Genomic DNA, 72089 nt, shown 5'->3' with positions numbered 1-72089 from the left:
CAAGATGACCATCTCCGAGATACATAGTCATCACATTCTGCAAGGTCAGTATGAAATAAAAAAATCTTAAAGGCAGCCAGAGAGAAGGGGCAGGTCATATACAAAGAGAACCCCATCAGATTAACAGTGGATCTTTCAGCAGAAACCTTACAAGCCAGAAGAGATTAGGGGCCTACATACAGCATCACTAAAGCACAGAAATTCCAAACAAGAATTTCATAGCCAGCCAAACTAAGCTTAATAAGCAAAGGAGAAATGAAATCCTTTTTAGACAAACAAATGCTAAGGGAATTGATTACCATGAGACCTGCCTTACAAGAGTTTGTTAAGGGAGTGCTAAACATGGAAAGGAAAGGCTGATACCTACCACACATAAACACACTTAGGTACACAGCCCACTGACACTATAAAACAGCTATGCAATCAAGTCTACATAACAACCAGCTAACAACAAGATGATAGGATCAAATTCTTACATATCAATATTGACCTTGATTGTAAATGGACTAAACACCCAACTTAAAAGGCACAGAGTGGCAACTTGGATAAAGAAGGAAGATCTGACTGTATGCTGTCTTCAAGAGACCCATCTCATATCTGATGACTCCTATAGGCTCAAAATAAAAGGATGGAGAAAGATCTATCAAGTAAATGAAAAACAAAAAAGAGCAGGGTTGCTGTTCTTATTTCAGACAAAGCAGACTTAACCAACAATGATTAAAAAGGACAAAGAAGGGCATTACATACTGATAAAGGGTTTAATTCAACAAGAAGACTTAACTGTCCTAAATGTGTATGCACTCAACATTGGAGCACCCAGATTCATAAAAACAAGTTCTTAGAGACCTCTGAAGAAACTTAGATAGCCACACAATAACAGTGGGAGACTTCAACACCCCACTGACAGTGTTAGATCATTGAGGTAGAAAACTAACAAAGATATTCAGGAGCAAAACTTGACACTTGACCAACAGACCTAACAGACATCTACAGAACACTCCACCCAACAATAAGAATATACATTCTTCTCATCAGCACATACTTTAAGATGGACAATATGCTCGGCCATAAAGCAATTCCAAACAAATTTTAAAAAACCAAAATCATATCAACCACACTCTTGGGCTACAGAGCAATAAAAATAGAAATCAATACAAAGGTCTCTCAAAAACCATAAATTACATGGAAATTAAACAACGTGGTCCTGAATGATTTTGAATAAAGAATGAAATTAAGACAGACATCAAAAAATTCTTTGAAACTAATGAAAACAAAGATACAGTATTACTAGAATCTTCATTTACTCAGAGATTCTAATGTAATGTTAAGAGGAAAGTTTATAGTGCTAAATTCCTATATCAAGATGTTAAAAAGATCCTCAAATTAACAAACTAACATCACACTTAGAGAGACTAGAAGAGCAAGAGCAAACCAGTCCCAAAACTAGTAGAAGAAAAGGAATAACCAAAATCAGAGCTGAACTGATTGAAATTGAGACATGAACTTGGTTTTTTGAAACAATAAACAAGATTGATAGAATACTAGCTAGATTAATAAAGAAAAAAGAGAGAAGATCCAAATAAACACAATCAGAAATAATAAAGGTGACATTACCACTGACCCCACAGAAATACAAAAAACTCTCAGAGTCTATTATGAACACCTCTATGCACACAAACTAGGAAACCTACAAGAAATGGATAAATTCCTAGAACATAAAACCTCCCAAGATTGAATCGGGAAGAAATTGAAATCCCGAACAGACAAATAATGAGTTCTGAAACTGAGTCAGTAATTAAAAACTTATCCAACCAGAACAAGCTCTAGACCAGAAGGATTCACAGCCAAATTCTACCAGATGTACAAAGAAGAGCTAGTACCAATCCTACTGAAACTACTCCAAAAAATTGAGGAGGAAGGATTCCTCCGTAACTTATTCTATGAGGCCAACATCATTCTGGCACTGAAGCCTGGCAGAGACACAATGAAAAAAGGAAACTTCAGGCCAAAATACCTTATAAATATAGATGCAAAAACCTTCAACAAAATACTAGCAAACCAAATCTAGCAGCACATCAAAAAGCTAATCCACTATGATCATGTAGGCTTTATCCCTGGGATGCAAGGTTGGTTCAACATATGCCAATCACTTTTATGTAATAAAAGTAATTCATCTCATAAACAAAACTAAAAACAAAAACCACATGATAATCTCAATAGATACGGAAAAGACTTTTTTAAAAATAAAATTCAACATACATTCATGTTAAAAACCCTCAACAAACTAGATATTGAAGGAACAATCCTCAAAATAATAAGAGCCATCTATGACAAACCCACAACCAACATCATGCTGAACAGGCAAAAGCTAGAAGTATTTCCTTTGAGAACTGAAACAAGACAAAGAATGCTGACTCTCACCACTCCTATTCAACATAGTACTGGAAGTCCTAGCCAAAGCAGTCAGGCAAGAGAAAAAAATAAAAAGCACCCAAATAGGAAGAGAGGAAGCCAAACTATCTCCTTCCACAGATGATATGATTCTATACCTAGAAAACCCCCATAGTTTCTGCCCAAAGACTCCTAGAACTAATAAACAACTTCAGTAACATTTCAGGATAGAAAATTAATGTACAGAAATCAGTAGCATTTCTTTATGCCAATAATGTCAAGCTAAGAGCCAAATCAAGAATGCAGTCCCATTCACAATAGCCACAGAAAAAAGAAAATACCTAGGAATGCAGCTAACCAGGCAGATGAAAGATCTCTACAATTAGAATCACAAAACACTCCTGAAAGAAATAAGAGATAACACAAATGGAAAAACATCGCATGCTCATGGACAGGAAGAATCAATATTGTTAAAAAGGCCACAGTGCCAGAAGCAGTGTACAGACTCAATACTATTCCTGTCAAACTACCAACATCATTTTTCATAGAATTAGAAAAAACTTCAAAAATTCACATGGAACAAAAAATGAGCCCAAATAGCCACAGCAATCCTGAGCAAAAAGAACAAAGCCAGAGAACAAAACCAAAACAGCATGGTAGTTGTACAAAAACAGACACATAAACCTATAGAACAGGTTAGAGAACCCAGAAACCAAGCTGCACAGCTACGACCATCTGATCTTCAACAAGCTGACAATAACAAGCAACAGGGAAAGGACTCCCTATTCAATAAATCGTGTTGGGATAACTGGCTGGTCATATGCAGAAGATTGAATCTGGACCTATTCCTTTCACTATATGCAAAAATCAACTCCAAATGGATTAAAGACTTAAATATAAGACCTAAAACTAAAAACACTAGAAGAAAACCTAGGAAATATCATTCTGGACCTAGACCTTGGCAAAGATTTCATGATAAAGACTCTAAAAGCAATTGCAACAAAAATAAAAATTGACAAGTAGGACCTAATTAATGACCTTTTGCACAGCAAAAGAAACTATCAATACAGTAAACAGACAACCTACAGCATGGGAGAAAATATTCTCAAACTTTACATGTAACAAAGGTCAAATATCCAGAATTTATAAGGAACTTAAGCAAATCAGCAGGTAACAAACAAACAATCCCATTTCAAAAATAGGAAAAGGACATAAACAGACACTTCTCAAAAGAAGACACACATGCAGCCAACGAACATGAAAAAATGCTCAACATCACTAATCATTGGAGAAAATGCAAATCAAAACCACAATGAAATACCATCTCATACCGGTGAAAGCTATTATTAAGCCAGAATGGCTATTATTAAAAAGTAAAAAAACAAAAAGCATGTTGATGAGGTTGCAGGAATGTAAATTAGTTTAACCACTGCGGAAAGCAGTTTGGAGATTTCTCAAAGAACTTAAAACAGAACTACCATTTGACCCAGCAATTCCATTACTGGGTATATATCCAAAAGAAAACACATTGTTCTACCAAAAAACAAAAACAAACAAACAAAAAAACAAAAACATCTAGCAACTGAAAAAATAAAGACTTTTGGAAAATTGCGATTTTTCTGGTCAAACTTCTTTGGTATGTGCCTTTCTGATCTTCTAAATGTATTTATCTACCTACCATTCTTGGTTCTTTATTACCACTCTTTTAAGAGGAATCATTTCTTTTGTTATCTTTACATTGCATAATTAAAACCGATTGACTTATCTGGGCTTTACCTGTTTAAGCTATCAAAAGTAATAATATTTGCCTTCCTTACCAAGATTCCTAGGGATATTTCCCCTGAAAAAAAAAAGTGTTGGATTCTTCTGTTTTTATTTTTCTGTTGTCATAGCTTCATAACAATTAATTATGTGTAAGTTTCCATTATACCTAATATAATCACAAACAGTGCATTATCTATATACACAGAGGGTTAGAAGCTCTCTATTGTGGTGTTTAGCCTCACACTCATCCAGACAATCTAAAAGGATAACAAGGATAATGAGTTCCTCTACACTTCACATGGATTATTAGATAGAACTTTTGACTGAAAGTGGCAGAATCTAACTTGAACTAGAGTAGGCAAAATGGCAAACATATTAGCCCATAAAATGAAACTGCTGGAGATGTGACGGTGTAAGGACTCACATCTCCCTTCTTCTCATTCTTCTCTTTATATGTTAATCTCATTATCTGAAGACTGTTTTCCCCAAAAGGCCAACTTATTCCCAGCTGCTTCCATGAGAGGAAAGGGCTCATTTTCTCTAGAAGCCAAGGCAAAAAATCTAGGAAAGGGGCTCACCTCTGTAGGAGAGATAGGGAGGAATATGGGTTATATGCGGGTTATTGTGATTAACAGCCATCATCAGAACCACATTGCTGGAATGAGGTGGGAGGAGTTCCCCCAAAGTCGTGTGCTACAGGGTCACCAAAAAGACAACCATGACATCTCTGTGCCTTTTAACTGCAAGGAGGTTGGAGAAGATATGAAGTGCTAAACAACAGACAAAATTCTTTTGCCAATTTTACAAACATTTATCACTGCCACTCAAGAAACGAACATATAAACAAGGAATAATCTTTATCCTAAAGAATTTTATAATCCATGGAGGGATTAGAAAGTGCACAGGCAATTATGATTCAAGAGAGACTATACTAATTATCACAAAAAGCTTACAAAGGGCTCTAGAGAGTTCAGTGCCAAGGGAGAGACCTTATTAATTTGAATGGAAAAGGCTAGGCAGATGATTTGGGCTTTGGGACATTGGGATTTTGATGGGCAGAGCTGGCACTTCGAACAGTGATGAAAGGATACTCTATCTAACTGAAACTACATGAGGAAGTCTTCTACTTGGGAGAGGTGTGCAGAGGGCATTTGGGGAGCTGCAAAGAATCTAGCTGCAAACCGAAGGTGGGGATTAAAGTTATATTATGGAGGATCTTGAATGTCAGGCTAAGGAATGTGTACTAATTATCCTGTGGTTTCTCTCACAGAAACCAATGGCTGCATTAAATGAGTCTATAGAAGATTTTTCATCTCTGGACATGTCTAATTGCAGAGCTCTAATTGGAGGAACGTGTGGCAGTATCTGAAAGGAGAAAATAGGGGCTTGCTGCTTTGTTTCTGTCAAAACCTCTGATGTTAGAATATGTACAAAAAATGGGCACAAAAAGTTGGTTACATATAGCTTAAAGTGGGAAAAATAAGCAAGAAGATAATTCTTACAGGTTCGCCAAGTGTGGCCTCATGACCAGCAGCATTTGTCACCTGGAAGTTTGTTAATAATTCAAAATCTTGAGCCCCACCCCAGACTTACTGAGTCAGAGGCTCTGGGAGTGGAGCCCAGCAACCAGTGTTTTAACAAGCCCTTCAGACAATGTTTTTTTTTTTTTTTTTTTTTTTTTTGAGACGAAGTCTTGCTCTGTCGCCCAGGCTGGAGTGCAGTGGCACAATCTCGGCTCACTGCAAGCTCCGCCTCCCGAGTTCACGCCATTCTCCTGCCTCAGCCTCCCGAGTAGCTGGGACTATAGGCGCCCACCACCACGGCCGGCTAATTTTTTTTATTTTTAATAGAGACGGGGTTTCACTGTGTTAGCCAGGATGGTCTCTATCACCTGACCTCGTGATCCGCCCACCTCGGCCCCCCAAAGTGCTGGGATTACAGGCGTGAGCCACCGCGCCAGGCCCAGAGAAGGTTAATGAATGCTAAAGTTTGCGAACCACCGTTTGATAGGCTGAAAATGGCACCTCAAAAGACAGTGCATCTGAATCCCTGGAACTTATAAAATATTATCTTATTTGGCAATAGGGTCTTTGCAGATCTGATTAAAGATCTTAAGACAAGAAATTATCCTAGATTATCTGGATGAATCCTAAATACCGGCACAAGGACCCTTTTAAGAGAGAGAGGGAGATTACACACATGGAAGAGGAGGAGGCACTGTGATCACAGAGGCAGAGCCTGGAGTGACGCAGTAACAACCAAGGGATGAGGGCAGCCACCGGAAACTGGAAAAGGAAATGAATGGATTCTCCCCTACAGCATGTGGAAGGAACACAGGCGGCTTTGCTGACCTCTTGATTTCAGCCCAGTGAAACTGACTTCAAATTTCCGAATCATAGTTCTGAATTAGAACTGTGAGAAAGTGAATTTCCGTTGCTTTAAGCTATCAAGTTTGTGGCAATTTGTTACAGAAGCCACAGGAAAGGAATACACTCCTCATAAGGAATGAGGAGATATATGCTAAACTACTTAAAAATTTATTAGAGTCTTATAAGAAAATATACTTGTTATTATTTTCTAAATATCTAAAATTAGTGATCCTTTTGTAAAATTTGCCACTTCTTAAACATTTTTCCCAACACAGCTTGCCATCAAATGTTAAAGTGTAATAATTTTCATAATATTGGCATCAAACATGGCCTTTATATATCTTAATTTTCATATGATAGCACATCCCACAGGAAAGAAAATAAATTCTCTTGACAAGAGGGAAAAAAAAACAGGACATATTTTGCTTATAGGTGAGATTTGCATAGGTTAGAAAGCTGTCATAAAGCTTTTTTATGGTTAAGGAAATGTTTTGTGGGAAATAATATTGGCATTTATTTATAGGAAAATGTTTCACAATAAATATTAGAAGATAGTCTATGTATAATCTATGCTACTTGATAAAATAGTCGAGCTTTTAAAAAGAGATCTGGAACACCTGGAACTTGTAATAATTTGTCTTCTGCACAATGCTTCTCAGATCATTGTTATATATATATAGATAGCTCTATATATGAATATATAAAAGAATATGTATATAAATATGTACCCATTTAATTCTTACAACTGCATACTATATGAGATGAGCAGGTCAAGTATTTTTATTTTTCTTATATTACAGATTAAAAAATGATGCTCAAAGAAGTTAAATAACCGGCCCAAATTCACAAAAAAAGGTAGATACCAGATTTTGTATTAGAAACTACCTAAATCTCCTGACAATGCTATTTCCAGGGTTTCAGGTTTCTTCAGCTGACCTCAACTGGGCAAATTAATATTTGTGGTTAATTACACTCGGGTTTAGAGACACTGTGATCTGTTTCAACCAATTCAATAGGCATTGCTGAGCATCTATTGTGTGTCTGAAACTGTGCTAGTTCATCTAGGGGAACACAGAGAAAGTGCCAGACATATTACTGGTAGGGAGGAAATGCCTATGTAAATGAAACAAATAAGAAGGAGAAAGAATAAAACCAAATGCCTCAATCTGGGAGATTTCATGCAGAAAAACCTTGAAGAATGGATGTGATTCAGGAGGTGAAAGTTAGAAAAGCATTGCAGGAGGCAAAATAGTGTGTTGGGGAGTGGCGGGAGTGAAATAGCATGAACAAAAGCGTAGAGATTGAAATAACAGGTGGCACCCAGAGAAAGTGAAGTGACAGCCTGAGGTGCCAGGAGCGCCATGTATATGTTGGTGAGTAGGGGGAGCTGGCTTCTCAGGGCCCACCTGGCCTCAGACAGTCTCACAGCAACCAAGAATCTTTAGTATTTCCAGTGAATACACACCCTAGGAAAGTAAGGGAAAAGTAGTACTCACATGTAAAAATTAAAATGCATTTTAAAAACCTCACCTTTTGCCCAGCCCTACCATTCTTGTCCTATGGGTCCACCCTCTGGAAGCTTGTACCTCTGCTCCTGTGTTTTCTGATGGTAATAAACAGGTACAGGTGTATGTGTTTGTAAATGTATTTGAACCATGAGCCGTGCATTTCCTGTTTGCAAAAGAGCTGTCTTTCTTTATGAAAATGTTTTAAGAGTTCAAGGTGAGGACACAGTCTGCAAGGAGATGGGAAATCAAAATTACGTTTACATAAAGTGACATGAATTAGGGAGAGAGGCTTAACTGGAGATAGAGGGAAGGGGAGGAAGCAGGAAGTGAAGAAGTGGGCAGAGCAGGAGGCCAGAGCCTGAGGAGAAAGGACAACTGGTCAGAAACTTCTGGGGCCAGAGTGGTAGAAAGGCTTTAGAGAACAATGATATTTTAAATTATTTTTGGTGTTTCCATGTAAAACTTCTCCATTGCTCTGAATCTTCCATAAAAGTTAGTTACACCCAGAACCTGGAATGGGTGGTATTTTGGGGAAGTACCTAAAGTGAGGTGCAGATGTGTAGGACTCAGGGCCATGTCCAGCATGGACAACAGAGTAGCAATATTTATGCAAAGGCAACATGACCCACAGACCAGATGAAGTTCTCCCTTGATGACAAAGAGAAACCCAGGCACATTGTCTTCTTTCCCCAGAGTTGCTGGAGAAAATGGGAAGCTTGTTGAGTTTTCCATTTCATATAGGATAGGGTTTCAACCAATTTCATTTGATCCATATAGGCCGTGGTGATCCCTGCATAGATCTGGGTTACCGCAGCTCATGGTCATCACTGGCAGCCATGCTTTGGTCTCTGCTTCACTGTGCTAGTCTGCCACCATGGAAAGGCCTTTCTGTTTGCTGAAAGTCACCAGGCAAGTGAGCCAGCTCCTGGAGGAGGAGGTAGAGCTAGATCAGCCAAATGTAGTCTCCAGAGAGTGACTCAAATTTGGCTTCTCTTGGCTCCAGAGTCTATTTTCTGTTTACTAAGGAATTAATCATGGTTTTCAAATTGGTCTGCCAGGACACCGGCAAGGCTGGTTAAAGCAGAGGTGCCGGGTTTGGGATTTTTCCATGCCCTGGTTGGTGATTTTCAGCAGGAAAATGAAGGGATGTGCTTCCTCCTTTATAGCTGCCCGAAAAATTATTGAAAGTCCCATAACTTATCTGATTCTGGTCACTTGTGTCAGCATAAACGCACCAGGTTTATAGCAACTGAGGTGAGATGCCTCACTTCTTTAGCATCTGAAGTGAGATGTGTCAATTCTTTTTCTTTTTTTTTGTCAGCATAAAGTGAGGTGTGGATGTGAAGAACTCAGGGCCATGTCCAGCATGGGCAACAGCAATAGTAGCACTTATGCAATGGAAAGATGATCCACAGCCCAGATGAAATTAAAGCCTTTGGTGAAAAAGATAAATCCAAGTACATTGTCCTCCTTCCCCCCAACTGCTGGTTTGAGTAACACAATTTGGTGGCTATTTGAATTAATTTAATAATTGTTTAATAAATAACCAACATGTGCTAGGCTACAGAATCCCATGTTTGATTTAGCATCTAGGGAAGTCAGTCAGGGTTTGGAGATACTGTGAACATATCTTTCTTTACTTTTTCTTTTTTCGAGACAGGGTCTTGTTCTGTCACCCAGGCTGGAGTGGCATGATCATGGCTCACTGCAACTTCTGCCTCCCTGGCTCCCAGCCTCAAGTGATCCTCCCACTCCAGTCCCCTGAAGCAACTGGGACCACAGGTGAGTGCCACCATGCCTGGCTAATTTTTCTTTTCTTTCTTTCTTTCTTTTTTTTTGAGATGGAGTCTTGCTCTGTTGCCAGGCTGGAGTGCAGTGGCGCTATCTCGGCTCACTGCAACCTCTGCCTCCTGGGCTCAAGTGATTCTCCTGCCTCAGCCTCCCAAGTAGCTGGGACTATAGGCATGCACCACCACGCCCAGCTAATTTTTGTATTTTTAGTAGAGATGGGGTTTCACCATGTTGGCCAGGATGGTCTCAGTTTCTTGACCTCATGATCCACCTGCCTCAGCCTTCCAGAGTGCAATTTTTGTATTCTTTGTAGAGATGGGGTTTCACTATGTTGCCCAGGCTGGTCTCAAACTCCTAGGCCCAAGGGATATGTCTGTCTTGGCCTCCCAAAGCGCTGGGATTACAGACATGAGCCACCATGCCTAGACATATCTTTCATTCTTATAAAAGGGGCTTGAGCCTGTCTTTTTGCTAGATTCATGATAATCCTATTAGGATATGTCTTTTCAGTGTATTCATACATGAGCAATGAATCAACGCAATGTCTTCTTGAGCCTGGTCTAATATCATGGGAGAAGACTTTTTAAAAGTTAAAGCATGGCTAACATGGTGAAACCCTGTCTCTACTAAAAAATACAACAAAAATTAGCCGGGTGTGGTGGCGGGCACCTGTAGTCCCAGCTACTTGGGAGGCTGAGGCAGGAGAATGGCGTGAACCCAGGAGGCGGAGCTTGTAGTGAGCTGAGATGGCACCACTGCACTCCAGCCTGGGTGATGGAGCGAGACTCCATCTCAAAAAAAAAAAAAAAGAAAAAAAAGTTGAAGCAATAATTGATTTTGCTCTCATTTGTTGGATTGTTTAACGTAAGAGGTAGCTTGATTATTTTGCACTGTAACTACTTCCACAGATGTCCACACTGATCATATTTTCCCAAGGATAATTAAGAGGCTCTTGAAAATATAATAAATAATTTTTAAATGGAGAGCATGTTTTTCAATTAGCTGGAATTACTTTAAGTAATTTGTGATTTAAGTAATTTGTGATCACTATACTTTAGAATTTAATATATAGGGTGTTTAGCTTTATGGTAATAAAAACAATCTCTAGCTGGAGAAATCTGCATTAATCTCACAAAAACACTTATATTGTGAAGTAGATTCATGGAAAGAAACATGTGACGGGTCTGTCACTTCTGTTTTTAGCTTTATCAGTCTTTCAAAATAGTAAAAACAATTAGAATAATGAAACAGATTATCATATTATAACATATTGCTATTTGAGTCCTGATTAATTTTGACACCTTCAACTGCTTGTTCTATACAAATCTGCATACACAGCACTTAGGGACTAGCATTACTATGGTCTGGGTTGTGATTAGAACAGAAATAGATAGACAGACAACAATGAAACACTCTTAACTTAGTCCCCAAATCCCACTGATGCCTGAAATCCCACTGTTAATGCATGCCTCCATAGTGTTAGGCGTAGTCCTCCTCAGTAGTGTTTTGGGCATGTCCTTCAGAGAGTGAGGATGTTACCTTAAGGAACACCAACAATCAAGAAATATGGCATACTCAATGGGCATGTTTTCAACTCTTCTGCTACTTTTTCCTTTGTGCCACTAATCTGACGCATACAATTATTGAGAAAGGACGAAGCTAGTCAAAGTCCCTGCAGTATTTCCCACTGATGAGATATAGAAAAAAGCAACAATGGCAAATATTAGGAAAATGATTCTCAGACTCTCTATTGTATCTGGCTTATTCTAGGAGAGACCAAGACCACAGAGCAAGTGAGCGCAAAATTGACCCAGAACTTAAATTTCTGTATCTGGGATTGAGAGTTGAAGAGTTCAGGTGCCAACTACTTTGTGGTCTTTCTGAATCATGACCTTTTGTGATGACCAAGTAAAGTAAAGGTAGAATAATGTCAAAGTGAGAAGGTTCTAGGATGCATTCCTTAGAAGCTGTAAGCTGGGGTGTTTCGATCAGACTGTTTGGAAAAGCTCTTAGAGTTTCCTGCTAGAGTGGCAGTGTCCACAGAGACAATAGCAAAACAGGGTTATCCAGCTAACCAATCTTTCTAAAAATCATTTTGAAACTTAGAGTTGGAAAGGGCCAAGAGGTCATCTGCTCTACCTTCCCAGCTGCTGTCTAACATCTCATAAGTGATTATCCACTTTCTATTTGAACACCTTCCATGATACGTAGTACATTTAAATGCCCCATTTTGGTAGCAGCCTTTCTAGATATATTTACTTATGCCCCAAAGATATCTATAATCTTCTAAGAATGTACCCTTCAGTCTGGTAACCAAGTAACCTTCTCTTTCTAGCTATTAATATATGGGATTCCTCTGTTTTTATACAAAAGCACCATGTTAGATACTATAAGGAGAGAATAGGATTCAGTAATATATACTAGACTTTTGACTTGAAGGACATTTCAGCCTAGTAGAGAAATTTAGACACACATACACGTTGGCTGAGAGGAATAATCAGGGAAGTTTCAGGAAAGAGATAGTATGCGGACTTAGCCTTGAAGTGTGGGTAGAATTTGGAAAGACTTTTCCAAGAGTGGCCTAGAAAATAAGCAAAGTTGTATTACCTGGGAAAATATTTCAATAAGATTCAGGTCACTTGCTTAAGAACACCATTTCCCAGAAGACAACAGTGGGGAGTTTACCATTCAAAGACCTGCTTTGGAGATGTAGATTACTGTACCCTTTGATTTTCAGAAGATGCAGTTAGTATTTCTCTTTTTCAACAAATACTGTTTTCTTACTAAACCATATTTCCTGTTCCCAGAGTAATTTTATGCTGATTGAAGAAAAGAAGTAAACAGAGTTCCAGAAAGCAACTGCAAATACTCATTTTGGAAAAGAAAACAAAACAAAAACAAGGGAGACATTTTAAAAGGTATTTTTATTCAGAAATTTTTAAAAAAGAAATAAGGAAAAAGGTGAACAACCCACAATTCGTCCTGTAGTATACAAATGGCATCTAAGAGTGAGAACCTTGGCATCCTTGAAAGCAGAGGTTTGAGGTCTGAGATGTTTTGGTTCATGTTGTACCATATGGGCTACTCACTGTGTGAATGTACACTCTTGTTCATCTCCCCCTATGCTGAGCTAGTCCAGACCTAGGTCTGCTCTGCCTCTCTGGGTTTGCTTGCTGGGCACAGACAGCAAATACATGGTCAGTGGCTAAGCTGTGGATAGAATACTGTCTCTTCACCACTGACTCACAGGATGGCAGGGCCAGCTCACTTCCCCTTCTGACGTTTTTGTTCCTTAGTGTACGGTGGGACCATAGCAGTCCTCACCGTCTTTCTTCATTCCATGGAAATAAATGTGTATATTTGTGAGTGTGCTTTGAGACAAGGATGAAAAGGAGATTAGTTTTTGTCCTCTTCAGGGAAAGCACAGAATCACTGTCCCTCCTATTACTGTTAGCACCAGCAACATTCACGGGTAATTCTATCAGGGACACACAGCAGCCTTCTGAATTAATGTTGGCTTGTTTATTGCAGAGTACAGATGAAATCCTGGGCTAACCAAGTTACGTCCCCATGTTGACTCACTTCCTTACTTTCCTCCTAGGTGCTAAAGCAACAGGACCAGTTGCCAGAGAGCTTATTTTACCTCCCCAAAACAAGGTTGGTGTTTCATCCTTGAGTTTAGTACACAGGATTGTTCTTATTCTTCTGCAGATAGAGAGGTGCACTGCTTTATGCTGCAAGTTGTCTATAAGACGAGTTTTGTGAGTATCAAATATTTGTAAGCAAATCAAATTTCTCCCCCAGTTGAAATGATTATTTCAGAAGAATTTCTTCTTTGTTTTGAATTGGACTTCTGAGTTGGACTTCTTAGCATGATAAAGAAGAAAGAGCATTAGAATAAGAAAGAAGATTAAGCTTCTTGTTTTGATTATGCCCATAATCAGCTGTGGGACCCCGGGCTAATGCATTCCAAAATCCCACTGTTCTGTGACCTTGCTATGTGGGGCATCAGCCTCCTCATCTCTAATATTTTGGATTTAAGTTAGTTGATTTTTATGGTCCCGCAATGGAATTCTTTAAACAACTCCACTAATCCATGATACTGTTGCTTTAAAAATCTTGGTTTTAGCTTTCCTCTAAGGAATTTATAGTGACAATTATCTACTTTTTTTTTCTTAAATAAAAATAGAGGTGGGGTTTTGCCATGTTGCCCAGGCTGGTCTCAAACTCTTGGGCTCAAGTGATCTGCCCACCTTGGCCTCCTAAAGTGCTGGGATGACAGGTGTGAGCCACTGTACCTGGCCAGACCATATGTCTCTAGCATTTTGATAACATTCTCTACAATCTGGGCCCTGTATAACTCCCCAGTCTTCAGACTACTACTCTCTATGCTCACTTCTTTGGCGATTTTGTACTCTTTGCCAATTTAGATGCCATTTGTTTTTTCGTTTCCAGTAGATTAGTATGTCCAACCCAGATTTTGGTAAACCCTAGACTCATTCTACAGTCTGTGACATCTCCATTTGGATTTCTTCTCGGCATCTCAGACTCCATATGTCTAACCTGGAATGCCTGATCTCCATTGCCTCCTAAACCGGCTTCTCTCACGGCTCTCCCATCTCGGGGCCCAGCATCTCAGACCTTTCCCTTGCTTACACCAGACATTTTGCTGTTATCTGTACCACCTCCTTCTCGTGCAGTCTACTTGATGCCACCTAATTGGTATCCCTGGCTTCTGCCCTTGTTCTCTTAACGAATCATTTTCCAAACAGCAGCCAGAGTGATCCTTTCAAAAATGGATTCAGAAATCATGTCACTGCTCTGCCCAAAGTTCCCGAATGACTTCCCAATCACTCAGAGCACAAGCTGACGCTCGACACATCTGGGCCCCGTAAGCTTTTCATTTCTGCTCCTCCTCCTTTTGCTCACTCTGCCCCTGCCACATTGGTCTCCTGCTTTCCCGGAACTTGCCCAACATGTTCCTCCCTCAGGGCCTTCACATTTGTCATTTCCTGTCCTATGATGCTCTTCCTGCAGATATCTACAGCAGCTCCCCGCTGCTCCTTTTGCAGGTTTTTGTTCAGATGTCATCTTCCTGGTGAGCTCTTCCCTGAACAGCTCCTCACCCCCTCCACCTTGCCCCCGGGACTCCCTTTGACCTTTCTCGGATTGTTTTCCCTGTAACTCTTGCCACCACCTCATACAGGGCTTCTCAAGCTTGGCATGATTGGCATTTTGGGACAGTTCTTTGTTGCGGGCTATTATCCTGTGCCTTGCAGGATGTTTAGCAGCATCACCACCCTCGACCCACTCAATACCTGCAACTTTCCTCCCTAGGTTGTGACAGCCAGAAATGTCTCCAGACACTGCCAAATGTCTCCTGGGGGACAAAACCACCCCTGGTTGAGAATCTTTGATATAATGTAAATATGCATTTTACCTATGTATTTGTTTATTGTTTCTCCCTTCCCCACCAATAAAATATAATCTCCATGAGAACAGGAATTTTTGTGTCTATTTTCCACTGATGTAATGCAGGCACTCTGAATAGGGTATGATGCATAGTAGGTGCTCAAACAGATATTTCACTGGTGAATAAATGAAATGTGCTCTGACCTTGTTCCTCTGTGCTCATTAAGCTCTAGCCACACTGACCTTTCTTCCACCTCTCAGACATCTGAAGCTCCTTCTCACCTTTCAGTCTTTTTCTTTCAGATCTCACTCCTGGAAAGCTCTATTCGCAGGTCTCTGTTTACTTGTTACTCAGGTCCAATAACACCTGCTTAGAGAGGCTTCCCTGATCACCGTATCCTACATGACCCTCCCTGCCAGCCAGAGTCACTCTCTATATTGTTACTGTGTTTTAGTTTCTGCATTACATTTGTCTTGGAAATTATCTTGTTTACGTGGCAGGTGTACATCTTGCTCCCTTAAATGAATGCTCCTTGACGACTCCACATTATCTGCTTTGTTTATTAACGGCAGTAATCTAAAACAGTAGTCTAAAACAGTGCAAGGTCCATCGTTGATGGGCTGATTAAATAAGTATGCCTGTCTTTTAATCAATTCAGGGTGGAAGAGAGTCTCTATAGAAAGGGTTTAAGGGCTGTGTCTGTCAAGGTCCAGTAGCAAAAAAAAAAGAAAAAAGAAAAAAAAAAGAGTCTGCTCTAGCTAATTTGAACAGAAAGGGATTAATTAGAGAATGTGGTTCACCATCGAGAAGGCTGCAGCAACATCCTCCACAGTGAGCTTTCAGGAACCACCTTGGAAACCACACACTGACTGGGCCACCAAAGTACAGACTGCTCTTCTTTGATTGGGAGAACTACAGCCAAGCTGGGACACTGAGGGGTCAGCTGCTGGGTCTGGGACCAAATGACCACTTCTGGGAAGATCACACCTGCATGAAAAGGAGGTCAGCACTACTGGGAACTGACAAGATCAAGAGACTGGGGTAATGACTCAGTGTGGTTCTCCCCGTGTACATGTTAATAAAATGTATATCCCTTTTCTCCAATTAAAAAAAAATTCCCTAGCAAGTTGACTCAGAAGAAATAAATGAATACTCTCAAAAAACTGCGTCAGAAAAACCAGACACTTCCACTCTAGTGTTGGCTAACAGGAAGCAACAAAGCAGCGGAAGCTTATTTGTCTTGTCTTCTAGCTCTCATGCCAGTACGCATGATTGGTGGAACAAAACCTCGGCTACTAGGAAGTCTGGGAGATGTGGCTTTTAGCTTTCCAGTCTCTGTAGCATGGAGGGCACATTGGGAACAGGTTAGAATGGCTGTGAGGGCTGCTAATCCACCATACATAGGATGGACAGATGATTGATTATTAGAAAGTTAATGAATCTTCAAGTTTATATTTGCCAGGCAAGAAGGTCTCAGTAAAACCAAACCAAAGAGGGCCAGGCACTATTACAAGGCTCATACCTGTAATCCCAGCACTTTGGGAGGCCGAGGTGGGCAGATCACCTGAGGTCAGGAGTTCAAGACCAGCCTGGCCAACATGGCAAAACCCTGTATCTACTAAAAATACAAAAAAAAAAAAAAAAAAAAAGCCAGGCATAGTGGTGGGTGCCTGTAATCCCAGCTACTCAGGAGGCTGAGGCAGGCGAATTGCTTGAATCAGGGAGCAGGAGGTTGCAGTGAGCCGAGATTGTGCCACTGCATTCCAGTGTGGATGACAGAGCGAGATTCAGTCTTAAAAAAAAAAAAAAACAAATAGTCAAGAGATTCTTCACTTGATACTGATGGACAGTGTACATACAATTTCAGGAATGATTACTTTTCCCCTAAGATGCAATAGCATAAGTTTGTGACCATGAATGGCATCACCATTTCTAAAGTATCAGTCTCTGACAAACTAAACTCAATAAAGCCATGATCTGAGATCTCCTGGAGAGTGAAACTGTTTACATCTTCTATCTCTCCCAGAAAAGTACGAAATCAATCAGCCTGGGCACTGTTTTTCATAGCTGGTCATGTACATTTTTTTCCAACATAACGCAGTGGTTAAATTTAAGTCTTAAGGAGGGATTTAATTGCACAGAAGCTGAGATTGGGAATTTTTGTATTGGCAAAAAAGAAATCCATTACTTGATTTTGTTTTTATTATTTGATATTCCTAAATGTTTACTTGTATGAATCTATTTATTATTTATTTTCATTTTTACTGGATCACATAATATAGAGTGTGTATACATATATTAGAGGGATGAAAATCCACAAGTTATTTTCATTCTTTTTTATTATTTTATTTTATTATTATTATACTTTAAGTTTTAGGGTACATGTGCACAATGTGCAGGTTTGTTACATATGTATACGTGTGCCATGTTGGTGTGCTGCACCCATTAACTCGTCATTTAGCATTAGGTATATCTCCTAATGCTATCTCTCCCCCCTCCCCCCACCCCACAACTGTCCCCGGAGTGTGATGTTCCCCTTCCTGTGTCCATGTGTTCTCATTGTTCAGTTCCCACCTATGAGTAAGAACATGCGGTGTATGGTTTTTTGTCCTTGCGATAGTTTGCTGAGAATGATGGTTTCCAGTTTCATCCATGTCCCTACAAAGGACATGAACTCTTCATTTTTTATGGCTGCATAGTATTCCATGGTGTATATGTGCCACATTTTCTTAATCCAGTCTATCATTGTTGGACATTTGGGTTGATTCCAAGTCTTTGCTATTGTGAATAGTGCCGCAGTAAACATAAGTGTGCATGTGTCTTTATAGCAGCATGATTTATAATCCTTTGGGTATATACCCAGTAATGGGATGGCTGGGTCAAATGGTATTTCTAGTTCTAGATGCCTGAGGAATCACCACACTGACTTCCACAATGGTTGAACTAGTTTACAGTCCCACCAACAGTGTGAAAGTGTTCCTATTTCTCCACATCCTCTCCAGCACCTGTTGTTTCCTGACTTTTTAATGATTGCCATTCTAACTGGTGTGAGATGGTATCTCATTGTGGTTTTGATTTGCATTTCTCTGATGGCCAGTGATGGTGAGCATTTTTTCATGTGTTTTTTGGCTGCATAAATGTCTTCTTTTGAGAAGTGTCTGTTCATGTCCTTCACCCACTTTTTGATGGGGTTGTTTGTTTTTTTCTTGTAAATTTGCTTGAGTTCATTGTAGATTCTGGATATTAGCCCTTTGTCAGATGAGTAGGTTGTGAAAATTTTCTCCCATTTTGTAGGTTGCCTGTTCACTGTGATGGTAGTTTCTTTTGCTGTGCAGAAGCTCTTTAGTTTAATTAGATCCCATTTGTCAATTTTGGCTTTTGTTGCCGTTGCTTTTGGTGTTTTAGACATGAAGTCCTTGCCCATGCCTATGTCCTGAATGGTATTGCCTAGTTTTTCTTCTAGGGTTTTTATGGTTTTAGCTCTAACATGTAAGTCTTTAATCCATCTTGAATTAATTTTTGTATAAGGTGTAAGGAAGGGATCCAGTTTCAGCTTTCTACATATGGTTAGCCATTTTTCCCAGCACCATTTATTAAATAGGGAATCCTTTCCCCATTGCTTGTTTTTGTGAGGTTTGTCAAAGATCAGATAGTTGTAGATATGTGGCATTATTTCTGAGGGCTCTGTTCTGTTCCATTGATCTATATCTCTGTTTTGGTACCAGTACCAGGCTGTTTTGGTTACTGTAGCCTTGTAGTATAGTTTGAAGTCAGGTAGCGTGATGCTTCCGGCTTTGTTCTTTTGGCTCAGGATTGACTTGGCGATGAGGGCTCTTTTTTGGTTCCATATGAACTTTAAAGTAGTTTTTTCCAATTCTGTGAAGAAAGTCATTGGTAGCTTGATGGGGATGGCATTGAATCTGTAAATTACCTTGGGCAGTATGGCCATTTTCACGATATTGATTCTTCCTACCCATGAGCATGGAATGTTCTTCCATTTCTTTGTATCCTCTTTTATTTCCTTGAGCAGTGGTTTGTAGTTCTCCTTGAAGAGGTCCTTCACATCCCTTGTAAGTTGGATTCCTAGGTATTTTATTCTCTTTGAAGCAATTGTGAATGGGAGTTCACTCACGATTTGGCTCTCTGTTTGTCTGTTATTGGTGTATAAGAATGCTTGTGATTTTTGTACATTGATTTTGTATCCTGAGACTTTGCTGAAGTTGCTTATCAGCTTAAGGAGATTTTGGGCTGAGACAATGGGGTTTTCTAGATATACAATCATGTCATCTGCAAAGAGGGACAATTTGACTTCCTCTTTTCCTAATTGAATACCCTTTATTTCCTTCTCCTGCCTAATTGCCCTGGCCAGAACTTCCAACACTATGTTGAATAGGAGTGGTGAGAGAGGGCATCCCTGTCTTGTGCCAGTCTTCAAGGGGAATGCTTCCAGTTTTTGCCCATTCAGTATGATATTGGCTGTGGGTTTGTCATAGATAGCTCTTATTATTTTGAAATACGTCCCATCAATACCAAATTTATTGAGAGTTTTTAGCATGAAGGGTTGTTGAATTTTGTCAAAGGCTTTTTCTGCATCTATTGAGATAATCATGTGGTTTTTGTCTTTGGCTCTGTTTATATGCTGGATTACATTTATTGATTTGCATATATTGAACCAGCCTTGCATCCCAGGGATGAAGCCCACTTGATCATGGTGGATAAGCTTTTTGATGTGCTGCTGGATTTGGTTTGCCAGTATTTTATTGAGGATTTTTGCATCAATGTTCATCAAGGATATTGGTCTAAAATTCTGTTTTTTGGTTGTGTCTCTGCCAGGCTTTGGTATCAGGATGATGCTGGTCTCATAAAATGAGTTAGGGAGGATTCCCTCTTTTTCTATTGATTGGAATAGTTTCAGAAGGAATGGTACCAGCTCCTCCTTGTACCTCTGGTAGAATTTGGCTGTGAATCCATCTGGTCCTGGACTTTTTTCGGTTGGTAAGCTATTGATTATTGCCACAATTTCAGATCCTGTTATTGGTCTATTCAGAGATTCAACTTTTTCCTGGTTTAGTCTTGGGAGATTGTATGTGTCGAGGAATTTATCCATTTCTTCTAGATTTTCTAGTTTATTTGAGTAGAGTTGTTTGTAGTATTCTCTGATGGTAGTTTGTATTTCTGTGGGATCGGTGGTAATATCCCCTTTTTCATTTTTTATTGCGTCTATTTGATTCTTCTCTCTTTTCTTCTTTATTATTCTTGCTGGCAGTCTATCGATTTTGTTGATCTTTTCAAAAAACCAGCTCCTGGATTCATTAATTTTTTGAAGGGTTTTTTGTGTCTCTATTTCCTTCAGTTCTGCTCTGATTTTAGTTATTTCTTTCCTTCGGCTAGCTTTTGAATGTGTTTGCTCTTGCTTTTCTAGTTCTTTTAATTGTGACGTTAGGGTGTCAATTTTGGATCTTTCCTGCTTTCTCTTGTGGGCATTTAGTGCTATAAATTTCCCTCTACACACTGCTTTGAATGTGTCCCAGAGATTCTGGTATGTTGTGTCTGTTCTCGTTGGTTTCAAAGAACATCTTTATTTCTGCCTTCATTTCGTTATGTACCCAGTAGTCATTCAGGAGCAGGTTGTTCAGTTTCCATGTTGAGGGGTTTTGAGTGAGTTTTTTAATCCTGAGTTCTAGTTTGATTGCACTGTGGTCTGAGAGATAGTTTGTTATAATTTCTGTTCTTTTACATTTGCTGAGGGGTGCTTTACTTCCAACTATGTGGTCAATTTTGGAATAGGTGTAGTGTGGTGCTGAAAAAAATGTATATTCTGTTGATTTGGGGTGGAGAGTTCTGTAGATGTCTATTAGGTCCACTTGGTGCAGAGGTGAGTTCAATTCCTGGGTATCCTTGTTAACTTTGTGTCTCATTGATCTGTCTAATGTTCACAGTGGGGTGTTAAAGTCTCCCATTATTATTGTGTGGGAGTCTAAGTCTCTTTGTCGGTCACTCAGGACTTGCTTTATGAATCTGGGTGCTCCTGTATTGGGTGCATATATATTTAGGATAGTTAGCTCCTCTTGTTGAATTGATCCCTTTACCATTATGTAATGGCCTTTTTTGTCTCTTTTGATCTTTGTTGGTTTAAAGTCTGTTTTATCAGAGACTAGGATTGCAACCCCTGCCTTTTTTTGTTTTCCATTTGCTTGGTAGATCTTCCCCCACCCCTTTATTTTGAGCCTATGTGTGTCTCTACATATGAGATGGGTTTCCTGGATACAGCACACTGATGGGTCTTGACTCTTTATCCAATTTGCCAGTCTGTGTCTTTTAATTGGAGCATTTAGCCCATTTACATTTAAAGTTAATATTGTTATGTGTGTATTTGATCCTGTCATTATGATGTTAGCTGGTTATTTTGCTCGTTAGTTGATGCAGTTTCTTCCTAGCCTTGATGGTCTTTACACTTTGGCTTGTTTTTGTAGTGGCTGGTACCGGTTGTTCCTTTCCATGTTTGGTGCTTCCTTCAGGAGCTCTTTTAGGGCAGGCCTGGTGGTGACAAAATCTCTCAGCATTTGCTTGTCTGTAAAGTATTTTATTTCTCCTTCACTTATGAAGCTTAGTTTGACTGGATATGAAATTCTGGGTTGAAAATTCTTTTCTTTAAGAATGTTGAATATTGGCCCCCAGTCTCTTCTGGCTTGTAGAGTTTCTGCCGAGAGATCCGCTGTTAGTCTGATGGGCTTCCCTTTGTGGGTAACCCGACCTTTCTCTCTGGCTGCCCTTAACATTTTTTCCTTCATTTCAAGTTTGGTGAATCTGACAATTATGTGTCTTGGAGTTGCTCTTCTTGAGGAGTATCTTTGTGGCACTCTCTGTATTTCCTGAATCTGAATGTTGGCCTGCCTTGCTAGATTGGGGAATTTCTCCTGGATAATATCCTGCAGAGTGTTTTTCAACTTGGTTCCATTCTCCCTGTCACTTTCAGGTACACCAATCAGTTGTAGATTTGGTCTTTTCACATAATCCCATATTTCTTGGAGGCTTTGTTCATTTCTTTTAATTCTTTTTTCTCTAAACTTCCCTTCTCACTTCATTTCACTCATTTCGTCTTCCATCGCTGATACCCTTTCTTCCAGTTGATTGCATCGGCTCCTGAGGCTTCTGCATTCTTCACATAGTTCTCGAGCCTTGGCTTTCAGCTCCATCAGCTCCTTTAAGGACTTCTCTGTATTGGTTATTCTAGTTATCCATTCGTCTAATTTTTTTTCAAAGTTTTTAACTTCTTTGCCATTGGTTTGAATTTCCTCCTGTAGCTTGGAGTCGTTTGATCGTCTGAAGCCCTCTTCTCTCAGCTCATCAAAGTCATTCTCCGTCCAGCTTTGTTCTGTTGCTGGTGAGGAGCTGCGTTCCTTTAGAGGAGGAGAGGCACTCTGCTTTTTAGAGTTTCCAGTTTTTCTGCTCTGTTTTTTCCCCATCTTTGTGGTTTTATCTACTTTTGGTCTTTGATGATGGTGACGTACAGAAGGGTTTTTGGTGTGGATGTCCTTTCTGTTTGTTAGTTTTCCTTCTAACAGACAGGACCCTCAGCTGCAGGTCTGTTGGAGTTTGCTAGAGGTCCACTCCAGACCCTGTTTGCCTGGGTATCAACAGCGGTGGCTGCAGAACCGTGGTGGCTGTAGGACAGCAGATCTTGGTGAACCGCAAATGCTGCTGCCTGATCATTCCTCTGGATGTTTTGTCTCAGAGGATTACCCGGCCGTGTGAGGTGTCAGTCTGCCCCTACTGGGGGGTGCCTCCCAGTTAGGCTGCTTGGGGGTCAAGGACCCACTTGAGGAGGCAGTCTGCCTGTTCTCAGATCTCCAGCTGTGTGCTGGGAGAACCACTGCTCTCTTCAAAGCTGTCAGACAGGGACATTTAAGTCTGCAGAGGTTACTGCTGTCTTTTTGTTTGTCTGTGCCCTGCCCCCAGAGGTGGAGCCTACAGAGGCAGGCAGGCCTCCTTGAGCTGTGGTGGGCTCCACCCAGTTTGAGCTTCCTGGCTGCTTTGTTTACCTAATCAAGCCTGGGCAATGGCAGGTGCCCCTCCCCCAGCCTTGCTGCTGCCTTGCAGTTTGATCTCAGACTGCTGTGCTAGCAATCAGTGAGACTCTGTGGGCGTAGGACCCTCTGAGCCATGTGCGGGATATAATCTCCTGGTGTGCCGTTTTTTTAAGCCCTTTGGAAAAGTGCAGTATTAGGGTGGGAGTGACCCGATTTTCCAGGTGCCGTCTGTCACCCCTTTCTTTGACTAGGAAAGGGAACTCCCTGACCCCTTGCACTTCCCAAGTGAGGCAATGCCTCACCGTGCTTCAGCTTGTGCACAGTGTGCTGCACCCACTGTCCTGCACCCACTGTCTGGCACTCCCTAGTGAGATGAACCCGGTACCTCAGATGGAAATGCAGAAATCACCCATCTTCTGCATCGCTCACGCTGAGAGCTGTAGACCGGAGCTGTTCCTATTCAGCCATCTTGGCTCCACCTCCCATTCTTTTTCATTTTTTAAGAGATGGGGTCTTGTTTTTGCCCAGGCTGGTCTTGACCTCCTGAGCTCAAACAATCCCTGCTCCTCAGCCTCCCAAGTAAAATTCGTTTTATTCTTAACCATGCATCTGTGGGCTTTTTATTTAAAAAGCCCATTGTAATTATAGATATTGTTGGTTTATCTGTTTTACATATTTAAAACCTAACTTTAAATAGAATCAATATGAAATAATAATTGGGGAGCCCCAGCTTATCAAAAAGTATAGCAATATAGAAGAACCTAAACAAAATTTTGGAATGTGCTTTTTAAGAATGTGATTTTATCAAAGTTAGGAAACTTAAAACTCTAAAACTTTTGCATTCTCCATTTTAAGCAGTTCACACTTAGAGGTAGCTTAAGGACTTCTTTCTTTCATTTTTTTTTGTTGTTGTTGTTACAGGGTCTCACTCTGTCACTCAGGCTGGAGTGCAGTGGCTCTCACTGCACTGTACAGTCTCAGCTCACTGCAACCTCTGTCCCCTGGGCTCAAGTGATCCTCCAACCTCAGCCTCCCCAGTAGCTGGGAGAAACAGGTGCATGCCAACACACCCGGCTATTTTTTTGTGTGTTTTTAGTAGAGACGGGGTTTTGCCATGTTGCCCAGGTTGGTCTCGAACTCCTGAGCTGAAGCAATCTGCTCACCTTGGTCTCACAGAGTGCTGAGATTACAGGCATGAGCCACTGTGTCCGACTTCCCTTGTGAATGACTTTTTAATTAGCTACTCTTTATTGGGTACCTCCTTTGTATGAGGCCTTGAACATTTTCTCATATAATCTTCACAGCTTCCCTATGAGGCATAGATAGTATTATTTCTGTTAGGCCAACGTGGATACCAAAGCTCAGAGGAACTGCTTGTTCAAAGACATCTGGCAAGGGAAGGCAGAGCTGGGATTAAAAACTAGGGTTTGAACTCATATCTTCCCAACCTCAAAGCCTACACCTTCTTCAGCAGCCATCATAGCCCTAATGAAAAAAAAAAAAGGCCACCACCTTTTGCACCATTTATTTATTCATTTGAGCATTAATTCATTTATTCATTCATTCAGTTAGTCAGTCAGTGCTACTTGAATGCTTATTATGGGCCAGGCATGTGCCAATATTAAAATGATGAGCCATGAAAAGGGCATCATCTCAGCTTCCACAAAGTTGAGAACCTTGTTCCCTACAGGTTAGATGCTTTTTCAGTATTTACAGATGAGGATTAGCTCCCTGCAAACACAGATAAGAATGTAGAGTGAGAGGAAAAAATGTTTTTAATATAGGAGATGAACATTTTATGAATATTTCCATGTGAAAGAACATTAAAATTGATTACTAGGCATAGGTTATGTGTTTGACTAGATTCCTTAATGACTTCAAGATGAATGAAGCACAGAAATTAATTAGTGGCTGAAACTCATGAAATCCCTGGTGGGGAAGATATAGCTGATCAGATTTTTACATGGAGTAGAAGCAAATGATAGAAATTGAGTTCCTGTTAGGAAGGACCAAGCATTTAAGACCTTGCTTAATGATATTTCTGCAGTGCTAGCAGCCTGTACGCTCTGGGCAACACTGCCAGATTCCTGAGTAAAGGTACCAACCTCAGAAGCTATCAACTACAAATGACAGAACCCATGATGTATGTCAGGACTTCAGTGCCCAGAGGGGCCAGTAGGCTGCATACCCAGTTACAGAGGGCCAGGACTATTAACAGGTAAGAATAGTCTTCATTGCTACATACACACAGTGTATTTTCTCCTATTGTTAGATCTTTCATTTTCCCCCTTGTGATAGAAACGTAGATATACGGAACTTCACTTTCACCTTTACCATAAGAAAAACAATAGCCAGAGAGCAATAATGAATGGCCGATGTTCCACCTCAGTCTGGGGGGGCAGTATAAAGTGGCAGGGCCTGTGGGACCCTGGAAATAACATGACTTACCTAATGGGGCAGCTGCGACTCAGTTCCCACTTATAGTTGCCATGCAAGAGGGTCCAGTTGTGTCAGATATTTCTATTTTTAAAGAGAAGCCAGAAATCTGGATGTTTCTGTAAAATCATCAGATATTTACATATTGACAACCAATTTAAAATTAAAACAACAACAAAAGTCTTGGGCCAACCTTTTAAATAGGTGACCAACCATTCAGGTTTTCCTGGGACTGAGGGGTTACCTGGGACATGGGTCTTTCAGTGCTAAAACAAGGAGAGTCCAGGCCAAACTGGAATGGTTGGTCCTCCTAGAATGTGGAGGACAAACAAAACATCTATATGGGCCAAATAAAGTCTGCAGGTGGTCAGCCTGTGACCTCTGAGGAATAGGACAGCAAACCAGAATAGGATTGACATAGACATATTTTCTTTTCTTTATTTCATTTTATTTTTTTTGAGTTGGAGTTTCACTCTTGTCGCTCAGGCTGGAGTGCAATGGTGCAATCTCGGCTCACTGTAACCTCCTCCTCCCGGGTTCAAGTGATTCTCCTGTCTCAGCCTCCCGAGTAGCTGGGATTACAAGGGTGTGCCACCACACCTGGCTAATTTTTGTATTTTTAGTAGAGATAGGGTTTCACCATGTTGGCCAGGCTGGTCTCGAACTCCTGACCTCAGGTGATCCATCTGCCTTGGCCTCCCAAAGTGTTGGGATTACAGGTGCGAGCCACCGTGCCTGGCCACACCGACATACTTTCTTTCTTTTTTTTTTTTTTTTTTGAGATGGAGTCTTGCTCCCACATAGACATATTTTCAAAGGAATGGAAAGATATTTGATTATGAGAGACTACATATACATGGACAAAAGCACTACCAATGTACTCACTTCCACTGTCCCCATAGTCCATATCTGATAGCCACAGCTAGATTACAAACAATTGCAATGAACTGGTAACAATGCTATAAGGTTGGCTTTTTTTTTTTTTTCAGCTGGACTTCGACCAAGGAACACACAGGGGAGAGAGCCTTTCTTTGAAGAGTGGGAGGTAAACAGAAGCAGAGGCTAAAAAGAACAGGCCGAGTGCTCTTAAAGGTTGCACACAATCTAAGGAAATGTTGGTAAGTTATATGGAATTGTCTTGAACCAGAATTTTTTAATGTACTTAAGTTTTGTAGCTGAGGTTAAGGGTTAATTTTTCACCAGCTTTGCTTTAAAAACACAAAAAACAAAACCCAGATTTTGTGTCCATAGAATATTACTATGAGAAGGGACCTTAATCACTGTGGCAGAAGAGTTCAAACTGGCCTGTTCAGAATTGTGTAGGAGGGCACCAATAGAGTGATAAGGGAAGGTGACAGCATCTTTAAGATGCATTTCCAGCAAAAAAATGTTTCATGGGACAAAGAAAAATGATCACTAAAATCTAAATCCAACAGAAGTTATTTCATACTCTGCTTTTTGTTTATGAAATCAAATGATAATAAACTACTGAATGCTCACATTGCTGAAACTCGATGCAAATTATGTCCTTTCACTGAAGGACAGTGGAATTGAAAAAGGAAAATTCATTATCAAAAAGGCTACTAGATAGTATCTGAGCCATTTCATTTTGTCGATGCACATTTAAAAAATACCTATTACTTGCAAAACATAGCCAAAATGTTAAAAACAACCTTTCCAACCATAGTTATCCATTGACACATACTTGGCTTTATTCTTCAGTTTCAATAGCATCACTTTTTCATAACAGAATTCTCCTTGAAGTTAGAGAATAAATTCTGTAGTGAGGCTATGCTCCAGGCACATAAGGAGCAAGTAAATGCAAGGCTGACTCTTATCTTATTACACCAGCATGCTGCACCAGCCAGAGAACTTACTGGTCATATTAACAGTCACAAAGAGGTATTATTAAGGTCCAAAGACTCACCAGTTTCTTGTCTGAATAATGAGAATCTTCTTTCATTTACCTTGCTTTCTTTGGGGCCAAACATGGTTCATCTTTGACACCTGTTTGTGTAAATTCCTAGGAATCTCAACAGAGTAGGATAGAGGCAATGGCCCAAAAGTGTAAATAGCATGAATGTCATACTCACAAACCACAGAGGCCAACCCAGGTTCCTTGCAAACTCTGAGAGGCTCCTAGAGACTGGAGATCAATGGAAGCTGTCTTTATTATGGGTAGAAAGCATGTAGGTGTAAGGCACTTAAATACAAGCTTGGTGAATAGCTCAGGATCAGAATGATCTGATATGAGGTACCAGCACCTAACAATGAGTTTATGGTTAAAAAAGCACACCCACACTGCCCCAGCACTTGCCATTCCCCTTCTGATTAGATCCAGGAAGGCTGCAGGATGGGAGGGATGTGTTAATTCTTTTTTTGAGACATGATCTCACTATGTTGCCCAGGCTGGAGTGCAGTGGCTATTCACAGGCATGATCATTGCACACTACAGCCCAGAACTCTTAGGCTCAAGCAGTCCTTCTGCCTCAGCCTCCTGAGTAGCTGGGACTGCAGGGTGCATACCAGTGAACCTAGCTCTAAGGGTGTGTTAATTCTTGAACCCATTTTGGGGGTTGCTGACACTGGAAAATTAGCCAACAAAACATGATTATAAAACATTGTTTTGGTGTTCAGACTAGACTCCCTGCTAGGACAAATCTCTGAGGGGCTGTTTTGGGCCCTTTATCTCAGAAATTAGTCTTAGGAATTTTGTTATTGTATATGTGAATATGTGTGTTTAAAGTTAAAGCTCCAAACATTTATGATCTCATAAGTTCTGAGGGTCAGGAATCTGGGGGCAGCTTAGCTGGGTGGTTTTGGCCCAGGGTCTTTCATGAGGTTGCAGTCAAAGTGTCAGTCGGTGCTTCATTGTCTGAAAGCTTGACAGGGGCTCTAGGGTCCACTCTAAGACAGTGCATCTTTGGCTCAAGCTGGCTCATTCATATGGCTATTGGCTGGAGGCCTCAGCTTCTTCCATCTTGCCATCAACCTATCTGTGTGGTTGCTTGAGTGTCTTCATGGCAAGGCAACTATCTTCCCTCAAAGTGAACAACCTAAGAGAGAAGGGAGGACTGCAATTAACATGGCTTTTTAAATTGCATTTTTGAGATTTACAGCGTCTTGGTATCACTAAGTTGCTTCATGGCTTCATGCCCCTGGCAGCCAATATAGTATTGGGGGTGATGTGGACTTTCCAAGGGTTACTCACTTGCTTTCAAAGGAAGCAAATGAGTCTGCATTGGAAGATGTGAAAGGTGGGTGATGATGTGGGCACCGCAACTAGGAGAAGCCTCCTAAATAAATGACCGTCATTCATTGCCTAATAAAGTTATAATTGTCTAACTTCTGGAAGAGAAGGATTTGACCAAATATTTAGTCCAAACCTCCCATTTTACAGATACCAGTTGAAGACATGAGAGATGAAATTCTACATAAATACCTTGGAGTATTTGTATTTAAAAGAGTCATCCTCTTTAATTAACGTCTCTTTGTAGGTAGGTTGTTATAGCACAGTATAGATAAGCAATCTCTGGACTTTCCAAGGTCATTATGAACAAAGACAAGATAGTGGCTGGCCATGAAGAAACTGGATATCTGATTCTCAGCCACCTTTGAATCATGTGAATCTGAATGCAGAAAAAGAATCAAGATCATAACACTAAGTCTCCCACACATTATTGGGATAATAAGTAGTTGGAAAGTTGTAAAGAAAGTTTCTTCTTCTAGACCTCAAAGCTTTTAGAAAAAATGCAGGTTGAGTACTCCTTATTCTAAATGCTTGAGACCAGAAGTGTTTTGAATTCCTGATTTTTTTCAGATTTTAGGATATTTGCATTATACCAATTGAACATCCAAAATCTGAAAATCTGGAATCTGAAATGCTCCAAGGCTCCAAGGAGCATTTCCTTTGAGCATTATGTTGGCACTCAATAAGTTTTGGATTTTGGAGCATTTCAGATTTTGGATTTTCAGATTTAGGATGCTCAACTTGTAATTGAAAATATTGGGTAACTTGCTTAACCTTGCTAAGACCCATTTCTTTTTCTGTAAAATCAGGCTGATGATGGAAACCTTATTGAATTCTGATAATCAGAAATAAGCTATCCTATGTAGGTGTCCAATAAATGGTGGCTGATTTTATTATTACTATTTCAATTATATTTTTTATTCAAGGCTTTAGGCTCATAAGCAATATGTGGTTATTCCTACCTAAGAGAGCATTTATCCCTTTAGTTCTCAAAACTACATTGGGGTATCTGATCTGTGTTGGTAGCAGGAGTAGGAGATTCTCCAGGTCACTGTAGCCTTGTGAGGTAGTGTTTCTCCTGAGACCACCTGGAGCAGAATTACCTAGTTATTGGTTAAAAATGCAAAGTCTTAGATCCTGCCACAGATCAACTGAGTGTATAAAAAATCGAAGTCTGAATCTATATTTTTAACAAACTATCCAAATGATTCTTATGCCCACTAAAGTTTGAAAACCTCTACATAAGGTGTTTTGGAGCCCTTATGAGGCTCACAGAGGACAAGCTAGATAAATTGATCTTTACCAGAAGTTTCTATATTTTAAAAACTTATGCATCCCCATCAATAAAATATTTTGTGTAATGTAATCCTAATGTTTATATATTTCCTTATACATTTATTTTAAAATTACATAGAAGTACCACTATGCTAATATATACATTATAAAACAAAATAGAAATTTTAAAAAGATGAGATAAAAATTCAATGTAGAAATTTTAATATTTTCTTTCCACGTTCCAGTGGATCGTATGATATATCCCTTGGAATTTGTACTCCCTACACCAGAGACCACTGGTCTAAATCAGAAGTGGGCACTATGGTTGTGTTCATTCAATCACTTATTAAGCAAACATTATAGAATTCCTTCCAAATGCTGGGCTTGTCCTAGGCTCCAAGGCCTCACTGTGGTGATCATCTCCTTCCATCATGCTGAAGTGCTGATAGCATCATCATATCATCAGGTGTAAACCCTTTGTTCTTTCTAAGTTCTGTTGGTAGGAAGGTTCAGGTTGCCTCCTCCAGGCAGTAGGAGCAGTGCTGCATCTAGTTCAAGGCTATATTCAAGGTCCAACTATAACTTAACAGAATATTTGGGTTGGGGGGAAAGTCCAAGACAGTCTTGGTATGTCACTAAGGACCTACACAATGAGGTTACAATAGATAAGTGGCCCTCACTGAACGGCCCAGAGCACCATCTTTGGGAAGGTTATGTGGCCCTGTGGAAAGAATGCTGGACTTGGTCTTGGAGGATCTGCATGTGGGTCTGGCTTCATTTCTTACTCTGTGAACTTCTGTAAATTGCTTACCCTCATTGAGTGTCTGTTTGCTGTTTTGTAGAACAAGAATGATAACATCTTTTTGCTATCATAATCAAACTCTCCTCATCTTTGATAATCACATTGAATTCCAGGTTTAATCAATCAATGAGTTTGATTATAATAGCAAACATCTTTTTGCTATCATAGTCAAACTCTCCTCATCTTTGATAATGATAGCATTGAATTCCAGGTTTAATCAATCAGCTGTCAATCACTATGGATTTATTGAACGCCTGATGGATGTTCCAAAGCATCATCAGGTAAGTACAATTCCACTTTTCCTGATTTTGCTAGAAATCAAGTTCTTATTATCCTGAAATCAACTGCTCACCTTCCATCTGTCACCTCTCCACTGCCACAAAGGTTAAGGGATGTACTTCAAAGCCTGGCTTTGCCATTTTGTCATTTAATTTCCTTAAGCCTTTGTTACCTTATCTGTAAAATGAGGATAATGATATTTACCCCTGAAATTAGTGAGAATTAAATGAGATAAATCATGTAAAATGCTTGGTACAATTGAAGCATAGTAAAAATTGAATATATTATTACTTAAATGGAAAATATGGTGAGGTTCTTTTTCGACATTTTGGCAAATACGAACTGAAACCTGATACATCTGTTTAGACCTAGATCTCACTTGGGGATTCTAAAGAACCAAGTGATTTGACCTTGTATCTATTCTTTTTTAAATTTTTTTGAGACAGGGTCTTGCTCTGTTGCCCAGGCTGGAGTACAGTGGTGCGAACGTGGCTCACTGCAGCATTGATCTCCCAGGCTCAGGTGATTCTCCTGCCTCAGCCTCCTGAGTCCCTGGGATTACAGGGGCGTGCCACCACACCCGGCTACTTTTTTGTATTTTTTGTAGAGACAGGGTTTTGCCATGTTACCCAGGCTGGTCTCGAACTCCTAGGCTCAAGCAATCCACCCACCTTGGCCTTCCAAAGTAATGAGAGTACAGGCGTGAGACCTTTTATCTTTTATCTGACTAACTTTCTTATATTGGTCATTAAGAATAAAGTTCAAAGATAGGTTTTCTTAAAAAAAATTTAGTTAGGGAATTAATAATGACTCGCTTGGCAGAATGAAGTTTTTGGCTGTGTTTGAGATTGGTCTATATTTAAGAACTGCCCCCCAAATTAAGACTAAATATTTACTAGACATAAGAATAAATGGAAAAGATCTTGCTAATGTAATAAAATGTGATCATGAAGCCATGAGTTGGTAGTTTATATGTGCCACAACAAAGCTTTGATCCTGACTTTTAAATTATATAACACGAATCTTACCCTAATATTTAATAACAATGGATTTATTCTTGTTACACAAGCTATTGACATAGCTTAAATTACTCACTTAGTGATGCGTGATGTAATAAACTGGCATTTCCTTCATCCTGACTTTTACAAGGAGGATTTGATTATATAGGCACATTTTAGCTGATCATAACTTACCTTCATAATAGGTCCACAGCTAAAAAAAAAAAAAAAAAAAAAAAAAAAAAAAGACCAAAAGGCTGACCAGTATTTGTTTCGGAGTGAATTTGCATGCCATTTTCCTTAAATATCCTAAGTACAAACCTAATCTTTAAAACAAGGGCTCTCTTCTGTTGCCTGAGTTTGAAGCTAATCTTTGTTCTAATTTCTCTTTGTATCTTGCTGTGCTTTCCTAGCATTGTAGACTCATAGTGGCATACAGCATTAGAACGGGAAAGAAACTTAGAGATCTAATTCACCTCTATGACCCAGGCATGTTAGTTGATCATTTTCATCAACCTCGGAGGGGAGAATACACTCAAGGTCATGATTTGCTGCTCTGCTTATGGTTTATTTCTCCCAGCAAATAATATTTGTTCAATTTCTCTGACTCCCGATTTAATTTTTTTTGTTCAGATGTATAAAAGTGTGGTAAAATCAGATTAACCTGAAACACTGTGTGCAGTTCTTTCCCTAGAACAAGACTTGATACGTGAGTGGAAACTGGTATTTCCAGTTCTCATCAATGAGGTGTGGCAAATTGTGCCATGATCTGCTATTGGAACTGGTTATATTCACCCCATGGTTGTATATTTTTAGTATTATGACTCTTCAAAATTGAGTATAAAATTGTCTACAATTTTAGTGAATATTCACATTCAGAAATCTTTTTTTTTTGTTTTTAGATGGAGTTTAGCTCTTGTTGCCCAGGCTGGAGTGCAGTGGCACGATCTCGGCTCACTGCAACCTCCGCCTCCCAGGTTCAAATGATTCTTCTGCCTCAGCCTTCTGAGTAGCTGGGACTACAGGTGCGTGCCACCACACATAGCTAATTTTTTATTTTTAGTAGAGACGGGGTTTCATCATGTTGGCCAGGATGGTCTTGATCTCTTGACCTCATGATCCACCTGCCTCGGCCTCCCAAAGTGCTGGGATTACAGGCGTGAGCCACCACACCTGGCCTAGAAATCATATTTAAGGCACATACTATTTCTCCTTTTTTCCACAGTATGATTTAGATTAAATGTTTCTTACTGAATTAATTACACTAGAGAACCCTAACCAAATTGAGGATTTTTTATATTGTAAAAGGATTTTTGAAAGTCTAAGATCTTGATTAATAAATTAGATTCTGAGACTCAGAACTCATTATTGAACTTTAATTGAGGAAGGCCTTTAGAAATGCTAATCTGATATCCTGGGAGTTGTAAATATTGTATAGCAATAGCATATTTCATATTATTAAACAGACGACACTATTTAGCAAAAATAAAAGTCAATAATTTAGCAAATAAAAGGCAAAGTAGATGTATGAGTGTAGCATCAGAATAATGTAAAATGGACTCCCAGAACTATCTGTGTTTACAGAGAAAAATTGTATAATGGGGATATGGATGTACCAGAAGAATGCAGCCTAGATGTTGCAATTTCAGGGTACATAATTGTGAACAAATAAATAAGCCCAGGCCAGTGCGGGGGCTCACGCCTGTAATCCCAGCACTTTGGGAGGTCGAGGCGGGCGGATCACCTGAGGTCAGGAGTTTGAGACCAGCCTGATTAATATGGCGGAACCCCGTCTCCACTAAAAATGCAAAAAAAAAAAAAAATTAGCCGTGTGTAGTGGTGGGCGCCTGTAATCCCAGCTACTTGGGAGGCTGAGGCAGGAGAATCGCTTGAACCCGGGAGGCGGAGGTTGCAGTGAGCCGAGATCATGCCATTGCACTCCAAACTGGGCAACAAAGCGAGACTCTGTCTCAAAAAAACAAACAAACAAAAAAACAAACAAAAAAAAAACCACAGAAATAAGTCCAGACCCAATGCATTATTATATATTATTAAGCAGTAGGAAGTGTGAAGAATCTTTGATTTCTAGAACTATGTAGTTTGTACCTACTTTCTTACTTCCTTAGTCACTATACTTGTTTCAACTACCAATCAACTGAAACTGCTTTCAGAGAGGTCACCAATGAATTACAATTTGCCAAACTTTCTTCTGCAAGGAAAAAATTTGACATTGAGTACTTCCTCCTGAAAATTCACTTCTTATAAATTCATATAATTTGTACTGTACTTTATAATCTCTAGCTTCCATGGTGTTGCCACTGAATAGTTTTCTGCTATTCTTATTCTTCCTTCACCCATACCATAATTAATTATTGATATCCAATATTCCATACTTGGTCCTTTTTTCTATTAATGCTACCAGAAGTTATGAACATACAATATGCATCAAATCACACATGCCCACAGCAGACGTTGTTAATTGATTTTGGCAATTTTCTCTCAATCCTGATTCTATCCTAGAATTCTAAAACATGCTTCAGGCAGCCATCAAATGATCAGAGTTTGCACATGAAAAGAAACATTTTCTCTACTCCTGTTTTACATAACTATCTTGGAAGATCTCATCTGTACTCTTGACTTTAAATTCCAAAAAGCCTACGGCTTATTTATTAGTGTATCCAACTCCTCTCATAGAGCCTGGAGAACATGGTTTGCATTGGATAAATATTTGCAGAATGAAAGCTAAAATGTTAGATTAGCTAACAATATCTAAGTGTATTTTGACTTACCTTAATAACTGAGTGCAATAAAAATTGAAATATAATGTTCACAGAGAATATAGAAAATAGCGATGTTACGATCAGTTATGTACATTTTGAAAAATGTTGTTTCTGAACAAAAATTGCTTTCTTGACAATACTTCAAAATTATTGTCGAATAAATAAACTTATGTTCTGTTCAATAATAAGAAACATCCAAGGGAGCTGTGGAGCTTGGATTAGGGATTTGAGGACTTGGTATCAGACTAGTCCAATGGGTTATTTTGCCTCAAAGTAGTAAATTCCAATCCAATGACCAGTGAAAATAAAATGTGCTGTTTATTCCTAGCCAAGGTTAAAGTAGTAACATATAATTTGCACTGTACTTTGTAAACTTTTGAAAGAATTATAAATCTTTCATAACTGAAGTTACAGCCTAATACTTTCCTCTGAAAATTAATAAAGTAAATAAGTCTCTAAAATGTTTACTACAATGATACTTCCAGTAAAACATGTTTATATACATAAAGTGTTACAAAATTTGAGCCTGGTTTTTATCCTTTATTGTCTCATTTTTTAGGTTATTATGCAATAGGAAAGTATTTTCCACTTTGGTAATATTGCCTAAACTTTATTTATATAGCACCTTTACCATTTTTTCCTATGTTCTTAAAAATGCACAATATTACCCAGCATATAGCACCAAATAAATGTTTGTTGGCTCTTATTTCCCCCCAAAATAATAAAATAAATGCTACCTATTATAATTATATGTTATCAAAGATACTTGGCTTAAGCTGAGGGTGAGAAGTCTATGTATTTCAAGGCATCTAATAATGTGGTAGTTCCCAAGGGCCTGGTTTGAAGTTCCAGAGGTCCAAAGTGTGACCAACCAACTCATACTGCATTTAAAACTAGTGAGCATTCAATTCCAGAGTGTAACAAGAAAGTATTAATAGCAGCACAGAAATGGGGTAGAAGAGCCAAGGACAGGAAGGCCCAGGTCATTTGTAATGTATTAATACTTTAGGCAAACTTTTTTTTTTTGGTAGGAATGGGGTCTAGCTATGTTTCCCAGGCTGGTCTTGAGCCTGTCCTCAAGTGATCCTCCCACCTTAGCTTCCCAAAGTGCTGGGATTTAGTCATGAGCCACAGCGCCCAGCCAGGCAAATTTTTTCTGTAAAAGATTACTTGGTAAATATTTTGGGTTTTGAGGACTATCAAGTTTCCATTGCAACTACTCAGCTCTGCTGTTGTAGTGCAAAAGCAGCCATAGACAATACATAAATAAATGGATGTGGCTGTGTTCCAATAAAACTTTATTTATAAAAATAAGCAGTAGCCTGGATTTGTCTCAGGGGCCATAGTTTTCAGATCCCTACTCCAGTGGTGTAGTTTTGGTGCTCAATTAGTTTTCGTAACTCTACAGACTGTCTTTTCGTCTTATTTTATTGTTTTATTCTCCAGTTTTATTGATTGATTGAGATGGTGTTTCATTGAATTTATGTTCTTTTAATGTTTTATGATAAAACACACACACAGGGAATTTTCCTCAGGTTGTGATTTCTTCCAGATTGGGTTTTTAATTTGCTTTTTTGTATGTCATATTCCTTTCTTATGTGCTTGTGTGTGTAGTGTTTGCCACTGTTGTATCATTAATTTTTGTCATGCTCATTTTTTTGGGTCTTTTTTTTAGAAACAAAGTCTCAAGGCTGGAGTGCAGTGGCATGATCATAGCTCACTGCAGCCTCGAACTCTTGGGCTTAAGCAATCCCCCCACCTTAGCCTCCCGAGTACATCATGGTCATTTTTTTTTCTTCTTGAGACAGGGTCTCAGTCTATCGCCTAGGCTGGAGTGCAGTGGTGCCATTAACACTCACTGCAGCCTCCACCTCCTGGGTTCAAGCAATCCGCTCAGCTCAGCCTCTTGAGTAGCTGGGACTACAGGTGTGTGCCACCATGCCTGAATAATTTTTGTATTTTTTGTAGAGATGGGGTCTCCATTTGTCACCCAGGCTGGTCTTGAACTCCTGAGTCCAAGCAATCCACCTGCCTCAGCCTCTGAAAGTACTGAGAAAACAGGTGTGAGCAGCCGCGCCCACCTCATGCTCATTTTGAATGTGCTTATTTAAATTTTCTCTGATGTAGGTGCATTCTTTTGGATGCTTTCCAACTTATGTGAGATTTGTTTCTCTTCCATTTGGGGCATGGTTTGTAGGCTGCATATTGAGATTGGAACTACATGCAGTCTTTGTTGGAAGGCTCGTTTTTTATCTGAGATACTGCTAAATATTCTATACCAAAGATCCATCAAACTAGTTTGGGGTGTATTTTATTCTTGGACTGATTCTCCCAGGCCTTAGATCATTTTTCTAATTCTTCATGGAGCTCTGGAAAATGATAAGGCCTGGAGTATTTAACTCCTGATGTTGCCTATTCACTCCACTGTTTTACCTCTCCCCAAATTACTTATTTTGGGCGAGGGGAGGTATATTAGTGAGAATTTTTTGGATTTGTTTCATTCAAAATATTAATACAATATTGCTTCTGGTAATTGGGAACAGGATTAGTATACCTTCTCAATCCCTTTTATTTCTTTTGTTTGTTTGTTTGTTTGTTTAGGCATAAGTTTTGGTCCTTTCCTTGTTTGGTAATGGTGGGTTTTTTTTCTTGCTTTTCACTTATTTGCCTATTTTGTCTATCTGAGAGCAGTATAGTGTGGTGGTTAAAAACACAAGCTCTGAATTGAGACTGCTGGGAATCAAATTTCAGGCCTGCCGCTTACTAGCTATAATTTGTGTTTCAGTTTCCACATCTGTAAAATGAGGATATAATACTGTTTTTCATAAAGATATGCTATTATTAAATGAGTTAAAATGTACAAAGTCCCTAGAATAATGCCTGGCACATACTAAGTACTATTTATATTTTACTGTTTTTGTTATAGATTTTTGATTTGTCTTCTCAAATATTGGGATAAGTGATTTTGCAATTTGGTTCACCCTGCTATCCTGACCTTCTGCTATACTAATTTTTAAAACTTTACAGATATTCTTTGTTAGAAATTAAAACCTAAAAAGCTGATTAACAGACTGTATTGTAATCACTTATGAATGGTAGAAGCAGCAGAAAGGAAAAAAGGCCATATATATATATATATAATTAATAAGTAAATTGGAGAGAGTTAGCCTTGCACCTCTGTTTATAAATCAAATTAATTTATTTTCAGTTATGTGTAGCCTTGACTTATTCTGCTGCCTAGGCTTGTATGTGATGTGACTTGCTTCAGAACATGTACTTTCTACTTCGTTTTGTCTGTCTCACACCAGCCTTTTCCAAGTCCCTGTTTGTCTCACATCAACATCTCCCAAGTCCCAGAAGACCTTGTCTTTTAGCCACAAATGCCTTTTCTTATCTCCTACCACCTGGAATGATGTTGGCTTTAGAACTTTCCATTCCTTTCCATGTAAAAGAAGTGTTTGTAGTACTGGCTCTAGACGGCAGAGAGATTGATTACTGCCTGTCTACGTTTTCACTCAAAGTTTTAGGTAAAAATTTGGTCCTTCATTTAATTTGTTTGTGGGGCTTAGGGTAAAAAGATCCTATCAAAATCAGGGACATTGACCCCTTAGAAATATCTTGCCTTGTAAAGATTAATGGAACTTTTTCAATAGGTTTCACTGGGGACTTGAAATTTATGGACAGGCCTCATTTTGCATAAATTATTTGCAGTTCCTACACCTACATCCTCTCACAGGGTGAGTGTTTTTTTTTTTTAATCGTGGAATTACATTGAAATAAAATTGAAATAATTCTATTTCAATAAAATCAGCATTGTTGTATGTGATACACAATTAATTTTTTGGTAAAGTGAAGATCAAATAGAAAACTCATTTTATTTCAGTCTTTGATGAAAATATTTTTCGGCAGCATACCACACTCCTACCTTAATATTGAACATGAGAAAATTGCCTTGAATCAACATTGACGCCAGGACTTAATCTGAAAACTAAAGAATACCTTTGATACCAGTTTGTTTTGCCCTAAAAATATCTTTTTTCCCATCAAAGAATATTTGTTTCTTGAATGTAATTAATTGAGAGTTTGATATTTTTCTCTTAGCTCATGTTTATATTCTACCACAAAATGGGGTGTGACCAAAATATTTGGTCAGTCTGAGTCACTGTGGCTCATGAGGTCAGTTACATAAGTCAAGGTCTAATATTTCCAAGTTTCTGTGTAGCCAGTCTACATGAGAATCAAATGTTGAACCAGACCTCTCAGCCCTTTCTACTTCTACCATATTTATATGAACATGACAAAAATATAAAGAATGGCGACATGCTTCTTTAAACAATTAGGCAGCATTTCAAGTGTTCAGAAATAATCCCGAAAATAATAGAACAGACTCCCCGGTTGCTACTACCCAGATGTAACACAGGATTTGAGGACTTTTAAATTCTCAAAAAATTAAGTGTAGGCCGGGAGTGGCAGCTTACACCTGTAATCCCAGCACTTTGGGAGGCCAAAGTGGGAGGATCACTTGAGCTCACAGGTTTAAGACCAGCCTGGGCAACCTACAAAACTCCATCTCTATAAAAAAATACAAAAATTAGCTGGGTGTGGTGGTGTGTGCCTGTAGTCCCAGCTACTCTGGAGGCTGAGGTGGGAGGATTACTTGAGCCTGGGAAGCAGAGTTGCAGTGAGTCGAGATGGAGCCACTGCACTCCAGCCTGGGTGACAGAGTGAGACTGTCTTAAAAAAAAAAAATAAATAAACATAAAAGGTGAAAGGTGAAGGTGCTCACTCCCCATGTTATTCTTCCCTTCTTTCTTTCCTTAGAGATCATTGTTCCAAAGATAGCACATGTATCATGTGTCCATTGTTGTGTCAAAAAGTATGGCCCCTAAAACTCAGTGACTTAAAACAACAACCGCTTATTATTGCTTATAGTCCATAGGTCAGCTGGGTGGTTCTATCGACATGAGCTAGCCTAGGCTGATCTGAGCTGTGCTTGCCCCTTTGTCTGTGGTCAATTGGCAGGTCAACTGGGTGCTGGCTTGTCTTGGTATGGCCTTAATCATATGTCTGGCGGTTAGCTGATTGCAGACTGGGCAATGGGGTTGTCTGGGCCATGCATTGCTCATCATTCAGCAGGCTAGCCCAGGCTTATTTACAAGGTAGCAGCAGCGTTCCTTGGAGGGAAAGTAGCATGGAGGAATGCAAGGCCTCTGGCAAAACATTCCATCTCCTGTGTTCTGTTGGTGAAAGCAAATCACAAAGACACCAGATTCAAGGAATGGGAAAATACACTTTGCTTTTTGATGTAAGGAGTAGTAAAGTCATATTGTAAGTGGGAGTAGGTTTCCAGGAGGGGTGGAAAATTGTGACCATTTTGTGATCTGCCGCAAAGCATATATATTTTTTCCATGTATGTGTTTTACATTTTTAGTAGATGTGTTTATGTTTATAAATAATATTTTGTATTATTATAAAATTAGCATAATTTAATACCCTATTCAATATATGCTTTTGCACATTGTTTTAAAATTCACAATTACGTTTTTGAAATGTACTGTTTTGATGAAATTCATCTCATGTAATATCTATACATTCTGTTGTTGATGAACATTTAAATTATTTCCCATTATTTTTTGCAATCACCAGCAAGTTTGCAGTGAGTATGCTTGTACACTATTTCATATGCATATATGACAGTTTCTCTAGATACACTACTTAAAATGGACCTATTGTTCTAGGATACATACATTTTCAACTTTATTGGATATTAATTGCCAAATTATTCTCCAAAGTAGTTTAGATGAGTTCACACACCCCTCCAGGGTGTATAACAGCTTAATTTCCTCTATATCTTTATGAAGTACGCTTCACATTATCAGTCTTATTTTTATTTTTTGTAGAGCCAATTGGAGAGTATCATCATTTCAATTTCATGTTAATTGAATGAGATTGAACGTATTTTCATTTGTATACTGGCCTGATAAATTTCCTCTACTGTGAATTAATTGCTTGTTCATATATTTCAACATTTAAATTTTATCTTGAATATTAAAAATATTTTCACTGAATTATCTTTATAAATTGCTAGTGGTTTAAAAATACATAAATACTAGAAATGAGGCATTATTGTGTACCATCTTTTAGATTGTGGTATATCTTTTAATTTGGTTTATTGTACTTTCTGTTATACACATACTTTAAAATATTAATATAGCAAAATATGTCAGTATTTTTCTTTATAGTTTGTGCATTTTTGTCTTGTTTTTGAAAACATTCATAGCTGGATGTCATAAATATATTCCTATATTTTCTGCTAAAGGTTGAAAGTTTTTCTTTTTATGTTTAGTTCTTCAATCTCTCTAGACTTTATCTTGTATATGAAGTAAAATAGGGATCTAATTTTATCTTTTTATCTTTTTTCAAATAGAAAGCCAGTTGTCCTGGCACAAGTTTTCAAATAGTTTTCCTTTCTCAATGATTTGTGATGCCAACATGCCATATCCCAAGTTTCTGTGTAGACATGAGTTTGTTTCTGGGCTCTTTGTTCCATTGGTCTATTTTTCCATCTCTGCACCATTGCTCTACCCATTTAATGGCTGTGGCTTTATAATAGGTTTTCTATCTGGTAGGGATAATATTCTTCTTTATTCTCCTTCAAAATTTTATCGGCTTTTTCTGGCCCTTTGCTCTTTCACATTAAATTTAGAAGTAGTTTGTCAAGTTAAAGCATGAAAAATTCCATGCAAAAAGAAAAAAATAGAACAAGGTAAAGGGGATTGAGAGGGAAGGGCGTCAGGTTATGGTATTAAATAGGGTAGTGTGGATAGGTTTCATTGAAAAGTTAAGATCTGAGCAAAGACTTGTAGGAGATAAAGAAATCAGCCAGTTTTCTGGTGACATGTTTTACAGGCAGAGGGAACAATCAGTATCAAGATTCTGAGGCAGATGGGATTGAGGAAGAGCAAGTAGGCCAGAGAGACTGAAGCAGCATGAACAAGGGGAGAGGCCAAGGAGCTGAGGTCAGAGTGCTTGTGGTCAGAGTCCAGTAAGCCATGGTAGGGATGTTGGCTTTTGTTCTGTGTGAGATGGGAAGTCATTGCAGGGTTTTGAATAAAGTTGTGCTGTGGTCTGACTCAAGTTTTAAAAGAATCACTCTGGCTCCCATGTTAAGAATTGAGTGTAGGGAGTAAGAAGAAGACCAGTAATGTGGCTATTGCAATAAACCAGGGGAGGGAAGTGGTGGCTTGACCTGGGTGGCAGCAGTGTAGATGTGAAAAGTGGCTGGATTCTGGATATATTTCACAAGTCGAGTCAATAGGATTTCTGATGGATTGTTGTAGGAGTGGGGAGGAGAGCGGAGTCAAGGATTACTCCAAGGGTTTTATGAGCAACTGGAATATAGTGTTGCTATTAGCTGGTTTAGGGAAGACTGTGGGAGGAACAGTTTTAGGTAAAGATCAAAACTTGGTTTTGAGCATGCTAAGTTTGAAATACCTATCAGACATCTAAGAGATGAATCTGGAGTTTAGGGGAGAGGGGCAGGGTGGGGCTATAGATTTGGGAGTCATTAGCTTATATACCTGGTATTTAAAATGTGGAGACCAGATGAGATAATCTAGGGAGTGAGTATAAAGAAAAGTGGTCCAAAGACTAAGCTCCTTGGTAATGATACAGAAGCGGGGAAGGGAAGTGCTGGCAAGGGAAGGGCATCGTCCCTTTAAATGATATGGAATGGGGGAAGGGCGTGGTCCCTGGCTAGGGCTCTATCCCCTGGCCTGTGCCTGTGGACCTCGGTGAGGACAGGCATTTTTGTTTTCCTGCCCAAATGTTGCATTTCCCAAGACCACCCTGGCCTGCCATGCCCCCATTCTGTGCCTATAAAAACCCCAAGATTCTAGCAGGCAAACAGACAAGCGGCTGGAAGTCGAGAGGACGCCGGGAGCACACCGCAGGCACTGGCACGCCAGCAGGCTATCGACCAGCAGAATGATGTGGAGTTTGGCAGGGCAGTCGGAGGAGAGCCTGGGCTGCTAAGCAGACCCAGGGCTTTCTGGAAATGTTATAAAACAAGTGAAGTTTGTGGTATATAAATTATCCCTCAAGTTAACAGCCTCGGCCGTTTACCAAAAAACCACACACACAACACACACACACACACACACACACACACGCGACAGAAAAAGGAGGCAAAGAGATGGGGAGTAACTAGTGAAGGATCTGTGAGAAGGAGTGGCCAGAGTAAAAGGAATAAAACAGGAAATTGTGGGGTCCTGGCAAACAACTCAGTATAATTCTCATTTTTTGTTTGTCCATTGTATTATTTCTCTACTATATTTTTCCCAGCTAGAAGTTGGATTGAAGAAATTAAAAAGTGTGTTACTTTCATTTTCTTGAATATGTTCTTAATCCTGGTTAACATCCTTGTTCAGACTGCTTTTCTTTTCTCTCTTTATTTAGCGAGCAAATAACTTTGAAGTTTTATGAGACAGGATTATCTCAGTCTAAACAAAACTGGTTAGTATTGGAGAAAAGAAGGAGTAATGAGAAGGGGGAAAAGGTGACTTTGAATGAAGAATCTTTGCTAAGATGAGCTCTGCAGGTACAGAAACAATAGAGGATGGAGTCATTGTGCATCTCTTCGCTCTCCTACACACCCAGTCATGATGTGTGCCCTTGTAAGCAGAGAAGCAAAATATTGCAATAGTTTACAATGACATTCAGCAAGTGCAGCAAATCCTGTGGCAATGGATTTTCCTGCTTATATGAAGCCTGAGACATGGAGGTCATGCTTTGTGAGTTTAGGAATGGGCAGAGTACAAGTCCCTGGAAGATGCCTATCTTTTAATATAAGGGCTCTGGTAGCGTTATGCAAAACAACACAGAGGTGTAGTCCCTGCCCCATGGAAGCCTTCACTTTAAAGGGTGTAGTGTGTTGCAAAATGCATGAAGTCACTACTTAGAGGTATACTTAATAAGGGAGGATGAAAGTGACGCAAATGCAGTTCTCAGGATCAGAAGAGTAACTTGCCAGCAAGCATGTATTTTAATTGTCCTTTTTTTCTTCATGCTGAGAAATTATGTAAAACTTTGAGATTCAAATACGGAAATTTGAAAATGATCTCACAATACTGAAACATAAAATTTAATAGGCGAGGAAGCAACATATCCTAGGTGGCAAAGTTAGAACAGATTCCTTCCAGTCTTCTACATCTTTGACAAGACAATGTGAATTGGTGTTTCTTGAGGATGAAAATCAATGGATTAAAGATCTAGACCAGGAACTGGGTAAAATACCTACCTTTTGATAGACTGGAATTCAGAGCATAATTCACTTTCACTGCTACAGTAGCATGAAAGGTAATGTTTGTTTTAGTATATCTCATCCAAGAAGCTCAAAACTATCTAATACATGTGGATTATTTGGTTAGAAAAAGCATTTATTGGCTAATTCACAAATCACAGGAATGTTTTAAAAGCAATTTGATTTTATCCAGTGATCGAGTGTCACAAGTTACTTTATGGCTTTAAAGAGGACCCGTCATCAGCGAGGAGTCTGAGAGCTGGTCTCCCAGCCCCTCAGGCATGGGTCTGTCTGAGCTGGGGATGGGTTGAAAGGACTACAGGGGTTTAAAATATTCCAAGATGTTTCTGTTGAAATGATGGTAGTTGAATAGAGTGGGTTCCTTTTGAAACATGGCGATTCCATTCCTCTTCCTGTAGCTGTGGGAGGGATAATTGCAGAGTGGCAGCATGGGAACTAGCCCAGAGATAGGGCTCCTTTGTCTCCGTAAGTGAATTTCTCCTCGTGGCAAACCTAAAGGTCAAATCCTCCTCTTGTGCAGGCTGCATCTGACCACAGGTGGGTTGTCTGAGATAGTCAATAGGGTCAAGCTGCATGGAGTGGCCTGGTGGATGGATTTATTCATCCATCTATTTAAAATGTTTTAATGATTGCCATCTATGTGCCAAGAACAGTCCTAAGAACTAAAATACAATGAGGAAAAAAACTAGATGAGGATCCTGTCCCTATTAGTAAACTCATGTAAAATTAGGACTTGTGCTAAGGACTAGAAAGCTATAAGATTCTGTGTTAGAGCAAAATGGGGTGGGGTAGAGTAGGGCATGAGCCTGTGGAATAGGCTGGCCAGTGACATAAGGGGGAGGAGACGGAGCAGAGAAGTGGCCTGTGGCCCAGCAGTTGGGTTGGCCTTGCTTAATTTTCCAGGACACATGAGACCAGTCCTGAAGGAGAAAGAGTACAGGAAGAAGGATCACCTTTGAGAGTGGACGCTCACCCAGGGCAGCAGCAAAAGGAGCATGGGGCACAAGAAAACCAAGGTCCATACAACACAGCTAAATGCGTAAATGGACAGGGGAGAAGGGAGTGCCATCATCCACACAACCTAGCTTACAAATCCCCTAGTGGCAAAGGGGGATTTGTACAAATTTCCCCTAGTGTCAAAGGGGGATTTGTACAAATTTCCCCTAGTGTCAAAATCCCCTGGGAAGGGCAAGATTTTTTTTTTTAAACATTACAAATGTTATTACATGTATATTTGAAAAAAAAAACCCTTTAAACAATACATAGAAGTGTATGAAGCAAGGAATGGGTTTTTTTGAATACTCATTAATATTGTTTCAAGATATTAATACCATTTCAAGGATCAACAAGTCTTAACCCATTTGATACTTACAAAATGCCATATATATTTGTATTCATCCATTTTGCATTGCTGAGGAATAACTGAGACTGGGCAGTTTTTAAAGAAGTAAAGAAGTTTAATTGGCTCACAGTTCTGCAGGCTGTACAGGAAGTATGGTGCCAGCATCTGCTCAGCCTCTAGTGAGTCCTCAGGAAGCTTACAATCACAGGGGAAGGCAAATGTGGAGCCAACCTATCCAATGTTGAGAACAGAAATAAGAGAGAGGGAGGAGGCACCAGGCTCTTTTAAGCAACCAGATCTTGTGGGAACTCAGATTGAGCACTCATTACAATGAGGACAGCACCAAGCCATTCATGAGAGATCCACCCCCATAACCCAAACACTTCACACAAGACCCACCTCCAACATTGGAGGTCACATTTCAACATTTGGAGGGGACAAAACATCCAAACCATATCAATACAACTACCCTCCCATCTCTAAATGGGCATACAAAGCAGAGAGGGATAAAGTCACTTGCCCAAGTGCACACAGAGAGTAAAAGTGGGAGTTGATATTTAAGTTCAGGCACTTTGTATTTGTAACAATTACACCATGTTGCCAATCCCCTTGTCCATTTTTGTACTCCTTGTAGGAAATATGTTAAACATACAGGTTTCTGGGTCTTACTTCTGAATCTGCATCTTTGGAGATGGGCCCCAGAAATCTGTGTTTTGAACTTGATCTCCAGTAGTTTTTTTCTGTATATTCTACAGACTGGCATTGGGAAATAGAAGATAGTAAGGACAGCTTAAAAACTTTTTCAGTTAGCATGGTAAAGCCTTATTTAATGCCTGGCCATTAAGTAAATTCAGAGGTTATCTGGAAGGACATATGTCTGTTGTATGTGAATATACCTGTGAAAAATGCTCAGAATCAGACAACAGATAAAGACTCTGAAGACAGACATAGAGATGAAATGCCAACTTAGCCACCTGGGGCCAGAGAGATTGGTGGTCAGAACTAAAATAACACTTATATGTATATGGCATATCCTTAATTAGTTGAGATATTTGCAGCTAATTGTAGAATAAAATTGGTCTAGTAGTCTGCCTAGGGTGTAACAATAAAAAACCTCGGAATTTATTTGTTTCTCTTAACGTCACAATCGAAGAACACTGCTCAGGAAATTATTGACCCATTTGGGGTCTGTAATAAGGCCCGGCTAGAAATTACTGCACAATGACACCTGGAAGGCACGGTGATAGAACTGCACAGGGCTGGTTACAACATGGCATAGAGAGATCCAAATGTTACTTCAATTTGTTCCCTCATAGTGGGTCCATGATCTGGTACTCAATTTTACCCATTTAAAAAAATCCAACTCATTGATTCACCTTGAGGTGAACCCCTAAGGCAACAACGTAAAGTCCAAATAAAAATGTGTCCCAGAGTCTCTCTCCCTGCACAGCACTGAGTAAACCCTGACACATTCTTATTTGTGAGCTATCAGTTTCTTTGGCTCCTCAAGAACCACCACCCTTCAGTTAGCCGTTTTACATTTACCATTAAAAATATTTGGTCAGTCTGAGTCACTGTGTCTGTGGTTCTGTAAGGCAATTTTTAAAAGTCAGAAGAACTGGGCAATACCTGAAATCATTTATTTAAGGAAAAGGAGTGAAAAGTCAGTGAAAGAGAAAGATGCCAAAGAGACATCCTCCATATTCATGACTGTTTTACGTTCTGTTCCTCATTTAATTCTGCATCTCTTTTATTCTTGAAATAAGCGTCTAAGATTTCCTTTACATTGTCTTTTACTGTAATCCTCCCCCCACCTCCGTTTTAACTTCCAATTTTTAATTGGCTGTTATTTTTATTTATGCCTTTGGCTTGCAAAACTCTGTAACAATCAGTGCTAAACGTTGTGCTGCTTGATGACTGTTATTATTATATCCTTATCATATACTAGAAAGTGGGGCAGTTTCTTTATTTTTATTTTGGATATTATTTATTATTATTTGGATATTGTACTGTGCTTTCATCTGTGTCTTATATTTGCTTTGTCTTTTATTTTTTATCATTTGTCTCAAATTCCTTTGATGTTTCAGGCCATTCATAGTCTCATCCACTCTTCTCACTTGGGTTACTTTTTGAATTACTGCGTGAGATTTCACAACCTACTCATTTTCCCTCCTCCACCGGCAGGTGTGGTAGCAGAGCAGAATTTTTCATGACAGGCTCGGTGGAATTCAGTGGAGCTTGAGTGGCGGCTCTCCTGATGGGCAGCAGCCATCTTGTGTGGTTCTTATATTCTTAGGATGTAGGCTGAGGCTATTATCTTCCCCACAGTTTACTGATGGATGCATTTGAGTGATAGAGATTAAATAGCTTTCCCAGGAATAAAACAATGAGTCAGTGATAAATGTAAGAACCAAAGGCAGAATGCTTGGCTTCTTAGCTATCCATAAATAACTTAGATGTTGGTGCACTGGCAATATTCTTCTTCTATAATAAATCTCAGATAAACATAACAAACACTCTTCTAAGCACAAATGGCAACCTTGTGATGATTCTAACACGGACTCTTGGGAGTGTTCCCTTTCTCTTCCCTCTTGCCCCCTGAAGCATACTCTTTCTCAATAGGCTCAGATGTTCAGCCCAACTGCTCTTCAGTCCAAACTCCTTTCTAAGCCAAGACCCTATGACTTTCTTTCTCTTCCCTGGTAATAAAGCAAGTCTTGGGCATCAGAGTTTCCTAAAGATTACTAAGCACTTAATGTGTTCCTGTACACTTTTTGAAGGTCTCTCTTATTACCTCTAACTTCCACATGTTTAATATCAAGTGCCTGGGGCCAGTATCAAGCCCTGGAACAATATCTCTTTGTTCTCCCTGTTTAAGCTTTCAAAATCCCACAAACTATGCCTTTCAGTTAATGTGTGTCCTAGTCAGATGCCTTGTCTCTCTCCTGGTGTAATCAGTTTGGTTATATCTGGACACTGGGTAATTCTGTGTGACAAGACAGGGGTGTTGCCTAAGGACTGGACAAGGCTTTCTCTTTAGCCATCTCACATGTGGTCTGAGAGGTTCAGTGGGAAGACCTTGGTGCTGTAAACAAAACCATCTACAACGAATGCCTAAAATCTGTGCAGTCTGATGTCATGTTGCACAATAAATGTAAACACAACACAGAAATGACTCTAATTAATATCAGCCTTCTGCAGTGAAACCATTGTGTGACTGTTTCCTCATTTTGTTAGTTTTCAAATATTCCTTTCTTCCATTTTTTTTAACAATTTAACTCAATTTTAATAAAATGTTTCCCAAGCATTATTTTGACCACATACCCAAATTTAAGTTGTGAACATTGACAGTGTCCATTATATAAACACACTTGAAGTTAAGGACTTAACAATTTTCTAACATTAGCCTCTTTTCTATACTGCTTTTCACATATGTGCCCATTAACAAATGGAATGTCTGTTACATGTATTGGTTTGTGAGTGTTTCTGGAAAACCACGGTGTGTGAAGACCAATTTCCACGCCAGCATTGCATGCAGCCAAATATTAATAATGCACAGAGGCACAGAATTAGAGCAGTTAAGAGAGCAGATGCAAATGCTAACATGTCTCATTTCCCTTCTTATTGGTTGTTTTGCTTGGTACTTCTTAAAACAAAAATAAGAATCTAGTTTTCAAGTATTTCTTGCCACTGTTGAGTGAACACTTTCCCCTGCTGCCCAGAAGGTCATTTCTTGTCTCCCATACAAGACGCACGTGGTAACAGGGTTAAAAGCACTCTACATTTAGGAGGCCTTGGGTATTACGAGGGAGTTCCCAGTTCATTCTTTTTAAGGTCAAACTGTAAATAAATATCATCCTAAATCCAAATATATTCAAGGTTTTTCATGCTACCAGATTCTTCTAGTGCAGTGGCTCAGAGGCTGAGCTTTGGAATTTCTCTTATGCGTTGTTTGCATTCCCTCTCTGCCACTTTCTAGTTCTCTGACCTTGACTATGTGACAAAACTTGGCTCTATGACTTACTGGCTATATATCTAAGTTTTAGCTTCCCCATCTATAAAGTGGGGATAATAATAGTACTCAGTAGGGTTACTGTGATTAAATGAGCTAAAACTGAAAAGGACTAAGTATAATCCATAATATAGTAAGTGCTCAATAAATGTTAGTGATTACTGGTAAGAATAAAATGCTAATTTCATGCTTTTCTTTATTATATGATGAGAGAAGGTGAGAAATGGCTGAATGAATTATCTGAATTGTGTGATATTTAGTTTTTTTTCCTGCAGAGGTAGCATTATGTTCTATAAATCCTCTAATGTAGTAGGTAGTATCTACTCTGAACAGGTCTCTCTGAATTAGGAGATTGGAAATGTCAGCAAATGATGTTCAAGTAGATTCAATTCTTTTTTGTGAGGGGGGTAGGGTTGGGGCAAGCATTTTCATGTGGATATAAGAGGACTTCAAACCAAAATTTAAAATCTGGCCAACCACTGCTGTTTCCCCCAGAGGTTGTGGGAGAGAAATTTTATTAGAAATTCTATTCTCTATTGTAAATATTTTTTGAGGGGCTGGCTGGGGGGAGGGGAAATTCTTCCCAGAGGTGTTTCTTTGTTTTAGAACCAGCCATGTATGTGTTGTCTTGATACCTTGTGTATATCACCTCCCAGGCCACTTCCAAAACAGGAACCAGTGGAATTTTTGATGAACAGCTAAGCTCGGGTTATTTCTGAGAGGCATGTGGAGATAGACACGAAGCTTTCTTGATGCTGCAGGAGGAACTTAAAACAAAAGTCTTGGATGCCTCGCAGAAGGCTGTGCCCTAAGCAGAGAAAGGAAATCTTTCTTCTAAATTGCACCAATTGTTTTCAATCTTCTTTTACTTTTACCTTCCCACACACTAAGTCTATCAGTTCTGCCAGTCAGATGTCTAAAAATAGTTGCTATAGGGATATTTGTGTTTGATAAAATGCCACGGGGTCCTTGAGGCTAATTGGCAGGGGGAATTATTTCATGATCAATCCTTTAGATATTTGTTCTCAATTAAATTGACCATCTTAAAGTTTTTTAAAGGGAGCATGAGCAAATGTCAAGTTCAAAGTGCCGTATAAAAGCAATAAACAGATCTGAGGTGAAGAATCTGTAGGGTTAGTGTGGTCAGAGGGACACATTCATCACCTGCCTGTGGCTATGTCTACAGACAAAGAGAGGAGAATAGCAAGGTTGCTTGGGCAGAAATGAGAGCACTGAGGGAGCTGGGGTTAACCCAGGGTCACAGAGAGCCCACGGTCAGTAGTGGAGTTGGCGTGGAACCCAGCCCCATGGGCTTAACACGGTTATGTTATTTCTGTCTCCGCTAAACTCCAGGAACTTACTAGAAGAACACAAGACATGCATACGTTAAGAACCAGAGAGCACAGTCAGTGGGTGTCACTGGGTTGCATGTGGGACATGGAAATGCAAAGCAAGGCATTGAGGAGCATGGGAGTGGCAGGGCTTATCCCAGCCAGACAAGGAAGAAGTCAGGATTGTTCTGGCCTATCATGCTGGCACTTGTCCTGGTGTCTTTCTTGATCCACCCTTCAGGCCCCAGGTGTCCCTGTACTCTTTCCCTCCCATCCAAACCTGCTCTCAGAGAAAAGTCTCTAATTCAGGAAGCCTTCAGTTGTTGCACAACCAAGGTGTGGCCTGGCTGGTTTCCACACAGCAGAGGTACTCTGTTCTGGGAATTTAGATGGGGAAAGATTCTTAAAAGTTTCTTCTTGCAAATATTTTCAAAATTAAGTCTTAATATTTTAAAAAGAAGCAATTAACAAGCAAACAAGAAGTCCCCAAATCCTCAAATGTTTACTCCATGAAATTTCCTCGGACCACTCCCCTGAGCTGTCAACCTTCTCTCTTTTTGTTGCCAGAGCTTTTTGTGTATACAGCTTTTGATATACATTATCATGTAATGACAGGGATATGTTCGGGAGATGCATCATTAGGCAATTTTGTTGTTGTGAGAACATCATAGAGTGTTCTTACACTCTATGGTAAGGACACTCTCTGGTGGAATTTGTGTGTCTAACCATAGAAAAGATTACAGTCTTATGGGACCACTGATGTATATACAGTCCATTGTTGACCAAAACGTTGTGTGGCATGTGACCATACCTTTTTTCAAGTTCTCATCATATTTCATGCATTTATTCATTTATTTATTTATTCGAGATGGAGTTTCACTCTTGTTGCCCAGGCTGGAGTGCAATGGCACAATCTTGGCTCACTGCAACCTCCGCCTCCTGGGTTCAAGCAATTTTCCTGTCTCAGTCTCCCAAGTAGCTGGGATTACAGGTGCCCACCACCATGCCCAGCTAATTTTTGTATTTTTTTTAGTAGAGATGGGGTTTTACCATGTTGGCCAGGCTGGTCCTAAACTTCTGACCTCAGGTAATCCACCTGCTTCAGCCTCCCAACTTGCTGGGATTACAGGCGTGAGCCACCATGCCCGGCGCAATTAATTATTGATAGCTCTGTCTGTTTTGAGACAGGGACTTCCCTTTATTCATGTTTGGTATATTTTTACTTGGGTAGATGCTCAATAAACTAAAAAAGGGAAAAAAGAATCTAAAACCATTAATGCTAAGGTGCAAGCCTGGCCAACATGGTGAAACCCCCTCTCTACTAAAAATACAAAAACTTAGACAGGTGTGGTGGTGCGTGCCTTGAGATATTGCAATTTCCCCAGATAACCTAAATCTACCACAATAGGAGGGAGTTTGAGTGAATAATGGCATATCTTTATACAAAGAATTTCTAATAAGGGAAATGCATATGTTATAGTAATAAGTAGAAACAGCTGATTGAGTTTAACATAATATGTAATAATGCATAGAAAGAAGGTCTAGAAGGAAATAAACTAAACTGTTGAAATCATGATTTCTAATTGTGAGCGTTATGAATGATTTTTATTTTCACCTCCTTAATTTTCTGTATTGTTCAAAGTTTCTAGAATGAACATGTATTCATATATAACACATAAGAAAATTTGGTTTCCCCCCCAAACAGTATCTCTCAGAAAAGGAGTTGCATTTGAGTTCTTCCAAAGTCCTTTGCACTATGGTGTGGTTGCCGACTTTTCTTGAAACACAAAGTGCTAGGTGGGTGGGGAGGACACATTAGCTTGAATTGACCCTAACAAATAATAAACTTTTAGATAATTATGTTTGTTTGCTTAAAAAAAAGGACCATGGAGGGAGGAGGAAGAAAAGGAAAAAAATTAAAAATAAAAATAAAGGACCAGAAAGCATTAACATAAGTTTAATGAATCCTTTATTTGGGAACAGGCCTCCAAATTAATTTGCAAGTTCTAGATGTCATTGTAAACCAGCTTTCTGAAGGTCCCTTTACCAAGCAATGCTATAAGTGATTACATTGTGACAACCATAAATATACATTTGTAGGATGAATAGAACAAAAAATTATTTTAGTGTTTTGTAAATAGTACTTGTGGCTTGGGATAAAAATTGCAATGGCAGCATCATGGTTTAAAATAAAACAAATTAGATGGAAGAGAAGATTATGTCTGGAAAACTATCAGATGCCTAAAAACATGTCTCATGAAATGGAAGACACTTGTCACTAGACACACAGATGGCAACTTTAAATCAGACACCTTCATGGGATGGAAAAGTGGAAGAATATTTCTAAATTGAATTATTTTATACAATGTGACTTTAAATATGTATACTTAATTAAATTAATAAATTAAACATTGAAATTAGATACATAACTATTTCATCTATCTTCCTAAAGGCTTATATTTGAGTTGGTCCACATTATTAAAAGATTTTTTTTCTCTTTGGGAAAGTAACCTTATGTTAGTGTTACTTTTTATTCCTGTATGCTTTTATAACAAGAGCAAAATCAAAAGCACAAACTTGCTATGCCTTCCAGGGAATCTTAAAATTTAATAGGAATTATGCTTTTATGTAAGCCATTAAACTGTAATGATGAAATCCCAGGCATCAGCTAGTGGATGGGGAAGGTATTTAGGGAGACAGTCTGTTCTCCGTGCCCTTAGAATCACTAACTTAGACAAGGCCATCTGCTTAGCCCTGAGTGAGGCTGGCTTTGTCGGGGAAGATTCCATCCAGGAACATTTCTTGGAGAAGTGACTTTGGAGCTCAATTTGCAAGTAGGAAGTGGACATATTAGAAAAGAAGGAAGAAAAAGACATGTGAGTGACCTACTGCTGCTTTACAAACCACCCCAAAGCTTAAAAGCTTAAAACCACAGTCATTTATTCGTTACCATTCTTTGGCTTGGCAATTTGGGCAGAGCACAGCTAGGATGGCTCATTTCTACTCTGTATCTGTTTGCAGTTGTTGATGGGTTGGCCCATCATAGATGGCCTCTCTGTCCGCCTGGGACCTGGGAAGAGATCCCTGTAATGGCTGGATGGCTGGGTCTCTTTCTCCATGTGGTACCTCTCATCCTTAACAAAGGACTTGTTCACAGACAGCATTATTCAAAGAAGGCGAAAGTGGAAGCTACAGGGCCTCTGGAAGCCAAACCTTGGTAGTCATATGATGTTGCTTCTGCCATATCCTATTGCTCCAAACAAGTCACAAAATCAGCCCAGATCCCAGGGAGTGGGGAAACAGATTCTGCCTTTTGATGGGAAGAGCTTTAAATAATTCGTGGTCAGATTTATCTCAACATAGGGCATTTCCAATGGGGAGAACAGCTTCTGGAAGGGAATAGAGGTAGGAATACATGAAAGTTGTAGTAGGAATTTTAGAGTCTAGCCTGATTTAAATAGAGGAGGCTTGTTGATGAGCAGCTTAAAATGAAACTGGGTATGCAGCCTAAGAGGCCCAAACACTATAAACTTGGGACCAGGACTTTGAAGTAAGGGTTAGCAAAGCTCATTGTGGATCCCAGATCACAGCCTCAGAGTTCCTTTTAATTCATCTTCTGTATTGTACTGTACTGTATTGTATTGTATTGTAATTGTATTGTATTATTTATTGAGATGGAGTCTCACTCTGTTGCCCAGGCTGGAGTGCAGTGGTGCGATCTCGGCTAACTGCAACTTTTGCCTCCTGGGTTCAAGTGATTCTCCTGCCTCAGCCTCTCATGTAGCTGAGATTACAGGCATGCACCACCATGCCTAGCTAATTTTTTGTAGTTTTAGTAGAGACGGGGTCTCACCATGTTGCCAGCCTGGTCTCAAACTCCTGATCTCAGGTGATCTGCCTGCCTCGGCTTCCCAAAGTGCTGGGATTACAGGTGTGAGCCACGGCACCCCGCCTGTTTTTATTTTTTAAACAATTTTTGCTTTGACATCTTGGAAGACTCTGTTTCAGTAAAGTATACCATATCCAGGAATGGATTTTATCAATGCCTTTGTGGACTTTCAGAAGACAGAAGAGCACAGAGGCAGGAAAGGACAGTGGTTACGTGCCTGAACTCTGGAGCCAGACAGACCTTGGTTCAAATCCTGTCTTCACCACTATGAAGCCACATAACATTTGGCAAGTCACATAACCTCTTTAAGCTTTGGTTTTCTCCAATGTAACATGGGACTAAAATTATACCTACTTCACAGGAATGGTTGTGAGGATAGATAGTACACTTAGAGATTTGTAAGCATTGAACATATAAGTAAGTGCTCAGTTAGTGTCACCTGTGATTATTACCTTTGGATTTTCCTTTTTCATCTGTAAAATGGGTTACTGCTGCTGGAATTCCTGGGTCTTATTCTTAAAATGGCTAATGAAATTCTACATCAAGGAATTTGAAAAGATTAAGGACTATGTCCCCTTTTGTTCTTATTGTTCCCTTAGTGTTCTTATGATCTGTATACAAAAAAGTCTGTTCCAAAGCTAATTGCTACTCTCTACTGAGAGAAGACCAACCTCACAGCAAGTTGCAGTGTTGATGTGTTAAAGAAAAAATACATTTATTATCTAATTGAATATATTATATAAGATGAATTAGGATGCTGGAATGTGCTTAGTTTTAAGCATGCACCTTTTCCCTATTTAACAAATATTTTGATATCTCCCACTGTGTTATATGCCCTATGCCAGGTATTAGAGATATAATGATAAATGAAATCAACATTGTTGCTCTCAAGAGCTGCTTTTAATACTCTGCATTAAATAAGGTCTCAGTAAAAATATACATGATTTTTCACCCCAGGGAATATTCATGAATAGATCACTTAAGTTTTTGTTCTCAATCCTGGGCCATTGTTCATATTAACTTAATGGAAGTAATTTGATATGTTTTGGGGAATAATCACAATTATTTTATAGACAATTCTAGAGCCAATCCTAAGTCTGGTCCACCTGTCTGGCAAGTAAAGTGAAAACTCTATTGTGGTGGTGTAGAGCTTCCCTAAGTCCCTCACCTGGGGAAAAAGCCTTTTCCAAGGCTATTTACACCTCTCATAGTTTTGATAGCACAAAAACATCAAGTAAGGAAGACTTTTAACCATAGGTACATTCTTTAAAAAAATTAATATACAATAATCCACATAAAACCAATGCCTCACACACCATGTTAATTGGAACTGACATCCTCTTTTGTAGTCAGGGTTTTCACATCTCTACAAAATAAATAACTATTTACTCAATAAATAGAAAGCTTATAAGGGGGCCCAGTTTAGGTATGAGGAGACCGCAAACTTAAGCTAAGTGATAATGAAACATAAACCATTTGGTAGACTATGGAACTAGGTTCAGGAGAAACACATGCTGTATTCCGGCTTCAGTTCTGTTGCAGGCAAGTGGCTGATACCTGACTGAGGATGCATCTTGGCCCCAGAGTGGAGGTCACGACCAGACCAAAGTGCTCTCCATCTTCATTATTCCATTCAGAGCGTCTGGACAATGCCAAGAAAGCTCCTGGCCTCTTTGCTGTCTCCAGCTATGCTAACTTCCTAAGGTTCTACTCAGAAGCATACATTTTCTCTTCCTCTCCCCTGCTCTCAATTTTCCTCTGTAACTCTCCCTTTAACCATTTCCCAAAAAAATCATGAAGCAGTCATGTTGTCTTATGTTATATGTGTTAATTACAATCCCTAAAGAAGGAAACAAAAAGTATTGACACATAACTCATTTTGGGGCAGAAAAAAAGCAATGTTGTTTTTTTTTTTTTCCGGGTATAGTGAACAGGGTAGCATCTAATCTACTGTCAATTAACTATAAACATGCTCATTCCAGCACTTTAAAACAGAATCCCTCCAGAAAACAGAAATACATTTTTAATGGAGCCACCTGTGCCTCAAGGCCCCTGAGAACTTTAACAAGGATCAGCCCATGAAAATAGTTGCCATAAGCATGTATAATAAATTAAACATGAATTTTAAATTATTCATTACCTTCCTGAGGGATTGTGATGCTGTAGGGATAATGAAAATGCAATGTTAATAAGCAATCAGTTGTAATTTTAAAAAGGAGGTGAAAAAGAAGGGTCCATCTACATTTCACTTTTGCTGAAGAATGAGTTAAAAGGACAGCTTTAAATTAGCACTAATTAACGTAAACTTGCAACGAAAGCTATTACTTTATTTTATTTTATGATTTTTATTTTTTATTTTTTGAGACAGAGTCTCACTCTGTTGCCCAGGCTGGAGTGCACTGGTGTGATCATGGCTCACTGCAACCTCAACCTCCTGGGCTCAAGGAGTTCTCCTGCCTCAGTCTCCCAGATAGCTGGGACCATAAGCACGCACCACCATGTCCAGCTAATTTTTTTATTTTTGGTAGAGATCGGGTCCATCTACATTGACCAGGCTGGTCTTGAAGTTTTGATCATCATGCCTCAGGCTTTCAAACTGTTGGGATTACAGGGATAAGCTACCATGCCCAGCCTACTTTATTTTATATTTCACTGAAATGTTATTCGTCTATATTGTCACAAATTTAATCATAAAACAGAGCTAGGAGAGAAAAATAATGATAGATACTATTTATGAGTTACTTTGATTGCACTTTTCATAAATTATCCTCACTTCAAATAGGAGGCAACCAAGTGTAGACAGGTGAACTTGCCCTTGGTCATAGGGCTAGGATTTGAACAATAGTCTGTGAGGCTAAAGCTTATGTTTTTCTCACTACATTGCTCTAGTCAAACCATATTGCCTCCTGAGGGTAGAATGATGAAGAGAAGTAGCTAAGCACTCTGTAGTCAAAGTTGCTGGTTTAAATACTGGCTCTTATTCTTACTAGCAGCTGTGTGACCTTGGATAACTAATCTAACTTCTCTCTGCTTCAATTTCTTCCTATATAAAATAGAGATAGTGTGAGAATTAAATGGGACAAAGTATACACAGCAATTAAACCAATGCTTGCTATACAGCAAGTGTTCAATATGTGGTACAATTTTTGTTACTACTATTATTGTTATTACTACTGAAAGTAAACAAAAATAAAAAAGAGTGGCTTGGCTGCTTTAAATGAGAAACAGCCCTAAAGTAATGCCAGATGCTCTTGCTGGGTCTGGGAGAACAGCAGATTACTCACTCTGTTGAGTTGTCAAGCCTGGGTGATCCCTGCCTGCCGCACTCACAGTCTGCTGTTTACAGTCCCGAATGCATCCAGTGGAATGGTCCTCCCCATCTGCAGCATCTGGTGCAATGTAGGAGACCCTTCAGCTTCCTCTGGACTGTTTTTCTTTTCTGTTTATGTCCATCTTCCTTGATCAAACTCCAGAAGGCATATCCCCAATAGGTTTCTCCATTATGGAGGACCTCTTCCATATTTTATGTGCTAGGATTGTGATATTCTGTTATGGCAGCCCTAGCAGATGAATAATACAGGTAGAATGGTCCTCAGGTGGTCTGAAGCAGGAGATACGGCACTTATGGTGCTCTCTGATGAAGCCTGAGTCAATGGAGGAGCCCACAGCTGCCGGGTCACTTGGTTTCAGGTTTGTGAGAGTCAGCTGAGGGACAAGAGCTCTGGGAACTTTGAAGGCACCCTCTCGAGAAAGCGTTTTCTGTCTTAAATATTTTCCTCCACAGGTCTGAAATTGTATCAGTAGAAATTCATATGGGGGTCTTGATGCCTTCTTTAGTTTTCAGCAATCTCATGATAGAATGAGAATGTACCTGGTCACCAGGACACTGTTGATAGGCTGAGAATGTGGGATGTGGTTTCTGGAAAAGGACTGCAGGGAAGCGGCAGTGAAGGACAGATGGGCCAGATCTTTAGGTTCTCTCCCTTCCAGCTTTGCCCAGGACCAGCCTGGATGAGCTTCTCATGGGGCTTACAGAAAGAAGGGTGTTTTGGTTCTTCCTTGAAGGTATTAATACTTACTTCTCTGAATGTGAGGCTCTGGGCTGGGGGCACAAGGCTACAGTGATTGCTTCATTGTTTGGTGGTGGAGTCTTTGAGATCCTTCTTTTGACCTTTCAGGCTCTACAATATTTTGATCAGAAGTTTTTGCTTTTTGTGTAAGGGATGTGGTGCAATTGGGGAAGGTGCTATTGGGGTTTTTAGTGTAAGGGATGTGGTGCAATTGGGGAAGGTGCTATTGGGGTTTTTAGTATAAGGGATGTGGTGCAATTGGGGAAGGTGCTATTGGGGTTTTTAGTGTAAGGGATGTGGTGCAATTGGGGAAGGAAGTGTGGAGAACAAACAAAGGAAAGCACACTGGCCAGCCATACATAGTTCAGTAAAACAACACACTTCTGTCCCTGCCACTACTAAAGTACTTAAGCTCCCCAACCTTTTTTCTTTTACCTTATCTCTTTTTTGGGCCTCTAGAAGGAAAATATCCCTCTTTTTTTCTTACTACTGACTCCAGTGTGTTTATAACTTTGGTATTTTTGTTTGTCATTGTTTTGGCTTAAATGTGAATGTAAAGGAGAGTTCAACAGCAGTAAATAAAGTGCTGAGTAGCCTGTAGAAATGCTTTTGTATTTGAAGTCAGATTAAATTTGTCCTCCAGTAAGATTTCTGTCACTGCCCTCTCTCCTCTGCCTTCCTTCCACTGGATTCCTTCCCCTAGCATGGCAGGCTATCTCCACACTCTCAGGGTGCTAGCAGCTTCTTGGATTTACTCTTGACTTTTCATGAGATTGTTGGAGACTGAAAACAAAAAAAAGCCTTTAAGATCCTAAAACAAATTATAACTAAGGATATAATTTCAGACCACTGGGACACATATGGTGAGGAAGGGGACCCTCCCAATGTTTCCAATAGGTCAGTCTATAATCAACAAGAGTTCTGCACAGGAATGAAACAGAGGATGCTGAGATGGAGAAGAATCAGCATGATTGTATACGAATGAGTGGCAATAGAGATAGCTTCCTCAAAAGGAAGAAATATGCATCACACTCTGTTCTGGGTCAAATAGAATGTTACAAATTATAGGAAAGAAATGATCTAGGTAATTATTTTTATACCATTTCACTTAAAACCCTTCATTTTCTTTGAATGGTAGTCATTTGTTTTCTTTCTAGGTGGGGTGATGGAATAACCATCTGCCAATGTATGGCCTCAATGTGTAGGGAGTGGTCACACACCAGGGTGTGAAAAATGCGTATTTTTCTCAGTGTGTGGGCTCATGGATGAGAGAGAAATAGCCACTGACAACGTGGGGGAAAAGAAATACCTTGACTAAATTATATGGCATTCTTTATGATGTTGCAGTTCTTTTAAAATAACCTCAAAAATTTCCTAAAAGAAACTGAATGTATATCTGTGAAGGCTAATTAAGAATGTGAATAAACACAAAAATGACAATTTTGAAGAAAATCTTTTTGGAATCTGTACCATACTTCTTTTAGTCTCTGGCCCAAATGACAAAGATGAACTCTGTTAATACATTATGTGGGTCTATCTATTGGCAGTCAACTTGTTGGAGAGGCTGCCTGACTTGGACATAAATAATAAGAGAATTGCATAAATAAGAGAATTTGCACTCTTTACATAGGAGTGCAAAGCCAAGTCTATCTTTAGGGGGATTCTAGCTAAGTAGAGTCCATTCCATATTTTTATTTAGATAATTTCCTATGTAGCTCGTCTTGGACACCATCATCAAATAAATCAGTACAGAGTAGATTGTATTTTCTCTAGAGAAACAATGTTAGAATGGAACTTTGAAACAAGTAAGTCATTGTTATGGCCAATAGTATGTTATAAAAGCAAACAAGTAGCATCCAAATAAGTAAATGTATTTTCTAAATCTTAATAAATTACATATATATAGACATATAAATATACCATATGTGGACTGTGGAAAGGATATAGATCTAAAGATACATATCAGCTGTATCTTACCAAAAATGTATTTGTTAACTAGAATTAAGCATTTTATTAAGAACTGAATTTGTTGTCCAGAAATGTAGAAAGTCCCGTTGGATGTCTTGGATCTCTTAAAAAATAACTCCAAGCAATTTTCTGCAGAAAATGACTTTTCCCCCTGTTTAATATACTCCCTGTAGCAAGCAAAAGCATTTAGATCATTTCACTGACCTCAGCACTACCCTACAGTGATACTCAGAACATGCTTGTTGTTAGGAAGATTGGTAGCAGTGCTTTGTCTACCAAAAGGGTTTATTTTAATGACATGTTACAAGATGTGTAAATGTTCATAGTACACAAAATGTGCAAATAAACAGAAGGAAGAAAAGTAATATTTCATAATTTTACATCTTCAGAGATAATTACTGGTTTTTAACATGTATGTTTCCATTTAACCATGTAGCAACAAGTAGTTTATCTCATCGAGTATTTGTAGCATCATTTAAAATGGATGACTATTATTTCTATATAGCATACTTTATTTAACCAACCTCTGTTTCTGGACATTTCAGTTGCTTCTATTGTTTTTGCCATTATGCCTGTAGCACCCACACCTGTGGCTTCATGGGGAGTTTGCTTCATTTAGGTACAGGGTTACAGATGGCTCTGCTGATAGCAGTTGGACTTGGGCTGCTGAGGTACCCTGGAGTTTAGATGAGAAGGAAAATCCCTCCAGCACTTTGAGAAGTACACCTTGGGGTCCATTTTGCCTGACAGGAGGGAAGACTTGAAGGTTGATGGCAAGGAGTTTTCGGAAGTCAAGTGGGTGATGCTCTTTGAGTGGGCCCCAGGGCATGTTCCTCATGAGTGAAGACCAAAGAGCTTCTGCTGCAGAGGAGACTCAGGGGAAAGGTACACATGTTGAGCTGTCCTGTGGATGTCACTCAGCCTCCTCTGTGGCCACCCCAGTGCTTGCTCAGTGTTCTGTGAACAAGGTAGGAGTCAGGGCTAGAGGCTGTGCATGTCTTCAACAACAAAATTTCCCCTTACAATGGCTGACCTGGTCATTGGCCCCACTGAACGCCAAATTTGCTGAGCAATGTCCAGTCTTGAACATTTCACATGGTACCACATACCAAATGAGGGGCAGATGGATTAGCCACCTTTTTGGACCCCTTCTGACCAAGCAGCACCAACAATGGAATGCTGAACTGCTAGGATCCATACCACCTGTTGGAAACAACAGTAGGACTCAGTGAATGAGGGGGTCTGGCTCTCTAGAGGGAGTTATCTGTTACTCCAGAGAGCCATTCACAAAGCACTAGAGCACTGTGAAGAATCCATGGTGGGTTCCAATATTGTTTCTAGGTCTTTTGCACTAAGTGAACTGGTGAAAACTCTTGACTGGTAGGACTAAGGGAAGAGTGTTCACCATCATCTCCTGTGACTCTCCAGTCTGTCCACCTGAGTAGGAAAACCGTGTCTTGCTTTAGACCCTGGGTAACTAATTGTAGAGATGCCTCAGCCTATGCCTATGCTCTTCCTCAAAGAATGAGCTTGAAGGCTGAGAACAAGTTGGTTCCTATGGAAGGCTTTGCTTTTTTTTCCAATAAGCCCTGCATGATGCTGGCTCACTTGCACAATATTGAACTGTTCATCCAGGGAGTAGGTACAGATTCTGTGGCTTAATTTTTTTAAAAATTTTGGTAAATATATATATAACATAAAATTTATTATTTTAGCGATTTTTAAGTGTAGAGCTCTGTGGCATGAAACTGTGGGCTTCTTGCCTCTAAACTTAAGTCCATGCCTCTTCTCTACTGAAACTCCAATCTCTTCAGTGGAAGGATCATATTTCCTCCATGCGAAGATGCCATTAATTGTATAACAAAGCATATTCATAGCAATATTTTATTAAAAAAGACATTCTTGGCAAGTTTCTTTGGATGTCAGTTATAAGCCACACTCCTATTTCAGAAGTGAAAATTATGCATCATAGAATGGAGGAAATATGTGGCTTCTTTCTGTTCCATGGCAATGGCAGGAGTTTCAAAAACTGTTTCTGAGGGGAGAGTCACTTTCTGCATGGTGTACATGATGATCAAGCTGGAATCCTACACTTGGCTGGGCAGTCATAGGAGCACCACGATACTATCCAGGCAACCCCATTAGCCATCTTCCGGCTGAGGGGAGTCAAGTACTCTACCGTCTAATCTTCATTGCCTTGGTGGCTTCACATGCCTTATTCCCTTTCCATATGGTGTTGACAGAAACTGCAGAATGTGTAGACAAAGGGTAGCATAGGTGTGAGGCTGCATGAAATGAATGTTGATATTTTGAAACGAGAAAGATGGGTTCTTCCTATTAGGCGAAATCCACATTAAAGAGAAGAGCACAGGCAAGCTTGGAACTGAAAGGGAGAAGTCAGCCTGAGAGTAGGGTAGGGGAAGAGTGAAGAGCGGAGGGCCAGCTCTGTCGCCTGGCTTGGTTATGGTGGAAAAGACTGCATTTGGCAGAACACATAATCAATGATGGATTTTTCATTTTTATTTAAACTTTGGCTTATAGAAGCGATTTCCTTTTTCTTCCTCACTGGTTTCCAGCCCTGAGCCTCTACCCAGCTATCAGCAGGAGGGAGTCCCCGCACAAATGCCTGGTATTGGTGATAGATCTGTGTTAATTGTATCCATACTGTCCTACCCAGTCTTTCTTGTAATTATGGGCAAGAAATTCTAAGACAGATGGTTAGCTTTCTCCATGTGCTGTGTGACAATGGAAATGAGCAAAGCTCATGAACTGACAGGAGGCCTGAGAGGGGGCTATTGTCTCATTAGCACTCAGTTCTATCTGATTGGGTTGATGCTGCAAAGGTAATTTAATGTGTCAGAGCAAACATGTGGCAAGACCAGTACCTATGAGAGAAGCATTGCATTTTTAAAAGTCTGAAGTATGAAAGAGATTTTTTAAGTGTCTAGAAGTCAGGAAAAACTTTAGTCTCTTACACTAGATAGCACCTTGGTGACTTTACTCTCAGCTTAAGGTGCATAGACAAATTTAAACAGGACTCTCCATGTTTCCTGGAACCTAAAATTCACCAGGAAGTAATGAGCATTTACAGACAAATAATGCTTCAAGAGACCTGTGAGATAAAATACATGTTTGGATTTATGGAAAATAACAAAATATCACAACACTCTCAGAAAAAAAATTGTATTGAAGACTTAATAACCACAGAAAGAAAAACAACTAGTATTATTGAGCATCTACAATCTGCTGAAACCTTTATATACATTTCTCACTTTAACCTCAGTACAACCTTGGAGGTAGGCTTGATCTATATTTTGTAGAGTAAAATAATCAGGCTCAGAGTGTTTAAGTAACTGTCAAGGTCTGAAGCCTGGCGAGTTGTGGAACTGATGTCTGACACTTCCCATCACACCAGATACCTACCGCCTTTAGCCACACTGAGATAAAATAGAAGCAACTGAAATTCTCTAGGTTCCATCTAGCCTTGCTGCTCTAACCTCCTTCTCTCTTAAACTCCCACACTGGCCCTTTCCTATGGAATCATATGTTGCCTGAACACATACTGCTTTGTGATGGGTTTCTATTTTTTAACCCATATTTGAAACTTTGTTTTTTAATGTTTTGCATGTGTATTGCTTTTCTCTTTAGTGGATGATAAGCCCCATGAGGGCACTGACTTTGATTGTTGTAGTTCCCACACCATTTTGTGAATAACTGATGCTCGATTACTACCTATTGATTTGATTTTAATTAGTGTGAAGGAGATTGTTTCTAAGCTATAGTTGATCTGATATAAAAGTCATAGTCAAGATTGTTTTGAGGTATTTAAGATACTTTTCATGGGACTTCTGATAATTGTTACACCCACAGTGTTAGTAATTCAGAGAGATTGGTGAAGAAATAAATGGATTTTTAAATTTTGAGATTAGCTATATCATTAAGGATTTCAGTGAGATATTTCATTACTTTAGTGCTTTACTGTTAAAAATCCCCGTAGATATCCATCAACTTCCTTGTTATGTTTTCGTTTTTCCTTTAATCAGATCACAGTCCACCTCTACCAGGGAAACTTAGTAACTACGGAGACAACCTTATTGCTTATACCTCTGAGCTTTACCTTTCCAAATATTTCAGAAGGCTAAGACTTAACATTTTTTTATGTAGAAATATCCATCCAGGTCAAAAGGTGGCAGGCAAACAAAAGCTAATTTCATTCAGAAGATTCTGTTTTCTCTTGGCCTTGGCGCTTGTTTCCCGCTTGAGTCACTTCCCCCGAGAGGGTAACCCTGGACAGCAGACACGAGAGCCCGTGAGAATTGTCTTAATGAACAAAGGAAGACATACACAAACTTTCTTTCAATTTGTGGTAGTCCTTATTTTGCATTGGAAAATATGTGTAATTCACACCACTATAATTCCCATTCTTATGCCAAATGCAATCCTGGAGGAGGCTATTGCTGGCACAAGGTCTGGAGTTTGTACTGCATTAAAGCCAGTAGCTTGTTTTTCCATCTGGGCTAGGCACAGAGTTTGCAAACTTTTTTTCTGAGTTATTCATTCCCTGGTAAATTCCAGTCTTGGGCTGCTGTAGGACATAGGCAAAGCTTTATCCCAAAAGTTGCAAATGGAATATGGCCCTTGTATAAAAGTGTTTTGCTACTGGAAGTACAACTAGTTCCACTGAGGTTTGTGTTGGCCACCTCAGGCTTGTGGGCTCAGTTCAAAGTTTTAGTTTAGTTCTGCAAGGTTTATGACTTGGCTACCTGAGGGACTGGCCCTCACGCTGTTCCTTCCTCCCAGCTGGGAAGATCTGCTAGAGCACTTGGCTAAAACTTTCCAGATATTACTTTGGAATAGTCATGATGATGGCTCAAGTGTTCTTGGAGGATGTTCACATTTGGAACTTCCTTATGTGGTCTGACGTGGCTCCAGCTGTTTTCTTTTCCTGTTAGCGGAGGTGTTTAATTACTCTGCCTTGTTTGTTGCACTAAACTGATTTAATCAAAGATCTCCCTAAGTTTGGAGACTGTATGTTAGTTTCCTGTTGCTGGTGCAACAAATCCCACAATTAAAACAACACAAATTTATTTTCTTACTGTTCAGAACGCCAAATGAATCATAAAAGGCTAAAATGAAGGAAGGTGTCAGCAAGGCTGGATCTTTCTGGAAGCTACCTGGCAGAATCTATTCCTTACCTTGGCCACTTCTGGAGGCCACCAGCAGTCCTTGGCTGCTCGCTGCATTACTCCAATCTCTGCTTTCATGCTCACACTGCTTTCTCCTCTGCTGTAATCAAATTCCCTCTGCCTCTCTCTTAGGTCCCTGTGATTATACTTAGGGTCCTCCGAGGCAATCCAGTATAATCTTTCCATCTCAGGATCGTTAATCATATCTGCAACATCACTTTTGCCATATAAGGTAACATTTACAAGCTTCAGGGATTGGGATGTGGACATCTTGTGGGACCACTCTTCAGCCTAGTACATAGCTTGATGCATCTGAATTTGAATCCTGGCTCTAACAATGTTTTATTCTTTCTAAGCCTTAGGTTTATCTAAATGGTGTTAATAATGTTTATCTCTCATTAGGTTGATGTAAGATTTTGATGAGTTAAGTATGTTAAGTGCTACCACCAACCAAGTACCCCCATAGGTGTTCTGTTAACTTTAATTTCCTTTTTGCTCATCTCCTTTGATAATATCTGAAAAATTAAATATTTTAGTTCGAAGGCGGTGGGTCTTTGAACTTTATAAATGGTGTAGCACAAATACAAAATACTAAAAATATGTCCAAAATGATTATCACATAGACAAAATGCTGGTTAATATCCAGTTAAGTTTCCAATGAAGTATGAAACTATAACATAATGCAACAGATAATGTATCATTGTGCTTAAAGTCATGGGTATTATAGTATGAATGTTATTAGGAGCTTATCACCTTAAATAAGGTACTGAAGATTTTCTGCTTTCAACATCTCTGATTTGTTAAAATACATCAGACCACTATATGTGTGGGGCAAAGAGTATGAAAGAGGGGGGCATATCATTCTTTAAGACATTTGTATGGTTTTTAGGTAGGTATAGAATAGATTAAAACAATGATAATTTTTTTAACAAATATTAATTGAGCCTTTTTGATATGTCATACAGTGGCCAAGATTTTGCCAATATAAATATGAAAAGCCATGGTTCCTACCCTTATCTAATGGACAGGCAGAAAATAAATGTGTAATTACTATAAATTAAGATAAGAATAGTAACGGTCTTGGTGGAAGCCCAGGGGAAGGGGTGCTTAAGTCTGCTGGGAGAATTAGGTAAATGGTGTGGAAGGGAAGTGGTGGTTCTTGAGCCAACTCTTCAGGAAGGAGAAAGCCTTTTCCAGGTGAATGTGGGGTAGGGCAACCCAGGCAAAGGAGACTGTACCTGGAAATGAATGAAGTACCAAAATATTGCATTCTCACAGAAACTTGAGTAGCTTAGCATTGCAGGAGCAGACAGGCATAGAAGAAATTTATCTTGAGAAACAACATCCCCAGCATTGAATTCAAGTTGGGTTCAAGTTCATTTTGTATAAAGAACCCCGGATAGAGTGAACAAACATCCTACAGAATGGGAGAAAAGTTTCACAAACTATGCATCTAACAAAGGTCTAATATCCAGCATCTATAAGGAACTTAAACAAATTTACAAGAGAAAAACAAACCACTAAAAAGTTTGCAAGGGGCATGAACAGACGTTTTACAAAAGAAGACATACATTTGGCCAACACTCATATGGGAAAAAGTTCAACATCACTGATCATTAGAGAAATGCAAATCAAAACCACAATGAGATACCATCTCACACTAGTCAGAATGGCTATTATTAAAAAGTCAAAACATAACAGATGCTGGTGAGGTTGTGGGAAAAAAGGAACACTTATACACTGTTGTTGGGAGTATAAATCAATTCAACTATTGTGGAAGACAGTGTGGCGATTCCTGAAAGAGCTAAAAACAGAAATACCATTCACCCCAGCAATTCCATTACTGGGTATATACCCAATGGAATATAAATTGTTCTATTATGAACACACATGCACATGTATGTTCATTGCAGCACTATTCACAATGGCAAAGACATGGAATCAACCTAAATGCCCATCAATGGTGGGGACAGGATAAAGAAAATGTGCTACATATACACCATGGAATGCTATGCAGCCATAAAAAGGAATGAGATCCTATCTTTTGCAGGAACAGGGATGGAGCTGGAGGCCATTATCCTCAGCAAACTAATGCAGGAACAGAAAAGCAAATACTGCATATTCCCATTTATAAGTGGGAGCTAAATGGTGACAACACATGACACATAAAGGGGAACAAAACACACTGGGGCCTATCGAAGGGTGGAGGGTGGGAGGAGGGAGATGATAAGGAAAAATAACTAATTGGCACTAGGCTTGATACCTGGAGTGATGAAATGATATGTACAACAAACTCTAATGATGCAAGTTTACCTGTATAACAAACCTGCACATGTACCTGTATAGCAAACTTGCACATGTACCCCTGAACTTAGAAGTTAACAAATAGGGCACGGGGGCTCACGCTTGTAATCCCAGCACTTTGGGAGGCCAAGGTGGGTGGATCAGTTGAGACCAGGAGTTTGAGACCAGCCTGGCCAACATGGTGAAACCACATCTCTACTAAAAATATAAAAATTAGCTGGGCATGGTGGCATGCGCCTGTAATCCCAGCTACTCGGGAGGCTGAGGCAGGAGAATTGGTTGAACCTGGGAGGCAGAGGTTGCAGTGAGCCGAGATCACCCTACTGCACTCCAGCCTGGGCCTCAGAGCAAGACTCCATCTCAATAATAATAATAAAAAAAAAATTTTAAAGTCTCAGTGATCTTGCCTTTTAAAAAAAGTTAAAAAATAAGTAAACAAATATAAAAATAAAAAGCAGACTAACTTAAAAAAAAAAAAAGAATCTGGGATAGGATAACCTAATGCCCAGTTTATTTACTCAGCAAATGTTCCATGGGCAGCTACTGTATGTGGGAAGCTCTGGGCGTACAAAGCTTGAAGGAGTCAATTCTTGCCCTCAAAGTCCTTAGGGTCTAGTATAAGATCTTCTGATTAATATCTCCAACTAGAAATGTGAAGAGTTTGCAGTTAAATTGATACTTTTAAGTGGATTGTTTTTGTTTGTTTGTTTTGTTTTGTTTTTGTTTTTGTTTTTGTTTTTTACTGAACCTTGACGAAAGTTGAAACGTGAACATTGGAGTTAAAACAGAACTTAGAACCCATTTATTTTATTACAAATGGCAGTAGAGATGGTTGTCTGCCCACTAAACATTTATACTCCCCTTCTGCAGTGAGGAATAGTTACTGGGCCGTGGCTTTCCAGCCAAGGACTGCATTTCCCAATTCACCTTACATCAAGACAGGGACATATGACTAGGTCTCACTAATGGAATCTGACATGCATAACTTGCTGGCTGAGGTGGTTAAAAAAATGGGTACCTTTTCTAGTTTGCCTTCTCTTGCCTTCTAGGTGGACTAAATAAAAAATAAAATGCTCCATGTTTTCAAAGGATGGTGGAGCCACAAGACAGAAGGAACTGGGTCCTTGGGTCACCACATTCAGGAAAGCCGTCAGGCAACTAGAAATACTCTCATTGGATTGATACAGGAGTGAGACATAATATCATATTGTTTTAAGCTACTAAAATTTGGGGGGTTTTGTTTGTTTCAGTACCTTATGTTATCCAAGTTATCACATGAGGAAGATTCCCTTATGCAACATACCATGCTTCCTGGGTTTGGGTCTTTATTGTCTTTATTTGTCAAGTGCTTTTACTTGACAAATGTCATTGGTAGGTACATCTCCCTTTTATTAAGCTAAAATCTGATGAAGTCCTGTTAGTTTTAGCCACTGATCTCTGGAGCAAGACCAGGAAAGAAAATGTGAGTGTGTTTGTGATATGGAGGCTTTTTTTTGTGGTGGAAGAGGCCAATTTCGGAGGCCAAGTCTAGCTTGGAACAGTGTTGCCTGGAAAGGAATTTGAGAAAATGTCACACTGAATACAGTTGTGGTTAGATGCAGAGATGGACTTGAGAGAGGCTATCTAGAAGCTCAAAGTGAGTCTATAAGGGTTGAGTAGACCCTTATGTGATGAATACCAGGAAGACTGAGGTTAACATCTAAACCCAGTAATCATCATGAGGGGTTAGATGTGTCTTTTCATGAGTTGTAGGGAGCTGTTGCTTGAAGGAATCGGAGTAGATGAGACAGGAGCAACAGAAAAAAATCTGCTCCTCTATTTATGTCCTCCATGAGCTTTATCTTCTCCAACCTAAGCAGACCTTTCTTTTTATTTCTTTTTCTAAATTTTTTATTATTATTATTTTTGAGACAGGGTCTCGCGGTATCACCCAGGCTGAAGTACAGTGGCATAATCATAGCTCACAGCAGCCTCCACTTCCTGGGCTCAGGCAATCCTCCCACCTCAGCTTCCGGAGTAGCTGGGACTACAGGTGTGCACCACTGTGCTTGGCTAATTTTTTTATTTATTGTAGAGATGGAGTCTCACTACTTTGCCTAGGTGTGTCTCAAACTCCTGGCCCCAAGCAGTCCTCCCATCTCGGCCTCCCAAAGTACTGGGATTACAGGCATGAGCTTCTGTACTCAGCCAGCAAACCTTTCTCTTGTTTTTTGTTTTTTTGTTTTAGTTTATAGACATCATAAAATTCTTTGTATTTTCTTCTGGATTCATGTTAGGTTGTATAGAATTAAATATAGCACTTCATATATGGCCAGTCTAGTATAGAGCTCAGTAAGATGATTATTCTAACATCTGAATATTATGTGCTTTGAAATAAAAGAGACTGGGGCTGACTTCTGCCACTTACAAACTGGGTGATTTTGGGTAAAATACTTCTCTGAGCCTCAATTTCTACACTTAGAAGAGAAAAAATTATGCTGAATCATATGGCGATTGCTGTGTAACAAAGCACCCTAAAATGTAATGATTTAAAAAGACATCTGTATATTACTTCCCAAGAGACTATGGGAGAGTTGGTTGATCTTGGCTGGACTCTTTTTTTTTTTTTTTTGAGACAGCATCTCACTCTATTGCCCAGGCTGGAGTACAGTGGTGTGATCATGGCTCACTGCAGCCTCAACCTCCTGGGCTCAGGAGATCCTCCTGGATAGGTAGTATGTACCACCACACCCAATTAAGTTTTTGTAATTTTGGTAGAGACAGGGTTTCACCATGTTGGCCAGGCTGGTCTCAAATTCCTGGGCTCAAGCGATCTGTCCCCCTCAGACTCCCAAAGTTCTGGGATTACAGGTGTGAGCCACTGTGCCCAACCTGGACTTATGTATCTAAAGTCAGTAGGTTGGTGGGGGCTGGTCTGGTCTAGGATGACTTCAGCTGTCATGACTTAAGTGGTTTCTCATCTCCTCACAGGCTACTCTGGGCTTGTTTCTATGGAGATGAGCAGGGTTCCAAGAAAGGAAGGGTGGAAGCATAGGCGGCTTTGTGAGACTCATGCTCAGAAGTGGCACAACATCACTTTGGTTGCATTTTTTTTGGCCAAAGCAAATCTAGCCTAGATTGAAAAGGTGAAGATTTCATCTCTTGATGGGGGTGGAGTAGTTAAAAAATCATGTTATAATGGATGTGAATAGAGGGAGGCCATTGAAGCCGATAATGCATTTAATCTACCACAATTACCTACTTCCAAGAATTTTAACGAAAAATAAATATTATGTATAAATGATCTGATACACAGTAGGCAATCAATAAACCTAGTTCTTTTTTCTTCCATTGCTCTCTCTTACTTCTTCTCTATTAATGAAGTCTGAAAATTTATTAATTAGTTTTCTTAGCTACTACATTATTATTATTTTGGACCTGAAATAAATCCAAATTTTTTTAATATAAATCTGTCTCTCTCATTCTATATTTATATAACATGTTATATTTTCTGTAAATTTAAGATTTAAAATTTGCTTTGTAAAATTTATTAAGTGCATAATCATGGCCCATATACTGTGAAGATGTTGTTCATGATAG

The 72089-nt window shown here is 39.4% G+C and overlaps 1 long non-coding RNA gene across 1 annotated transcript; it reads left to right on the top strand.

Annotated features, from left to right (window-relative positions):
- Positions 1–12630: 12630 nt before the first annotated feature.
- LOC134729400 (uncharacterized) lies at positions 12631–31310 on the top strand. The gene is made up of 5 exons (XR_010110468.1): positions 12631–12741; positions 13425–16277; positions 25314–25484; positions 26692–26820; positions 31241–31310. It is a non-coding gene; the product is annotated as an uncharacterized LOC134729400 (long non-coding RNA).
- The last annotated feature ends 40779 nt before the right edge of the window (positions 31311–72089 follow it).

The sequence above is a fragment of the Pan paniscus genome, chromosome 1 (genome assembly GCF_029289425.2).
Source record: "Pan paniscus chromosome 1, NHGRI_mPanPan1-v2.0_pri, whole genome shotgun sequence".
NCBI classification, from domain to species: domain Eukaryota; kingdom Metazoa; phylum Chordata; class Mammalia; order Primates; family Hominidae; genus Pan; species Pan paniscus.
Note: the sequence above shows the minus strand (reverse complement) of the source record. Positions and strands in the feature narration are given on the sequence as shown.